This window comes from Lycium barbarum, chromosome 8, assembly GCF_019175385.1.
Source record: "Lycium barbarum isolate Lr01 chromosome 8, ASM1917538v2, whole genome shotgun sequence".
Lineage (NCBI taxonomy): Eukaryota > Viridiplantae > Streptophyta > Magnoliopsida > Solanales > Solanaceae > Lycium > Lycium barbarum.
Window position 1 is genome coordinate 106,031,430 of NC_083344.1, and position 72,089 is coordinate 106,103,518.

At 35.7% G+C, this 72,089-nt stretch overlaps 3 protein-coding genes across 3 annotated transcripts; 1 reads left to right on the forward strand and 2 right to left on the reverse strand.

The window, feature by feature from the left end:
* The first annotated feature begins 10,562 nt into the window (after positions 1-10,562).
* LOC132605226 (uncharacterized) lies at positions 10,563-13,602 on the forward strand. Its single transcript, XM_060318442.1, has 4 exons — positions 10,563-11,041; positions 11,247-11,323; positions 11,525-12,377; positions 13,299-13,602. The coding sequence occupies exons 3-4, from the start codon at positions 11,967-11,969 to the stop codon at positions 13,314-13,316; spliced, it is 429 nt and encodes a 142-aa protein (XP_060174425.1). The 5' UTR covers positions 10,563-11,041; positions 11,247-11,323; positions 11,525-11,966; the 3' UTR covers positions 13,317-13,602.
* Positions 13,603-21,863: 8,261 nt separating this feature from the next.
* On the reverse strand, positions 21,864-30,105 carry LOC132606534 (polyadenylate-binding protein RBP47-like). The gene is made up of 6 exons (XM_060320083.1): positions 29,626-30,105; positions 25,632-26,133; positions 25,038-25,120; positions 24,832-24,962; positions 23,822-23,918; positions 21,864-22,193 (listed from the first exon to the last, which is right to left on the reverse strand). The coding sequence occupies exons 1-6, from the start codon at positions 29,926-29,928 to the stop codon at positions 22,026-22,028; spliced, it is 1,284 nt and encodes a 427-aa protein (XP_060176066.1). The 5' UTR covers positions 29,929-30,105; the 3' UTR covers positions 21,864-22,025.
* Positions 30,106-60,772: 30,667 nt separating this feature from the next.
* On the reverse strand, positions 60,773-66,142 carry LOC132606536 (uncharacterized). Its single transcript, XM_060320084.1, has 6 exons — positions 65,729-66,142; positions 63,630-63,865; positions 63,289-63,547; positions 61,611-61,790; positions 61,378-61,533; positions 60,773-61,302 (listed from the first exon to the last, which is right to left on the reverse strand). The coding sequence occupies exons 1-6, from the start codon at positions 65,756-65,758 to the stop codon at positions 61,129-61,131; spliced, it is 1,035 nt and encodes a 344-aa protein (XP_060176067.1). The 5' UTR covers positions 65,759-66,142; the 3' UTR covers positions 60,773-61,128.
* Positions 66,143-72,089: the final 5,947 nt, after the last annotated feature.

Genomic DNA, 72,089 nt, shown 5'->3' on the forward strand with positions numbered 1-72,089 from the left:
AGACTCTTGAGGACATGCTGAGAGCATGTGTCCTAGATTTTAAAGATGATTGGGATGATCATTTACCACTCATTGAATTTTCTTATAATAACAGTTATCATGCTAGCATCAAGATAGTTTGTAGCTATGTATGGGCGAAGGTGTAAACCACTCATTGGGTGGTTTGAAGTTGGTGAGACAGAGTTGTAGGGGCCAGACTTAGTCTATCTGGATATACAGAAAGTCAAGTTGATTCAGGAGCATTTGAGGATGGCTCAGAGTAGCCAAAAGTCTTATACATACATAAGGCGTAGAAACTTAGAGTTTCATATTGATGATTGGATGTTTTTAAAGGTTTCACCGATGAAAGGTGTGATGAGATTCGGCAAGAAAGGGAAACTTAGTCCCAGATATATTAGACCATACAGAATCATGTGATGAATTGGTCAAGTGGCTTATGAGTTGGAGTTGCCACAAGAATTGACTGCTATGCACCCAGTATTTCATGTATCCATGCTGAGAAAGTGTGTGAAAAACCCGTCGTCGGTTGTTCCTGCTGGCAAGACTGAGAATTTTTCAGTTTTCCAAGCCCTAGCAAGACTTTTCTCTCCTTTCCTCATCCTCCCACATCAAGGTAAGTCCCTCCCATGTATTCCTAAGTAATTCTAACACCTATACATGGATTCCTAACAAGATTCTATGTTACAATCCTAGGGTTTTCAAAATATCCTCTTCAAGGTTTCAAGATCTTATTTTTGGGGTTCTCCTTCAAAGTTCAGACATTTCCTTTAAGTTTTGAAGCAATTAAGGTATGTAGGGCTTCTATCCACATGTGGGAACATCATTGTTTTTCCGCATGCCACATTCACCCATGAAAATACTAAATTTCACAGACTTAAGGTTTTTATTCTAATTCATGATGACCTTAAGTTACATGTATCATGATATACCATGGTTGTACTACTAATCTGTTATTGTATTCTTGATATTCCATTTTGGTTATTAGGAATCCGTTCGTAAAAAATGAACACTTATGTTTTGCATTTCATGGGTTCTTAAATACAAGTTATGAATCATTATACTCAATTCTATGAAATCCTGCATATTCCCATGTTTCATACAATTTATATTATGTATCTATATTCATGTTAAATTATACATACGAATCATGTTTACAAGTAATGTTATGAAAAACCATGGGCTTCTAAGCCAACTATAACCATGTTCATGATCATGTTTTTGGGAGTAGCATAGATTTACCGAGAAGGCTCAGACAGCATGAAACTACGTATGCCAATGTAGGGTAAGGATCGATCCGCCCAGTTAGGACGACACCTTCAGAAAATTGCTTGGATCTTTTCATGTCATGTTCATGTCTCATACCCTGGAAAGGTATAGGATTGCTCTGCTGGTCGGGCCAAGTACAAGACTCCATGCCTCGCGTAGTGATTTCATGTTGTCGGTTATACTAGGCTCTCCCACAGATATATATATGTACTTACAAATGTTTTAGCAATGTTATATTATACTCATGTTAGATGATACTCTTGTTCATGTTTAGTTTACAGTTTCAGCTCTATTACTTCATGTGCCATGTTTGTTTATTCAGTTGTTTTACATGCAAGTACAATTCAAATGTACTGACGTCCCTTTATTTTTCGGGGCCTGTATTTCACGATGCAGGTATTGATATACAGGATGATGGATCTACCCACTAGGTTCACACGTATCAGCTATTGGTGAGGCCCATTTCATTCGGGGCGTTACCCTTATTTTACTTTCATGTTATGTGATGCAGCAGAGATTTGGCGGGGGCCTTGTCCCGGTAAACAGTTTTAATATTCAGACTCATGTTTCAGAGGTGTCATAGACTAGTCCTGTTATGTCATGTCAGAAATGTAGTTGGTTAGCCTTGTTAGCAACATTATTATGTTCAGACTATTTTCCGCATTCATGATATGACAATATTTTCAGACTTATGATTATTGAATCCCATGTTTTACTAAAATCATTCATGTTTAACTCATATTCCACATTAGTACATGTCCCATGTTGATTTAGCAAGTCATGTGGTTCATTCAGTCACATGCAGCAAGGCACCGACTGTCGTGTTACGCCTAGGCCATGGTTCGGGATGACAACTTGTTACATGGAAAAAAGAAGGATAATATTGTTGAGCCAAGTTGTGACTAGCATTCGTGGCATGCATTTATTTACTTTATGATTTGAGTTGTTGTTGCCATTGATTTCATGCATGTCATGCATTCCTTTTCTATATATGATTGATGTGATGGTAAGAAAAGTGATTGATAGCCCCCGAGGTCATTGCCAGAGTGAGTTGATTGATAGCCTCCGAGATCTTTGCTAGAGAGCGAATGGTTTGATAGCTTCCGAGGTCTTTTCCATAAAGCGAGTTTATTGATAGCCTCCAAGGTGTTTTCCGGATAGCGAGAGATGTGATAGCTTTTGAGTTCTTTGCCGGAGAGCGATATGGTACATGGACTTCGCGAGTCCCCCATGGGTCATGACTTTGAGGTATAGCCCTTAACATATGTGTACAGATTGGAGAGGTGGCCTGGGGGCATTGCATTGCATCCCACTACATTGCATTGCATTCATATTCATACATGTATTCATTGATTGTCTTACTTGGCATCTTATACACTCTGTCTGATCTTGTACCTGAACCTCTTTGTGACTGTGCTCGATCGCTTATCTGCTCTACTTGTTAAAGTCTTCTTATTTATATGTGTTATCTAATCGTTGCCAGCCTATGATACCTACGAGTACTAGTGTTGCACTCATACTACTCTTGTTGTACTTTTTGTTGAGTGCAGAGTCCTGTTCACCACCTCGAGAGTAACGGCAGGCCCTTCTTGTTAGAGATTTCGGGGTGAGCCATTTGTCGGATCCTGCAGCCCGAATTTCCCTCCATTGCTATATGTCCTTTTTGATTTCATAGACAAATTTATTTATGCATTTATAGAGTTGTATTTTTAGAATTTAGGATGTTGTATTTACGTTAGTGCTCTTGTACGAGTCTAGACCAGGGTTTGGGATGGTAATTGTTGTCATTTCCACACTTTCGATACTTATATATATGTATTTGTTGACTTGGTATAATTTCTCTTTTCGTTCCGCAAATATTCTGTCACGACCCAAATTTGGGTCCGTACGGGCACCTACTTATTCCCACCTAGTAGGCGAACCCTTTACTTATCATATCACACCTTAAAGGAACAATATAAAAGAATTCATCGATAATTCATTTTCCATTTAATAAATGTAAAAGTGTACACAAGACTTTACAAACATTTCCCAAAATCTGGTCTGGACTAGTACAAGAGCTTCTAAGTTATAACTGGAACCAAACAAAATTAAGTATAATAAGACAACTCTGTTGGAATAAGATAACAGAGCCTTCGAGATAGCACTTGCACGTCCTCGGAACTAATAAACCACGAGCTCAACCTGAAATAGACCTACACCCCAAAAGGATATAGCAAGAGTAGTATCAGTACAACACTCGTGCTGGTAAGCATCATAGGCCGACAACGATTAGAAAATCATAATAACAACAAATAATAACGGATAAGTATGGTAGGCAGCAATTTAGTCAAATAAAGAAATTGTAAGAAAGGGGATCCTACCATTTACACGGCTACAATACAACCAATTGAACCATCTCCAACATCATTCCACTCCACGAATACTCACCGAGGATGAACCTACCCCAAAGGCCACCCATTGTAGGACAAGGCCCACATGACCGGACCAAAACAAATAATAAGCCTCTCTCATGATTTACCACACACCAACACTATCTCAACCCTACCTATCATTATCCCAAAACTAGAGGTAATCACTAACACTCCCAAATATGATGCACAACTTTAAGGCTTCAGTACTACTACTACTCCCTTTAATTCCAACCTAGTTCCACCCACCCATCCTACCAATGAAATATCCAGCTAGAATATGCTTAAGGTCACACTTCCCACACAACCCGGAATGTCATTTCTAGTGCCAATTACCAAGTCCGGCTTACCTTCCCAAAACCTCCATAAACCCGAAGTATAATAACAAGAACCCCTATCAAGTCCATAATGTCACCAACATATCAATATCAATGCAAAAACCAACAATATGAGAATATAAAATGAATGCAAATGCAATGCAATGATACACACACGCTTCCGGCAGACAATGTCTATGCTCCGACAGTCATGATCCATGGGGGACCACTAAGTCCATGTACCTGCTGTGGCGTGCAGCTCGATCCAATAGTCAGTGTTGCGGAACGTGCAACCCGATCTCAGTCAGTGTTGCGGTACGTGCAACCCGATCCAAGTAAGTGTTGCGGCGCACAACCCGATCCCAATATATGAACATATGTGAATGCATGATAACAATGTCAATATGAGTATATGAATGCTCGTGCCACACATGTACACATATCACAACAACAATATCAATATCATAACTTTCCCTTCCTCCCAACTAGTCTCCAATAACACATACCTCGCAGTTTAGTATAAGGAGCAGATTCCCGCTCGAGGGAAATTCTTTTTATTGCGTTCCCGGCTCTGGGCTCTCTCAATCAAAGGATTGTCTCTATTAATATCCTGGCCGAAGCCAGTCTTAAACTCCGTGGGGGTTTCCAAGTCCAATCCAAGTATTCGCGCCTATGGACTCCCCTTTTGAAGGAAGTATCCCCTAACCATATGGTAATCTCTAGGCATGAATGCTAAAGTTACTCATGAGGCAACAAGTCCCAACACATAAGACAACAACCCAAAAGAACATAAGAAGGCGACAAACCATAAACCAACAATACTAACCTAAGTATTCCATCCCAAACTTCAACCCGAAGGTGTACATGGTTTCTCCAACAATTCCTGATACTACATATGAATCGCTAGCCGAAGTCTAACCCAAAGGTAAGCGAGCAACACTAATGGTGCATACCATGGAAAGAACCCAATGAAATAATACGAACCAACACCCACAACTAGCAAGGCAACCCGATGAAATAATACACACAACAATCTTGAATAACAAATACCAACCTAGAATAACCATCCCAACTTCTTGTCCGAATACCTAGACATGCTTTCTCCATCACTTTTGATTGCATAATTATGAAATATTAATCGGAGTTTACTCATGTAAGAAATAACCTACCTCGAGGCAAAGCAGGTGCCATGAATATCCATTTGATCTTCATCTTCGCATCTCCGAACCGTGACTCACGACGGAGGGTCTAGGAATGCTAATAAGTCCCAAAAGAACAACGGTCAAGTTCTAGAAATTTTATACAAAGCCTCGGATTTGAAAGGGCAAAATTGAAATCTATTCTCAACTAACTTTCTAAGTTCTTTTTGAATACTATTCCAGTTTTCATTGCTAATTTCACTCCAAAAAATCATAAATAATATTCTTTTCCTTATAAAATCCATATTTCAAGAACCCACTTTGTAACCCATTAGTAAAATAGAGGAAATGTTAGCAATTTGAGGTTGGTTAGTCTTCCTAGAATAGGAATTTACAAGATCCTTCCAAGAATTTCCAGAATTTAAGCTTAGGAATCCCATTTTATCAACCTAGACTTTGAAAATTTTGGAAACCTCCATTTTTATATCTCTAGAAGATGAACCTTAGTAAATGGAAAAATAAATGAAAGGAAAGATGAAATAAACGAGGTAGAGGGGTTACCTTCTCCGATAAACCATGAGATTAGCTCCGCAAATGCCCCGGGTGGCGGCCAGGATATAGGGTATTAAGAAAAATGGGGTCAAATCCCGAAATGAAACTTAAATACTAGGTGTGTTCTCCGTTGTCTGCTGTGGCAGACACGCTTGGCGGTAAAGTAGTCCGTTGTGGTGGGCTCTTAGAAAATAGACACACCCGCTATAGCGTACGAGGACAGCTGGCGCGGACGCGCCATGGCGGCATATCTGCCCGTTGCAGCGCATCATTGGGCCCTTGTGGCCCTAAACTATTTTAATTCTTTCTAACTCGATTTCGGATTAATTTTAATAGGACAATTCTCCCGCGGGACTAACTTCGCACTGATCAAAGATGTTTTGGGACACGAATCCTGAGAAACTTTTGGTAACGGCCCAACGGGTCATTACATATTCTTTAATTGATGTGATTAAGGGAAGGGTTCGCCCACCAGGGATAGTGTGGGTGCCCTCATGACCCGTGTTTTGAGTCGTGACACATATTCCTTAAGGTATATGTTGTAACAAAATCACTAAGGTTGCGTTTGTGTGTGTCTATATGTGTGTGTGTGTGTCTAAGAATTTAGAATATTAACCTTGAAAAATTATTTTGATCATTTTCAAAGTTTTGTTGGCATAAGTTAGTAACAAAATGGTAATAATACATAGTGGAGCTTATGATATGGAGATAGTAGTTTTATGACGCTTTTGAATGCTAATGGTTGATAATAATATCTAATTGGTCAAAATAATTTAGATAAGTAAGAACGTAATTATGATACTTCTTTAATGCAAATGAGTACTTAGTGATAGAAGTCATTTTTTCTTATAAATGAAATGTTTCCTTGAAAAATACGTTAAAGTAAATAAACATTGAAAAATGACTTTATCAAAAAAAATTACCTCCATAGTAAATCCCTAAAAGGAAAAGAACAAAAAAGACTAAGAGCCCGTTTGGATTGGCTTACAGCTTAAAGCTGTTTGCAGCTTATAAGCTGAAAAAAATAAGTTGGGGTAGTCCAACTTATTTTTTTTGGCTTATAAGCTGTTTTCAGCTTATAAGCTGCTTTAGATAAACTAAGTCAAATGGGTCCAATTATTTTTTTGAGCTTATTTTAAGCATAAAATGACTTTAAGCTGGCCAGCCAAACACTCAAAAAAGCTGAAAACAGCTTATAAGCTAACTTATAAGCCAATCCAAACGGGCTCTAAAGTATACCCTTGTCTTGACTCAATAAAGAAAATAAAAAAGAAAAGCAGGTTAATAAAATTAATTCGTATGGTCAACACTCAACATGCTCATTAGCCAGTCGAGAATACTATATAAGCAGGCGTCAAAGGGAAAGAGAGCATCACATAAACATTAGAGCTTCAATAAATAAAAAATCAGACGAAAAAGTAAGTATTTCACTTATAAATTAAGCATTTCTATTACATTTTTTATTTCTTATATCTCCTCCTCGTTATCTCTGAAGAAGAAATTTCTCAAACTAACATTGAAGGAACAGATAACCCCATGGCGGCTGCTTATTATGATATGAAAGAAGAAGTTTGTGTGATGTTGGTTGATCATGACAAAAAGTTTGTTAATGAGATGGTTGATTTGCTTATGTCCTATGCATATAAAGGTAAAAACAGTGACATCTTTGAAAACATATATATATATAAAAAAATATATATATATAACCTTTATTTTTTTTATATAATTAAATTTTGTGTGATTTAATTTTTATATGAGATTTAATTGATGCGATGCTTGTTATTTAATTTGTAATTTTAACATCGATCTCTTTTTAGATTTTATTTTATTTATAAATCTTGAATTTCTTTTTCTTGTTGTCATAAAACCATTTCTATGATTGTTTATGTTGTTTTACTAGTTAATAAATGAGTGTTTTTGCGGTTATAAAGAATCAAATTCGACTTTTTCTATTTTTGGCTCTTGCTATAAGCATGTCACACACTCGATTAGTTTCTCCGTGAAGATGTATATGATTTTTGAAAGGGAATCGATACTTCATGCTAATCTTTGTGACGCGTAGTTTTAGGGATGTTCCCAAAGGGATATAGCTTTATGTAAATTTAAATTATTCAATCAACATATATATGTGTTCTACACTTGGTCTTTTGGTAGAAAAGGGGGAAATTGTTTGTTTCCATTTTGCCTAGAGTCACATAGAGTTGGAGGAGAAAATTAATTAAATCTCTCAAAAATAATTTTTGAAGGTGTAGATCTTTGATTTTACAAATCTATCAATCCTTGTAGAAAAAATAAATTCGCCTGGGTGGCGGCTGCACAAGATTAGGGCAATAGGAGGGAAGAGAAAGAGAAGGACTTGATAAGAACCGATATGATTTTTATTAGACATAGACAAAAAAAAATGAGGAAACCTGATTTTCATGATAAAAAAAAATTATTTCTATTTTTTGTTTGGTTAAAAATTGCCCTCTTAATTTCATGGAGTGTTTTATCCTTTGTAATTCAAAAAAAAAAAAAAAAAAAAAAAAAAAAAAACCTTGCATCTTTAAGGAGTTTTTATTTATTTTATTTTTAATATACAATTATATTTCATCCTTTTGACCACGCACGCGCATTGAATTTAAAAATATTTCAATCTTTTTTATTTTTTTTAATATGAAAGAAATAAATTTGGAACAACTTTAATGGTCGCTTATCAAATATCATATTTCATCTTGGTTCAACCTTAATGGTCAGTCAATCACTTTATCTATTTTAATTTATGAGGACATTAGGAAATTTTTAGAATATTTGAAAAAAAAAAAAACAAGTAAATGCTACAATTATGTTTTCCAAGAATTATCTTAAAATGGGAATTCTCTTGAGTTAATATACCCTACAAATAAAAGTTGTGTAATTAATAATTTCAGTATAATTTAGATGTTATGCCTTTTCCTTCTTTCTTTTTGTTTTCAATTATTTTGTTAGTATTCATTGACTGTTCCCTGTCCAAGGTATCTTAATCTTTTTGAGTTGAATTGCTTTGCCAGATACATTTGTATGTATCATGAGTGCACATGCATAGAGCAAGTAATGTTTTAGTAACAAAACAGTTAATTAATTAATTAACAGTATTGCATGGCATGATAAAGAACAGATAATGCAGAATCCGAGAGAAAAAGGAAAGGTCTTTTTAATCCTTTTTCTGCTTTTTGAAACTTCTGAAATTCAAAGTCAATGTCTAAATAATTTTTTTGGGTTTCACTTTAGAACTAAAGATATACCCCTTCTATGTAATCATTTAACTACTACTGTTTTAGGTAATACTTTTTTGTAGAAAGTGTATTTCTTTGATTTGAGACTCAATATTTTATAAAGATTTTTACTCTTGTTTCGACTTATTATCTTATAATTCTTTTTAGCTTTTGTTGTCATACATAAGATTCTTGAATTCGATTAAATGATTATATCTCCACATTCAATTGGATTATTTATATTATTGAGGGCAAAAAGAATATTGCTAGGACAATAGATAAATCGTATTAGAATAACTAAAATTTGTTGAGAAATCTATTTCTACCTCTTTTCTAAATCTTCTTAAGCATATAATAACTAAAATTTGTTGAGAAATCTGTTTCTACCTCTTTTCTAAATCTTCTTAAGCATATTCATGATAAAAGATTATCTCTAACTTTTGTGTCCATTATTACTAGTCAACATGTCATTTGAATAAATTGCTTTAACAATAAATTTCTATCTGGTCTTCACTATTCTATATATGATTCCATTCTTTATCCTAAATAACATATTTTTTAACCTGTCTAAGATTGCAAACATTGATTACAATATAATAAGTTGATTGATATGCACAATTGCATAAACTAAAGTGTAGCAATTCTGCAATCAATCAACTTATAAGAAATAATCAGATCCATGTGATAATTTTGAGTATAATGTATATTTCTTTTCTTGTTCTTCACTAATTTTTAAATTGCATTGATACAGTTATGAGGGTTGATATGGCTTCGGCAGCAATGTCAATGCTCTCCAAAGGAAAGACAAATTGATGTGATGATTATTAATGTCAATTCACTTAATCTGCAACCCTTTCAGCGTTTGGCTGATCAAGTTGTGGCCTTGGACATCGTCTCACTCTGTGAGTATTTATTCTAGTATTCTTCGACCTATGACATCTACTATTAAATGGGTAAAGTGAGTTATTTTAATTAAAACACTACAAAAGATAAACTAGCTATGAAATTCATCGTTAGACCATCGCTAAATAGCCCTAGCTAAACAGATTTGTTTTAATAATCCGTAGCCAAATATGATTAGCGATGAATTTTTGTTGTTTAGCGATAGAAGTTGTTTGTCGTTAATCCATTTTTTAGTGATATTATAAACGATTGTTTTGTAACAATCTTACTATTACAATACATAAAATTCCAGTAAATATACGTGAAATTAATCTTTCACGTAATGTCTACAATATAATTCAATTTTTATGGCTTGCTTCTCAAAATAATCATGTAGTTGTATGTGATGAACACATGGATTTACTCTTAGCAAAGAGGGTTATCGTTTATTAATTTTTTATTTTAGTGGTTACTTTTAATAAATACACTATAAGAAAACAGGAATTCGCTATGTGGAATTCGTCGCCTAATAGCTCATAACTAACATGATTTTTTAATAATTTGTCGTTAAATAAATAAGTAATCCGTTGCTAATCCTATTTCTTTTTCTTTGTTGTACAGTGAAATGATACGAGGTTATTTTGTAACAATAATATTGTTATAACAGATAAATTTTAGTAAATATACGAAATTAACTATTCGCATAGTGTTTACATTAGTATAATTCAATTCTAATGGCTTGCCGAAATATTGCAGGTGTATATGATGAACACAATCCACTCTTAGCAAAGAAGGCCTTCGATACCGGAGCTTACCTTTACCTAGAAAAGCCACTTCACGAGGAAATTGTGAAACACTTGTGGCAATTTGTATTGAGGGAAAAGATTCAAAAGAAAAAGTGGAGAGAAGGATTAGAAGAAAATGGAGATCAGGTGAATGTAATTGGTCATGCTGACGATATTGCTAACAATAATATTGTTGGTGATGAAGAACAAGCCGGAGAGAAGAATTGCCTAATACTGAGGAACATAGAAATAATATTCATGAGGCTGAAAACAATGTCGTATCGAATGGAAAATACAAGTCAACAAGAAAGAGAGGTAGAAAAAGTACAAAGGAGACTAATGAAAGAGAGAGCCAGAGCGGTGCTAATAAGGCCATTGTAGAAAAGGTCTTCACAGAATGGACAGTAGATCTTCATACAAAATTCATGGAAGTTGTGCAACAACTTGGTGAAGGAAGTAAGTTTATTTCACAGTTAATTAATTTCTCTATAATTGATCATTTACATGGAGAGATATGGTAAGTGAAAATTCATATATATGGCCAATCTCAATTTGTTTGAGATTAAGGCGTAGTAATTATTGTACTTGCATATACCTTAGTTTGATGGAGGACTATTATTATAGTGATTAAATTAAAGTTATATTCTTATGAAATGTGTAGGTTGTTATCCACTAGACATTCTTAAGGTGATGAATGTGCATGGTCTTACCAGGATGCAAGTTGCAAGCCTTCTTCAGGTACATCCTTAAATTTTTTAGTCGTTTATATTGTTTCAAGAAAATTTTATCGTTCACCAATTAGCAAACACCAAATATGTTTTCTATTAAAAATGACTTCAGCTGTTTCAAACACACGAGATTCACATTAAGTTCAGATGATATATTATATCTCCATGGTCCAACTCTCCTGTAATTTTTTCTTCTTCTAACACCTCTCAGAAATATCGTAAAAACAACTGGAGAGCTCCAGACGAGCGAAAATCTATTTGTCACCCACCAGGTCAAGGATCCTCAAGTCGTTCTCAACAAAGAAGTATCTTTAAAAAATTTGGGAGAATGCCTCATCTTCAAACAAATATTCCAAGTCCGTAACAACAGCAACGTAACCCAGATCAAACCCAAGTGGCTCCCATAATACCAACAATATTTTTACTAGAGGAGAAGTTCAACTCAGTAGTAGTTCAATCGTCCTTATCATCAGGTTCTACCCCACTACTTCAGCATTGTCAACCCATTCAATAACCCATCTTCGTCCACTCAAAATAGTGCTGGTGGTGGTCTACAACAACATGGATCATTATTTGGAACGCTGGATTCACAAGGACTACAAGGCCCAAGTATTGGGAATATTAATTATAGGTCAAGACTGGCGTTTAACGGTATGGATCATCAAACTCAAAATGACTATGACTTGGACCTCAATGTGCCCTATGACTTGGACCTCAACTTGCCCTATGACTTGGACCTCAATGTGCCCTATGTAACAACAACTTCAGATAGCGTAACAATGTCCGATGCAGACATTGAAAATGCGACAAGTAATGAATTAGGAGCAACAAATCCTAGTTTCCAGTTATATATTGGTGAAACAAATATGTTTGATCTAAGCAATATTATCGCAGCATCACATGCGAGTGATACTGAAGGAAGTTATTCAAATGAGAGAGAGAATTATGATGCGTATCTGGATTCCAAAAATATGGATTATATCTTTCAAAATCTTGAACCTCCAGGTGCTGACCTACCTAATGAACAAGGAAGTGAATTTGATCAAGTTTACTCTGATGATCAGGTTAGTGTTTCTATTTAACTTTGTTTATCTCGCAAGGCTACTCCTTAGTTATTCTACATTTCATATGATGAAACTTATTTCTTAAAAAGTGTTTTGGAAAATGAGTTATATTTTTTTGAAAAGTATAATTTTTCAGATAAATTAATATTTTCCGGTATTTTTTTGTAGGGTGAAAATATTAACAAAATCTATAATCTTACATGTTGTTTAATTATCAGAATTAGAATATTAATCCCAGTATATAATTTGATATTACATTTATTTTGTATTTCGTTATTGGTATTAGCTAAACTCTGTGAAAACTTTAATTCAAATTCTATTTACCGGTGCTTGGTTGCGAACTTGGGATTATAATCTATAAATAAGAGGAGGATCTAGAATATGTGGAACATGGGTGTACCACTAGAAAAAAAAATGTGGAAATTGATATCTATTCATCTAGGTAAATAAGTTATCATCAACCAAGTACACCATGCAACCTTTTTGGAAAATGGGTGCCAACAGTTAATATTATATCAATTCTAGAAATATGTATATAAAATATCTAATCTTGCGGAGAGACCGCAAGTTCACGTGCACCATATTTTATACTTGTTCCGAGCCAAACTACCCCTCAGCAAATTGGTTAATTTTATGATGAAACTTTTTAGTAATAAAGAAATATTGAAATTTCAAACATATATATATATATATATATGTCAAAATGTTGGTTAGGACAGTCAAATGATGTTATGAATTGAGAGAACTGTGAAAGAAATTGCCTTCACCCAAAAGTGGAAAAAAGTCATTTTCATACTTCTTTGCATAAAAAATTATTTTTTGACAATTCAATATTGACTTATTTTTCAAAAATACATTTTCAGTCGTATCGAACACACCTGTAATCATCTTATAGATTTTACCTTAAACCTACATATGCAGGTGACACCAAGCGTCTAGTTTTCAGGAATAGCAAATTCTCCAGACAAATCAGCATGATCCAATGCAGTCTAAGGGCTCTCTACAACAAAGTTGTTTACTCAAGTGAAAATGTTGCATCTTTCATTTTTTGGACACTGTAGTTTCATTTTTAAACTTTTTGTATTACATCGAGGGAGGAGGAGGGGGAAAAGGGAAGAGAATACTATACTTCCATCTCAATTATGGAAAGCAAAAGGGAACTCATTATGCTTATTTGGCCGGATTAATGCATCACTTTATTTGATAAAGGAGGAGATTGTGGGCTTGGCTTCACCATAGAATGTTGTACTTGGATCAACAAGGGCTAGAGCAACTATACTCGTATTTTGTTAATATCTCTTAACATTATTCACAAAATTAGTGTAACAAAATACTTACAGATCGCCACTTTCTAATGATGATTTTTATTGAAAGAAAGAAAAAGACAGAGATAAAAATGAGATAGGAGGTGAGTTTATAACTTTTGATAAATTACAGAGTTAGGAAAGAATAAAATTAATCATGAGGGCATTTAGGTTTTTCTCTTTCAATTTAAATGAACTAGAAATGAAACAAAAAGAAGATACCTTCGATGTAGGGGTGGGCATAAATACCGAAAATCAAAAAAATCAAATCGGACCGAACTGAACTAATTCGGTTCCTCGGTTCAGTTTCGATTTTATTTTTTCTAAAACTTCGGTGTTCGGTTCGATTTTCGCTTTAGAGTCCCGGTTCTTCGGTTAAACCGAAATTTGTGCTGCACATTCAATTATTTTCCTACATTAGCAGCGAAGTTGTATGGCAGCCATACTATGTTTAGTGAGGTGAAAAGGATACATGTATGTGGAAGTTAAATGCTCTCTTTTTCTTTGACAAATGGAACTGTAAGTGAGGATTGCAAGAATTCGTGCAGACACTAACGACACAAGCGGTGGACAATGTTGATTTCTTGCTGCTACAGTAGTAAATGTTTTTGTGTTGTTCTTGTCTTGCTGCTGTGTTGTTGATTTCGACATAAAGTAACGAGATTAATCATACTAGAAAATAGAAATAAAGAACCGAAGAATCGAATTAGAAAAATCGAATTGAACTTGAAAAAAACCGACACACTTTTCCATAACTGAAAACAAAAGAACAAAATCGAAGTTTGAAAAAACTGAACCCCCACCCCTACTTCGATGAAATGTATGAATGTCTAGTTTTTGAAATTGAAACCTCGCCACTTCTACTAAATCATAAAATGTCACAATAATTTAAGGTATATGCAAAAGAAATTTAATGAAAATGTTCACAAATACTAAACCAATCAAAACAATTTATCAGGACTATTGACTAGTTAAACTGAAAAATTGAGGTGTAGATGCTAAAATCTACAATGGAATCGACAATATTGAACTAACAAGTAACAACTATAGTAATCGAAGTCGATTAGCAAATGATGAACACATAATAATATTTTAGTGATATTCATTCCTCCAATTCGACTATCAAATACATACATTTATACATCCATCTAAAATATTATCAAAGGTGGTTTTAAAAAAATTGTTTTGTTTCACCCCATGTTGGGACCCATATTATCTTGTTCATGCCCTCAGTTGGCAGGCCTGGGCATGCCAGAAATTTTGAATTGTCCCACATCAATGAGCGGGAAGCAAGTTTGTCTCCCTATATGATTTTGGGCGATACTCATCTCTTAAACTAGCGTGTAAAATTGAATTAGGCCAAATTTCATTTTGTTAACAAGTTCTAATACATTTTCAAGCAGAAAGAATACTTGACCTCATCTATGACCTATTGTTATATCTTTCTTTGTTTTTAGTAGGACGTCCTGCCATTTCCTCTTGCTACTTCTCCTTTTGTCTTGACAAATCACTTTTGGGTGAAGGAGAAATATAAAACTTGCAGTAGTCCTCCTTAGATGACCTTGATGCTGGCAGTTTAAGCAACATGGAGGCACGTAATTGTAATAAAAATATTGCTACTCTCTCCGGATCAAAAAAAGAATCCACTTAGTCTTCTTTTTTTTTTTTATCAAAAAAGGAGTCTACTTAGCAAATCAAGAAAGAATTAATCTTGTTTTTTCATATTTGCCCCTATTAAGTGTTATATGATCAAATCCCAAGCCTATTTAATTAGGAGTAGTTTAGTCAAATTACCTATTTTTGTCTAGGAGTTAGTATTTTCTTAAGGGGTGTGCAAATGGTTAAGTGGACTCTTTTTTTGATCCGGAAGGAGTATTATATTCTCGAGATTTGTAGTCTGTTTGGCCAAGATTATAAAATCAGCTTATTTTGAAAAGTGTTTTTGTCAAAAGTAAAGTGTTTTTCAAAAAAGTACATTTGGCGAAAAACAATTTGTGTTTGGCCAATTAATTTGAAAAGTACTTTTGAGCAATTTACTAATGGAGAAAATGGCTCTAGAATATCAACTTTCAATCACAAGTTCTGGTTTTAAAGTTGAATCCACGGAATAATTTGCCAAAAATTCTTTTTATATTTGTCGATACGTGCAAGAAATTTCCAACTAAAGTCAAGTCCGAATGTATCAAACAAGTTCATTGAATCAAATTGGATAACTACCTCGCGTGAGAGTTTGAGGAAATCAGAGAAAATTGGAGAAGAAAATTTATTAGAAGTCGCAATCATTATGACTCTCAAAGTTAATAATACCATAAATGTTTCATGGATATCAATGCTGGGAAATAAAAATCTAATGTGTCACCTCTCTTAGGCTAGGATTCGTATTTATCTTTTTTCTCAATTTTTTGACCATTTTCTTTTATATTTTCCTTAAATTATTTTTTGAAAATTTCATCTACTCCATAACTCACACTTCTTTAACTTTATAACCTCTATATATATATATTTTTATATAATAATCTCAATAACTCCCATGGCTTTCATTTTCATAACCTCCAAAATTAAACATCATAAATCTTTCTATCAACTAGAAAGCCCAAAAGTCTCATCAGAAAAATAAGGAAGACGAGAAAATGTTCTAAATTCGTTACATTACTCAACTAAAGAGAGTAAACATTCAGGAAAATAAATGATGACTGATCCAATTTCAGTTTCTAAAATTTCTCATTTTCAATAACTTCTCATTGTCGGGTACTAAATGAAGGCAATTAATGGTGATCTTACAAAATATATTACTCCCTCCAGATAAAAAAAAGTGTCCACTTAGGCTCTTTTTTTTTTTTGTCAAAAAAAAGTGTCCACTTATCAAATTAAAAAATAATTAATCTTGTTTTTCCAGATTTGCCCCTATTAAGTGTTATATGACCAAATCTCAATGCCTATTTAATTAGGGGTAGTTTAGTCAAATTACCTATTTTGTCTAGGAGTTAATATTTTCTTAAGGGGTGTGCAAATGGCTAAGTGGACTCTGTTTTTTATCCGGAGGAAGTATGACATTGGTGAAGATATCTTTTTTTCCTCTCATCAGTTTCCCCTTAGCATACTTTTTCTCCTAAGCACGTTTTGCTTGAGTTTAGCTACTTTGCCATTTCTTCATTATATAAAGAAGCTAGCCTGGTGAGTCTACAACTGAAGCTTCTAATTGAATTCAACACATTCGATAATTTCTCTTCTTTTCGATTTTAGTCTTTGGTCGTTCACTGTATCTATCATCTATCGACTAATTTTTAATTTCTTCTATTAATTTGTTTCTCTATTTGGGCTAGATGAGTATTCCATAGATGTTTGTTATAATTTGTTAGACACATTTCATTTAGAATGAGTCAATTAGTTAATTGTTGAGCAAAATAAACTAAGATAAGTACTCATTAATCTTAGACTTAAGATCTTAGAAGTATTAGAAAAAATTGTAAGATGAGTTATGTATGTATATAAATGTGGTATTTTCGAATGTAGAAATTCAGTTGGCTTAACTGAAATTTTGTAAATATTTACTCAATCTCTTTTCTTTTTAAACATGAAGTACAATTTGCTTTTTCTTTTTGTACCAAAACGTTAAAAGATTAGATTAGTCAAACGAATAGTGACAAACATTAATCGTGACTTCCAAATTTTCTCGCTTATCTCCAACTCCAAAGCGAAATTACTTGGGAGAAATATATCTGTAGGAAAAAAATACTAAGGTATTGTCTTGCCATAAAATTCTTTTATGAGAATATATATTCCAAAAAATATAGTTAGGACATAGAATAAGAGACTGGCAAGGGAAGTTGTTATGCCGTAAAATTGTTTACTGAAGGGAGAGGATTAATTTCACTAGGTGAGAATTTTCCATCTCCCTGACCAATTACTAAGGAAAGCCTAAAAGACTCAATTATTAATGGACTTCCCCTATTCTTTATTAAAGCAGGAAAACGAGTTCCTAGAGTCTTCAATGACAACACTTATAAATGTATCTATAAGTTGTTTGATTGATAAACAAGTTATACTCGAATTATATCGATAGAATCAGAAAACTTCTCCTAATGCACAAAAGTAATTGATGTCATTTAATTTACGTTGGGAGTGTTCTCAATCTTTTAAAGTTTTTATTCGAATTTGTTAATTTTTTATTTTAGAATTTGAATATTAAGGAAATATTATTTTATAAGGTTAATAAGATTTTTTACGACAGCAAAGCGCGGCCAAATTTTCTTAGTTCATTGATTAACGTTTAAACTGGAGAGCACCTATTATAATGTGCTCTAAACATTACAGATAATATATTAAGTGAATTTCTTCTCTCATCCTTTAGCTTCATTTGCAGATAGTGCCATTCATAAAAATGTAAGTGCACGAGCGGGCTGATAATATGGAACAAAATGTCCAGCTCCTCTTACTGTAACGAATGTCAAATTTTCGTATTCAACAGCGTAACCACCAATCTATAAAACATACCAAACTTGTCAAGCTATATTTTTGTATATATCATATCAGTTGAACCAAGAATAAGAGGATATAAATATTGGTTGTCCTTCAATTTTGATTACCTCGTCTTGAGAATACCAAGGATACCATGGAGTCTTTACTGGTGGTGGACCAAGTCTATATCTGACCGATGTGAAGGGTATAAACCAGCCTGTGTCGCCACTGTTTATGAAATTTCGAATTGATCTTCTCAGTATGTATTGGAGCATTGATAAACATGACTGATGGAAATTAGTCCTAAGATTAAAAGGCCATTTGATTTCATCTTAGGAAAATTAGTTTGAAATAGCATTTTATCAGAGCTGAAGTACTTCGTCAGTTACCTAAAGATCCAAACACTGATACTAGTAGTCATCAGCTCCTAAATAACAGGCAATACTGTTAGTACCGAAAATTTGTCATACTGTAAGCCCGAGCTGTAGAAACCAAAAACAAAATATAGTACGGAAAAACAGTTGGAATTTCCTTAAGACTAAAATCTAAAAATAAAAGCTTGTGCAAGCAAATAATGTTTGTTAATTACTTGCAAAACTGCCATGTTCCTTGAATTGATCCAGTGACATTTGCATGAAGTGATTCTTGGACTTGCGGAGTGTTTAGGTAAAAGAGTACATCATCAGCAGCACATGGATTACATTTAAAAAAAAAAGACACATTTGTTAACCATATATTCAAAAGGAAGAAATAAAAATTAACGAGAAGAAGGAAAGGTTCAAGGTTTGATGAAGCATAGACATAGCTATTACCGATGGCAAAAAAGAGGAAGAAGTACATAAAGGAGCATAAAGGTCGAAAAAATTAGTATTGCCACGATCCTCCCTCGCTTTGTCGATAAATGATTGACACTCTTTTGTCGTAGTAGCCTCCGCGGAGAAGTTGCAAGTCGAAACAATTCCTTTGTAAATTTCGTCTGATATAAGAACGTGTGTCCAAATATAATCAAAGAAACCAGTTAATCTTGTTTCGTAGTCTATGTTTGGATTCCCAATCTGTTAAGATGTAGAATTACACGTTCATAAGCAATTGGATTAGAAAATTTATTGGTGCAAGTGTTATTTATGTGTAGATAATTTGTCTAATCTTACAGCAATTCCGGCTAAGTTGATGGCTCTCTGGTTAGTGATTTTGTTGTTAAGGATTAACTGAGCAAGTTGAGAAACATAATGACCTGAATAACTTTCACCAGCTAGGAATATGTCTCTGGTTTTATATTCTGGAAACCTTTCCAACCAATTAACCAAGAATGTGTAGGTGTCTAATGTCACCTTTGTATCTCCAATAACATCATTAGATGATGTGTTAAGAGTAAGAAAATCCAAAGCCAACAGGGGATTCCAAGAATAGAATGTTTGCCACTGCATTGTTAACAACACTTATAAAATGATTATACAGTTAGTCGTTAACGTAAATGAATGACAATACTTTAGTTCTTAACAACATTCTTACAATTGTTCCATGCGTGCTCATTTCGCGCAAGAGTTTTACCACCTCTATTGACTCTGAACGGACCCATTTCCTCGAATGCCCCAAGTCCTAAAGAAGAGCAAGTTGGACCTGTTGTTCATCACATGAAAGGTGTTAACAAGGAGTACATTTATATATACTAGGTACATTTATATATACTAGGTCTACTCTTTTGAGTAGTTAAATAATCAAATTTTGGTGTACAATTTGGATATCAAAACTTTACCATGAGATGTCAGGAAAAATGAAATAAAAGATGGTACATCTCTTTGATTTATCAATAAAACTAAGTGTAGCTAGAAATTACTGACCTCCATTTATCCAGAGTACAAGGGGTTTGTTTGAAGGATCTTCAGACTCCGTAAAATAATAGAACAATGCTCGACCAGCTCAGGGATCGATAGTCACGTAGCCAGAAAATTGATCAAAATTAACTTGAGGTTGGCCTGGCAATGCTGATATTTTATCAGCTTCTTTCAGTCCTTCTTGAGATCGGCCTGTATAAACCGGTGAATATTCAGTCGAGTCGCATTGCACAAAGGCCAACAAGCTCAACAGAGAGAGAGAGAAAGCAGCCACACCCTCCTTCATCATATTCAAAATTTGCTTAGTATGGTTATTTAGCTAAAGGTAATGCTGATGCTTGATTTCTGTGTGTTAATTCTTTCTTTATATAAAGTTTGAGTTAGTAGCAGCTAATGAAGGAATCATCTGATGATTGGAATGAAGCTGCTGTTACATTAGCTTAGAATTAGTCCAATATTATTGAATAGTAGGAGTACTCTCTTATTTACTACTAGTGATAATAGTAGCATAATATTCTTAGACCTGGTCCAATTTTATTAACTAGTACTAGTGATAATAGTAGCATCTCTTAAAGTTGTTTTTATTTGTGATGATGCTGCTCACAGAAGGTTGACAATGGATGTATTGACAAATCAAAATGGAATCAACCGTCTGTCTAGCTAGCTTAGTAATACTGTTTGCTTTTTGTTTTGGATATAGCAATAAATTTCTTGTTTGATTTTGATCTCTATTTCTGTTCTCCATTCTTCCCAATTGAGGTATATTATTGCCGATGAAGTTGGTTCTGCCCAAACAGAGACAACTATAAACAACCAAATACCATATGGAAAATTATGATCTTCGATGGTTAATCCCAGTTCAGCCTCTTCAATGATATGACAATGTAGATACCTCTTAACTTTTGTGCAGTTTAAGCAGTTTTAACTTTTCTAACTTATAGAGGTCAATGTGTACAGGATGGATTTGTCATCCCTCTATTAGGAAGGAAAGGTCGGGTCAGATGCCCCATCCCCCATGTACCCATTTTTTTGTAGGATATGATCCACAGGGGTCTAGCCAAACCCCACGCCCCCCCCCCCCCCCCCAAATCCCCCACCCCCACATCACAAGGACGATTTGCAAAAGAAAAAAAAATGTAGATCCTACTGTTCCTATCATATTTGTATTTGCACAAAATTCACTTTCTTTGATTGTTACGTCCATACTTTGGGCTTTTGTTTACGGCATAATTCGAGTTTTCGTGAATCTATGGACAACTGCGTATTAAAAGTAAGAGATGATGGTCAAAAACACGCCTGAACTATCACTTTTCCATGAGTTTCCTTACTATTATCAACTGATTATCAAAACACACATCAACCTATTAGTTGTTCACTTTTCCTACCTGAATATAGGTAGAAAAAGTGAACAACTAATACTTTAGGTGCGTTTTCACAAACTGTTGGTGATAGTTCAGGCAGCAAACTCGCACACCAAATAATTCAAGTGGGAAATTCTCGAAAAAGTGATAGTTCAAATATGTCTTTGACCATTAACTCGTAAAAGTAACAAGTGAAGAGACATTCTCTAATTTCAACTTGAGATGCGTCTATATATAGCAGAATTTTTTAAAAAAAATGGAACACTAAGTTCAATCTATCGCCAGAGAGAACGATTTAGTTATATTCAATTAAATATTGCTGTATTCACAATTTGACCTTGATCCCTCTTCCAACAACTATAAAAAAGAATAGCAGCTCGAGTTCCTGGATAATACTAGTACATTAGTACTAGTTATGTCATTTTGTTTTTACCATAACTCATTGCTTGATAACCCCCTGATAATTTTATGAAGTCAATCAAAGATCAAATACTGAGCAGAAACAAACGAGAGAAGGAAAGGCAAACATGAGGCAAATAAGTTCACCACTCATCAAAGCATAAAAGCAATCCTGCCACAAATCCTCATCAATCAGTATTAACCTATAAGTCAATTTAAATAACACCCAAAAGTAAATTTTAAAAATAAAAATTTGCCGAACTCTAACTAAATGGCACACTCGACTATAGTTCAGCTAACTGGTTGTTGGTGATTCCCGTAGCCATTAGAGGCTGCTCCATAAGCTGCTTGAGCAGCATACATGGAATCTTGACTTTGTGATGCACCATATCCATATCCACCATAATTTTGCCTTCCATAATAACCCCCGTTCCATTGACTACCAGAGTCTGTTCTAAACTGCAAAAACAGAGCAAGTATAAGTTCTGTATATAGCAAACATTCTATGAAGAAGCTTCACTAGGGGTGTTCGGTTGGAAAGAAAAATGTTTTCTACAGCAAAAGATTTCTACAGAAAAAGTTTTCCGGGAAACTAAATTGTTTTCTTACTTATTTCCAGTATTTGGTTGGTGCATGAGCGGTTCCAAAAAATATTTTCTTGTCCTTCATAGGTTAGTACTCTTGTCTATCGTAATTTAAGTGATGCCCTTCCTTGTTAGTTTGTTCCAAAAGTAATGATACTTTTCTATATTTAGAAACAATATAACCTTGAAACTTTTTAAACTTTTTATTTCTCCTAATGAGATGATCTATAGCTATGATCTATAGCCACACAAATATGTATGGCATATTTTTGATGACATGGGAACCCGCAGCCGCTACCCTTCGGATATGCACATGGTAAACCCAGCTCCTGTGCAATAACTCGCAAACCACACAGGAGAGATAACCTGCACTAGGCAAGCCCGGTGCGACGAGCTCGACCCAGAAGGCAAATCCCCTGCTGTCGTAGGCAGGGGGTTTCGAACTTGAGACCTCCATTATGAAAGCACCATGCTCAACCAACTGAGCCACCCTTGCGGGTACAAATATGTATGGCTTATTTTAGACCATAAGTTTCAAAATCTTTATTTTAGACCATAAGTTTCAAAATCTTACATTCCATGCCCAATCAAAGAGCATCACATAAATTGGGACAAAGGGAATTATATTTTTCTCGCAAAATTTTGATAAACAAATCATTGCTTAGGTGAGACTAGATGTAATCAAGTCAACTGTAGTAAACTGAAGGCTTTGTATTTCAAAATATTGTACTAATTGTATTCTTAATTCTAAGCAAAAAAGGAAAACTTAGAATAATAGGAAAAGGAAATTAATAAAAAATTAATAAAGACTGAGGAGTAAAATGAATGAAGAGGCACGACGTGGTGTGGGGGGTTCTGTAGTCCAGTGGTAGCAGGAATCTGCCGTCTATTGGGTTTGATTGGTATGATTTAATATTTTCTCTGGTTTGGTTGCACTAAATACTTACTCTAAGGAAGTGTTTTCCGAAGATCAGTGGAAAATACTTCCCTAGGATCCAAGGGAAATCATTTTCCAGGTCAACTACTAATAAAGAGCATAAAGAAAGATGCATAAACCATATAAATTTTGAGCTGTAAATGTTACCTATAAATTTTAAATTCATTTAGATACTCCATTACAAATTTAATGCATAAGGTGAATTGCTTAAGTTTCCAAGTCTATTATAACCTTTTTAAAAAATATTTGATTATGTATTCCTGCAAACCGATAAATATCACGTAGACCAGACATGAAAAGTCAAGATTTATCAACTTGTCAGCTTCTAGGCAAGTGGCTTATGTGGGATAAACACAATGCAAAGGATTCTTCATACAAAAAGCAGAACACTAGTAGGATTTTTCTGGGGAACATTGTTGCCTTTCTTCTCATTTTGCTCAATGTAAAAAGCTTATGGAAACTTTTGACAGCAAACATGGAGACTCCATGAAACAGATGCTGGCACAAGGTACTCAATATCTAAAGAAAAAGCTTTCTAGAAACACATTTACCATTTTGGTACATACCTGCTTGTTTGCTGGATTTCGACCCCAGGAAAGACGAACTGTCTGAGTTCCAATAACTGTTCCATTTAATTTTTGTATTGCATCCTCTGCTGCACTCCTATGGAACATAAAACGCAAGCAGGTTATGCAATGTTACCATTTGAAAGCTTCAAGACTATCTCCATCCAGTGGCGAAGATAGAAAATTCCTTAAGGGTGTTCAAGATTTAATAAATATCTGTATAGAAAGTAATATGACCTATATACACGGTATAATTTTCTGGCAAAGGGTGTTCAACTGACCACCACCTTGGCCCCCTGCCTCCATAGAAACAGTAGTAACAACCAAGAATTCACTATATATGTGTAACCACTTCAGTTTATCAGTGAGTTCATGCGACAAGTTCATTTTTAAACTGTTGGGTAGGTTTGAAAATGATTAGTCGATTACTCTTCTAGTGATCTCAAGTTGGTTAAAAAACATATTTTACTAAAAGGCCATTTCATAACCCAAAGAAAGAGTTCTGGATTCAGAAATTATGTTTTCCTTTCATTCAATTCACAGAAGAAAATCAGTACATAGAGATGGTCGATTTTGAAACAATTCACATTACTAACTAAGATAAAACTCTTCATCAATCTCTGAAACTCTAGTCCCTGGTAGATGAATGAGTCCATAGACTTTACCTTCTTTCTCAGAAATACAGTTGCTAGCTAACGGGTAAAACATCTTGTTTTGTATGTTATGATCAGTACGTTCCGCTGATAACTCTGGTTGCAGATTCTCAAGCATCACAAATAAAACCAAACCAAACACTAATAAATATACTAAACTAGTATTGACCTAAAAGCTCCAGCCATTTTAACTCATTGATAGTTTAGTAGGTTCTATCAAATCAGACCAAATAAAGGAAACTATAGAACTTCACCAATCTGTCCCCACTATTCCCGAGTCGTGAGAGTCACTTCTCCTCACTGCCTTATATACCCATACGATATACTAAATTCATGTTTAGCAGTATCACTCAATACCTGTCCGAAAATTGTACAAAACCACATCCTTTTCCAGCTGGTATTTTCACAGAGACCACATTGCCAAACTGGATAAATGACTGCCTGAGGTCTTCGTCAGTAACATCAGAGTCAATTCCTCCAACAAAAACCTACACAGTAAATCAAAAGTTAGAGAGCCAATTGAGTAACTAGGACCAATTACCATAAGAGGGAGAAGCACCCACTGTTGTGTTTGACAAATCACTATTAGACTGGGAAGTTTGGGTTGCAGCACCATTTGATGCATGTCCACCCGCTAATATTACAGCTGAAAAAGAGTCTCAACAGTTCAAAACCTCGAGAAGAAAATATAAGAATAAGATCCAAATATTTGACAGCAGACATAAATTGCAGGCACATAGGTATGAAATATCTGTCTTATTTAAAATATAAGAATAACATTTGACAGTAAACATAAATTGCAGGCACATAGGTATGAAATATCTGGAGTAGTTAAACTACCAGAAGATAGTCAAAATTGTTCAGCCAGTAAGAAACATAATGCCTCCTCCAAATTAAATGTCTTATTCTGTTGATCAGTAGTCAAGTTGACTAACTTCCAGAGTGATTGGAAAAAGTAAAACTGAAATATATGGATAATAACTGAAAGATACTAGGTTAGTAATGTCCGCATAGTAGAAAAAGAAATTCAGAATGACGCTGCGGAAAGCCATTCAATATAGAATGAGGGACTACGAAACAGAAAGTTATGGTAATCTGATCCAGTATACTCTATATAATAAATGACTTGCAGCAAAACAGGATACAATATTTTGTACCTTGTGAAGAATATTGTTGCATTGCTGATGGTTTCTTTGGAGTAGCAACACCAATACGCATAGCCCTGCTAGAACAATATATGCCATTCATTTCGGTCATGGCCCGAGACCTTTCGCTTTCATCTTCAAACCTAACAAAGCCATAGCCTTTTGAGCGACCCGTGTTTGAATCTATTACTACTTTTGCACCTTTAACGGATGGATATTTACTGGCAAATGTGTCACACAACATTGCGTCAGTAACATCAGGGGCCAAATCTCCTACAAAAATCGATAAATCAGAAGAAGAACCAGAACCAGCACCAGCACCAACATCTGCACGCTTTTCACCAGCGCTAAAGGATGACCAATTTAGGCGGAATGGTTGCTCTGCATTTGGCATCATAGTGCCATTGTAGCTCTGTAGGACTTTTTCTGCTGCTTCATGGGTATTGAACTCAACAAACCCATAACGCTCTGATTGACCAGTCTGCTTATTTCGAATGACCTTCACAGAAATAACCTGCATGTTTTATGATACATGGTCAACCAAGAGAACTAATCAAGATGCATGCTATTACAGTTAGCTGATTAACCACCATAAGCCATGCTTGTTTTGACATGATACCTAGTTGAAAAGTGGTATATCAGGAGGAATCTTCTACTATAATTTTTTTTATTTATATAAGAATTTCATAACCTATAAAAATAAAATTCCTATATGGAAGTGCCTCTCTCAGTGGTTTTCATTCTCTCAGCAGATCTACCACCCATTCTATTGCATGATGTAACAGAGACTTAGGTGGCTATACACTTTTATGGTATCATTCCATTTAACATATTTCACACCAAAAAACTTCCAAACAATCCCCTCTTTTTTCCTTTTTTTTTTCTTTTAATTGTAAGCAATCCCCTCTTTTTTCCCATCCTCTATAAGTAAAACAGTAGATCCTCGCTTTCCTAAGATAAATAAGACAGTGCTACAAAAACACATAACTGCAGATTGCGCATATCCCCAATAATATCTAGCATGTCCATGTACATCGTGTGTAAGGGACAAGTTGCACCAAAATGCTAGCAAAGCAATACATTTGTGTTTAAGACTAAGTACGTTTCTACTTTTGTGTTAAAAAAAATCTGTTGTTTCTATGAAGCCCTACAGTCCACCAAATTGTCTGTGGGGATAGTGTTCCAAATCTTCTGGGTATTCTTGTTGAGGCCCTCTTTTCTCCATCCAAGCAACAGCTTTACAGGGGAGTATGGTATGTCTAGCTCAAGCCAAGTATGGCATAAAGCATACACCAAATCTGATTTGTGACCTTACAGTGGAAAAAGGGGTGGCATGCTTTCATTTAGGAATTCAATGCTAACCAAGAAATCAATACATGCAGCTTGGAGTACAATGAACAAGTTCTATGGTATTCCACCCCACATGGAACACTTTCCTTATCATTTTTACCAATTTAAATCTCGAATTCAAATCAGGTGTCAATTTTGGTCAAAAACTGGACGTTGAGTTAATACAGAAAACTAGAATGAAATTAAAGGTGGTAAAATGTATTTAACTCTTCCTCATCCCAAGTATTTGTAGAAGTAGCAAGACATTCTTAATTTACCAATAAACTTACATGTTCAACTCTTGATTCTCCATCCAAGCATATGGCCAAAAGGGAGGTTGGGAAGGCAGGGAATACCACAAAATCCCATGAATCATTCTTTGAATCTCACTATCACAGTAGTTTATATGCACATCAAATGGAACCTCATTTCTGGTCACGTCTTGCTCACGATCAATGGCACATTAAATCTATGTTACTCGGACTCTTCAAAAATGGACACGGGTGCGTGTCGGATCCTCCAAAACTAGTGCATTTTTGAAGGATCCGACACGGGTGCGGCATCATTTTTGGAGAGTCCGAGCAACATAGCATTAAATGAATAATAACGCTTTCTGAACAATCATGCAGGTTTTAAAGGCTTACTTTCTAACTTTTCAATCAAATATACCTCAATCTAAAACTAGTCAGAATCAGCTTATGAATCCTTGTTCATTCTGCCGTCCACTTCATACCACGACAAATATGGAAGAAACTACATCTCGATTCTCAACTCAAACTAGTCAGGATCAACTTTATGAATCCCCAAGGTGCATTCCACCCTATTCCAATACATTTCAGCAACTTAAAATATGCAACTATCCCTGAATCTCAAACTAATCAGCGTTGACTTTATGAATCCTTTATTCAGGTCCATTTCATTCCCGACAACTACGAAAGAAACTACTCCCTCTGTTCTGGCAGAGTTCGAATTTCAAGAGTCACACTGTTAAATTTTTACCGTAAATCAGACATGGAATCTTCAAGGTTTTTGAAACAATTTTATATATTTGAAAACTAAGTAAAAAGTAATATAAGTCACAATAGTGTTTTTATAATCGTGATGTTTGTTTTTTATAATCGTGGGGTCTAGGCCAGCTTGAGCGCACCTCGACTAATTCCACGGTATATCTGCCACCTCCCATCAGCAACAAATATAAGGTAACTTTGTTCACCAAGGCTAGAACAGATGGGAAGAAGTCACATAATGTTTTTGTCTCTGGTGGGATTTGAACCTGAGACCTCATGAATCTCAACCCGCTTCATTGACCACTAGGCCACACCTTGGGTACTATAAATCCCAATAATTGACAATTCAAAATAGCTAAAAAGGCTTATGAAAAAATAGCAGTCAAAGGAAAACTCGTTTGACTCTCGAAATCCAAAAGTGCCTCATAAATTGGGACGGAAGGAGTACATCTCAATCTTAAACTAACCAGGATTCACTTTATGAATCACAAATCCATTCCGCGCTACTCAGTTTAATTTCATTCTCGAGAACTATGAAAGAAACTACATCTCAATCTCAAACTAGTCGGGATCCACTTTATGAATCACATATCCATTCGGCTCTATTCAGGTTAATTTCATTCCAAGATAAGTATGGAAGTCTTAGCCTATGTTGCTCGGACTCTCCAAAAATGATGTCGCACCTGTGTCGGATCCTTCAAAAATGCACTACTTTTGGAGGATAATACACACACCCGTGTCCATTTTTGAAGAGTCCGAGTAACATAGGTCTTAGCTAACGTTCGGCCAAATATTTTGGATCAAATTTTGAAAATTTATCTTCAAATATCTGTTTGGCCATGAATTTTTATTAGATTTTGAAAATTTATCTTCAAAATATTTTCAAGTTCCAAAAAATGGCTCAGACTAGTTTTTTTGGGAGAAATTTCACTTTCACTCACAAAACTTCAAATTTCTTCCAAGTAAAAAGCATGTCCAAACACAGCTTCTAAGTTTCAAAAACTCAAAATTTCAAGTTTCAACTCCAAAATCTATGGCCAAACAGGAGCTTTTTAAGATACTGTAAATAAGCACATTCAAGAGAAAGAAGGCGTCTTAAGATATTCCGACACCTTGTTTATGAACTATGGTTTGCTCATTCGGTAAGATTGTATAAGAGTTGGGAAAGTTTCAATAACATTCACAAATTGTGGGGTTTCATGTTTATGAGAAAAAATACTAACATACTAAGAAATTCAAATTGTATGTCCCAATAAAATTTCAACTTCAAATCAAATCATGCCCAAACGGGCCCCACTTTGAAGGACACATTTTTAATTTAAGATCACAAGATCCAAAACTCTTATCTGTATTTCTTAAATTCCGTGCCCAATCAAACTAAGACACTTAGATTAGAACCAAATAAGCAAATCCATTCGGCAAATTGTATGTCCAAACAAAATTTCAACTTCAAATCAAATCATGTCCAAACGGGCTCTGATTTAAAGGACACACATTTTTAATTTAAGATCACAAGATCCAAAACTCTTATCTGTATTTCTTAAACTCCGTGCCCAATCAAACTAAGACACTTAAATTAGGACCAAATAAGCAAATCCATTCGGCTCTATTCATGTTAATTACATTCCAACACAAGTATGTAAGTCTTAAGAGAAAGAGAGAAGGCAAACCTCTCCAGATTGAGCGAAACAAGTATGAAGATAGCCTTCATCCATCCATTGTTGAAGATCACCAATCCAGATAGTTCTATTATCTTCGTTTGAACTCTGTTGAATATGCTGCTTATGCCGTTGTTGTTGATGGTAACCGTACGGCATGTATTGTTGCTGACCACCGTACATCATTTGTTGTTGCTGCTGCATTACCATTGCCGGTGGATACTGCTGTTGCTGCATAGCCGCCATCCATTGTTGCTGATACTGTTGCTGCATCGCAATCCACTGTTGTTGTTGTTGACTCATATCCCCATTCATGTTTGAAAATTTTTACACACTTCCTCTCTCAGAACTTTGGGTGTGGTTTTTAGAGAGAGAAAATGGGGAAGGAGAACAGAGAGGGGAGGCTAAATGGGGAGAGAGGGAGTAGTAACAGGGGATCTAGGGTAGGGTCTAGTCTTCGTGTATAACGATGATGGTATTTTGACCGTGGGATTGAAAGTCCAGGGTTTTACAACTAGGAGTTTATTAGGAGTCTGATTTGATGACGATCCTAGTTGGAGGAAAAAAAAAAAAAAAAAAAAATTGATTTCCCACTCGTGTCCGGTATCCGTATTGGAGTCCGATTATATCGAATTTGCGCTGCATAGGGCCCCATTCGGGGGGAACGCTCCTATCAAAGTTTTTTTTATACTCAGGACTCGAACCCGAGACCTTTGGTTGAAGAAGAAGCAACCTCATCCGCTGCATTATATCCGTTGGTGCTGAAAAAAGGTCATTTTGTGTCTATGCAATTGATTTTTGTGTGATACTATTTTTTTCTTTTGACAAGTTAATGAGTTAAAATTTTATACTTTTAAATCCACAAATTTTAAATTTATTAACTGGTGAGATGAACCTCACAAAATTAATATCAGTTGTTTGAGATTTTAAAAAAAAAATCAAAATTAGACCAGCAGATATGGGCCCTTCTTTGTCTCCTCAGAACTTAACTTTGAAGTCAAACATAGATCACCATCCATATAATAAGCAAGTGATAGAAATGGCAAGAGTTCTTCCTCTTTTTGAAGAGGTCTGGATTTGGGTGTTTGACTCTGGTATTAGAGCAATCAAGACCCATAGATATTTGTTTTTAACATCTTATGTATTAAAGTGAACAACTGATAATTGAGATGTGTTTTGATAAATAGTTGGTGATATATAACGACCTGTTTAGTTGTTATAGTCTTTTCGGCATTTTTGCTCTTTCCCGAGCATTGATTAGCTCAATTTTGGCACGAGGGGACAGATGGCACGCTTACCGAGGTGTCTAGACCGGATTCGGACAACTTTTGTGAAATATAGACTTAAAGTGAAAATGGTTGACCTAAAGTTGACTTTTGGGTAAACGGACCTTTTCCGGAATTTCGTCGATTCCGAGAGGTCCAGATGGTCATTTAGAACTTGTGAGTGTATTCGGTTCGGTACCCAATGCACTCGGATGCATTTTGGGACTTGGGTTGGGAAATTGGAATTAAGGCGTCGGAGGTTGACTCGGTCAATGACACCTCCGTTGGAAATTCCGAGGCCACGAGCGCGTTCGTAGCGTATTTTTGTGTGGGTTTGTGTATGTGGTTTGTGAGCAGATGGCCTCGGGAATGGCTCGGGATTTCGATTGAGACTTAGAAAAATTGGAGAAATTCTGGTACCAGGTGCCCGATATGGCGGCACCGCTGTTGCAGTGTGTTAGCCGCTAGGGCGGCTATATGTATATTGGCCAGATTGTTATGGCGACCTGATGGGCGCTATAGCGACGCAGCTGTTGCGGCCCCGTTACCGTCGTGACAGTAACGGGCCTGTTATTTTATTAAGTGTGATTTAAATAAGCCTTTAGACCCTCATTATTTTCCATCTCAAAATTAGAGCTTTAGAGAACAGTTCTTGGAGATATTCTTGGAGGTAAATCTTACTTGTTCCTTTACTCTTCCTTTAATCATTATCATCTTAAATTCCCCCCTCCCTTTAATAACCCCCTAGTGATGGAAGTTGAAAGAGGGTTTTGCTGAACTTTTCCTTAGGCTCATTAATGAGGAAATTGATGATGTTTATGTTAGATTTTGATGAATCTAAGCTTGTTAATCATATATCTTCCATTTCTAATGTTGAATTTCGGAATCGAAGAGTTAGGGTTTATACCCAAATTGGGGTTTTGCTTGAAATAAGAAATTAGGCTAATCCTTGAGTTAACTCAACAATTAGTGGTTGGGTTATGATCATCTAGTGCTTAATTTGGTATTTTGCTTCCGAATTTTCCCGTTTTGCCCTAGTGGGCCCGTTTCCCAAATTTCTAAGGCTAGAATTGACCTAACTTGAATAGTAGCAATATTAGTACCATTCTTCATGATTTCTAATCTAGAATTCGATTATGCTTAGACTACTTTGGTTCTGAGGTTCAACGGAAAGGCAAGGCAAATGAGTGAGTTGTTGGTGTTGCGGTTCGGCCATCCAGGTAAGTTATGGCTTACCCTTGGTAAGACTTCATATAGCGAAGTGCATATTTAGATTATATTATCGGAGACAGCATGTGAACCTTCGGGTATGAAGTTGGGTTGGATATTGCCTTAGGTTGGGCCCTATTATGTGTTGGGACTAGCCACCCCGTTGTGTTGTATTTGATTGTTCTATTGTGTTGGCTTGATGCCATGAGTTGTTGATAGATATTGGATTTTGTTTATCGTCTTGATTACGATATTATTGGCATACCCACTGTTAGTAATTGTGATTCGGATATATTGTTGGCATACCTATTGTTGGTATTTGTGTTTCAGATAAATTGTTGGCATACCTACTGTTGGTATTTGTGATTTTGATATATCGTTGGCGTGCCCATCATTGGTACTTGTGATATTGAGCGTGATTGTTGATGTTGATACATGCATTTCACGCACTCTCATTTTCATGATACATGTTGAGATACTGATGACAATGGTAAAACTCTTTTACTTGAGTGACATGAGATGGCCGATGTCCGATGTTCATCCCGGAATCATTGATTGAGTGAAATTGATACTTGATAAAACTCTTTTACTTGAGTGACGTGAGATGGCCGATGATTAATTTCGGAATCGTTGATTGCATGGCCGATATTTGATGCTAGTTCTGAAATCGTTGATAATGTATGGACTCTGTGGGTCCCCTAGGGTGGTGCCGGTAAGAACCCCCCATGGGCAAAGATCCGGGGTCCCGTCTGTCTGTTGGGCAAAGATCTAGGACGGGTGGCACTTAGACTTCGCAAGTCACGCTGGGTTGTGCTACCGAGACGTCAATATTTCCGCCTGGAGTACATGCGTACACCGCATTTGCATGGCATTGCATTGCATTCATACACTACTGCATTGCATTGCATTATGGATTGATTTGAGATGTTGGTGTTGTATCGTGATGTTGGATTGGATTGGATATATTCAGACTTGGCACATTTGGGATTAGATGCTTTACATAGGCGATGACGAATACTTGGATTTGGTTATATTGACTTATACTTGTTGGTTTATTGCTTATTTGCTTTATTATCTGAGTTGTGTTAGCTATGCTTAGTCGGTCGATGATGCCTACCAGTACTATTGTTTGTACTGACCTGCACTTGCTGTATCCTATTATGAATGCAGAGTATCAGGTTGGATCCACTTCTGTGACGCGTCGCTGATAGTCGCTTCAGCTTCCTCTTCGAGTTTCCAGGGTGAGAATGGCCGTCCGCTGCCTTAAAGACTTTCTATCTTTATGTATTAGTATTCCAGATTGTATTATTTTCCTTTTAGATGCTTTTATGTTATTCAGATTAGACCCTAGGGGTGTTATCGTCATTCCACACTATTCTACTACTTATATATATATATATCGTGAGACTTACGTATTCATTCTATTCCGTTGCTTAATTTCATTCTTTTATGTATTTATTCATTGTGGGTTGAGGGTTTGTTTACCGAGGTGGGAAGGTAAGTTCCCACATGACTTAGGCAAAATAGGTCGTGACATGATAGCTCTATAAGAATCTCGCACACCTGATAGTTCAGATAGGAAACTTACAAAAAAGTGATAGCTCAGGTGTTGACCATTAACTCTTAAAACCAACTTGAAAAAGAATAAAAAAGAGCGAAAAAAATGCTTGAAGGCAATGAAGCACAAGGATGGAAATTGCAAGCGAGAAGGGTAGGAGCATGGCAACCATTTGAGAGCAAAGCTCTAACTACCTGTAGCTTGCATTTTGCATACAACTAGTGAAAAAACAATTGAGTAATTACTTAGTAAATGATAAAGAGAATGAATTATGAAATTAAGGTTAATAATTATAATAAAAAATCTTTGACTTTTGAGTTTTTCTTTTGTTTGAGAGCTGATATTTGAGTATTTAGAGAATAAAAAGGACTTACTTAGCAAACTTAACTCCCATCTGGGAGAGTATTCTGAGTTTACGCCTCAAATGAGTGCTTGAAGATTGGGACATACATCTCACCATAGTTGCATTTTGGCCAATCCGCTTTGATAGCTTTGATGCACCAGAAAATGCCTTTAAAAACACTTAAGATAATACAATGTTTGATTGGTAGCGTAAGTTATGCAAGAATTTATATGTTCTTTTTGTTAGTCAACATTATAATTGATCAAAAAATATACTCTTTCCTAGAATAGGACTTAATTATTGATTGTATAGTTATTACAATATATACTCTTTCCTATAATAGGACTTTGATTGTATAGTTATTACAATATATACTCTTTCCTATAATAGGACTTTGATTGTATAGTTATTACAATATATACTCCTTTCTAGAATAGGACTTTAACCCTACTGTTATATCCCGTATTTTTGAACCTCGGAGTATCTGCTGGGGTGGGGCCCACACACCGAGATTTTTTTTTGGAACATCTGAAAAGTCATATGAATCACATATGTAAAGTTAAACACAACTCATGAAGTACCCTTGGACCAAATCAAAGTGGAAACCCTCCAAACGAATATTTTTAAGAAAACGTTTTCGGGTGACCTGACTTTGGGGGGCAAAAACTGTATTATAAGTTTGGAATTTCGAAAATACCTTGAAATAGAAGTTGTAGATAATTGAATTATCTTTCCATCCATAGGTCGTGGGTTCCCAGGTGACGTCGGTACAAGGAGTTATGAACGTTTTAAGGTCGAAAGGTCAGTGGGCTAGGCCCAACTCGGGACCAACCGAGTTGGCCCAAAAAAAAAAAAATTTAGGCCCAATGTTTAAGGGGTGGCCGGCCAAGTGAGGCCCAACCCATGGCTTTAATGAGTATTTCCATGTGCTAATTAATTATAAAGGGATCAATATCCCTTAGAAGGTTCAAGAGACTTAGAAGAGAAAGAAGAGCAAAACAAGAGCAAAAAAAGAAGACCATTTCGGGTTTGAGGTGCAAAAATTCACCACCAAAAATCTTGCTCCTAAAATTTTTCTTTTGTGATTTTCCTACTAAGTTAAGGTTCCTTTGTAACTTGGTATAGTTGGATTGGAGTGGGGAGCATTAGAATCACCAAAGTGATCACATCTCCAAGTGAAGAAGACTTGAAGAAAAGGTAAGAATTTCTACCTTTTTATTGTGTTATGAAGTTTTGATTGTGTTGTAGTATATAGAAATGTGTTGATTGTATGGAAAAATGGAAGTTTGCAAAGTGGGTGTGTGTTGTAGGTGTGTAGCCGTGGGTATGCACAATTGTATAGCCACAATGTGTTGAATTTATGTTATATTCTAGTTGTGATTGTGATGAAATGCATATGGGAATTGAAAGTTGGATGAATTTAGTTGATATTGGAAAAAATAGGCATATGGCCGTAGGGTGTATATGGTTTGGGATAGAAAGGAATTGAGTTGTTTAGTGTGTTAAAGTGTTGTTGTGATGTTTGTAATGTAAATGAAGTTAGAATGATATAAGTTTGTATTGAATTGGAATGTAGAAACTTATGTCGTTTTAGTATGATTTTCCGACATTAAGGAAATGAAGTTGTTTGGTTGCTAATAGTGATGATCATTGATGAATTTGGAAGTTGGAAACTTGTTATGAAGTTGTATGCCAAAGATTTGATGTTTTGCATAAGTTATGACTTTGGCGGAAAGTTGTATATTATGTATATCGAGTGTATATCTTGAGGAAAACGATATGAAATGTTTCTAGAACTATATGGTGATGATCATGATTGTTGTTGAATGTGAAATTATTGATCTTAGTTGAAAGTTGGGTTGAATTGAAGATTATGTCAACTTGTGAGAAAAATGACTAGTTGAAGGATATTTATGTTTTTAATGTTCATTGTTGATATTGATGTTGTCGTTTGGGTTGTTGTTGATGATTTCTAGCCGAGTTGAATTCTCGGGGTGCTATATGTACAGGGGAAGTGCTGCCGAAATTTCGGTAGCCAAATATGCATTAAGTTGAAACTTTGGTATTCATAGCTTACAATTGGTAAACTTGACCAATTGTAGTTTTTCGACGAAACGGGAAGTGAGTTTGGAAAGGCTTAAGGAGCGTGAAAGGTATGTAAAGCAAACCCAATTCTTCCCTTGGCATGCCCTTAGTGTATTAGGGTCGGATCCGGGCCTCGAAGGACCTCTTGGCCCTCGGAATCCGCAAGACAAAATTTCAGTTTTTCCTTCAGTAGAATTGAACCATTTTGATACGCTTTTTCTGAAATTATGCAATTGTGCTCTAAGTTACTCAGAAAGTCATAGAATGTCTGTATAACCTTCGTAGATGATATTATATGTTTAGAGGGCACAATTTGAGCCCGCCACCTTATTTGTTCTGAGGCGGGCCCACTATTTACGTTTTTGCCCCTAATGTGTTAAAGCTTCCTTTTTAAGCGATTTTTGAAAGAAATGTTTTAATTACCCTACTAATCGCTTAACGAATATTATTTTAAATATTCTGTTAAATATTATAAATTATTTTGACACTCGGAATGACTTCGGGAAAGTTATACTTCTGTAATTTATTATGATATCCGAAATACATTTATTATGATTCCGTCCGACCCCATTGGATTTGTTTGTCTTTGATACGCTTCATCGAGTCTTTGAAAACATTTATTATATTTTTAAATTGCATTAGTCTCTCACTACTCCATTCGTGGATGTCCCAATGTTTCCCACACTGAGCCCGGGCCAGGATATGTTGTCAAGCGTAATTCTCTGCATTGTTCGCCGCGTCCCGATGTGAGGGGGCAGGTATACGCGTACATGGGTCTGTGGAGTATGATGTGCCATGTCCGCCTATTCTGTTCTGATCTGTTATGGCCATTTTGATATGACATTATATGATACGGGGCCACGCCCCTTTTTCTGATTCCTCTGTATAGTGGCACCAGCGTCGGGAGGGTGGCCACATTCTGTCTGCCGAGTCTCGTGGCAGGGACCGGATATGATATGATATGACATATGTTTCTGTACACATTCTGTCTGTTTTGGAAATATGCATTTGACACTCTGGATTCTGTACTCATTTTCTGTAACCATTATGATTTGACTTCTGTGATTCCGCTTTACATATTCAGTACATATTTCGTACTGACCCCCTTTCTTCGGGGGCTGCGTTTTCATGCCGCGCAGGTACAGACGACAGGTTTGCTGATCCACACGTTTAGGATCCCGTTTCTGCTATTTTGGGGCGCTCTCTTCTTCAGAGCCCATCTTTTGGTACAGTGTGTCACTGTTATCTGGATATGTATATTGTTCTGGGTATGACGGGGCCCTGTCCCGTCTTATGATTATGATATGTTCTGTAAAGGTCTGTGGATACATCTGTGTGGGTTCTATACATATGTTTGGGATGTTTTGGTTTTATGACAGCCTTATCGGCTTCTGTGTGCCAAGTCTGCTTTTCTGCTAAATTCTGTAGCATCCACTAATGTTGCTATTATATTACATTATTTTGATAATATGCTAAATTGGGTATCGGGTACGTATAGGTGCCCAGCTAGGGCACTGGTCGCGGCCCACGGAGTTGGGTCGTGACACCTACACTTGTATAGCTATATATATTTCTATGGTATTATTGAATACACAGAGAAAAAAATTCTGGTTGTTTCTTTTATCATGGTATACAGAGCCACCATCTATTTTTTTTTTGTGTGTGCTATATATTCCTCTACACAGGTACTTTGCTACCTTCTTGTATTCCTTTTGTGCTCCCTGTTTTCTCTACACAGGTACTTTGTACCTTTTTTTTCTTCTCTCAGTCGTATTTTGTCCCTCAATGGATTCAAAATCATCCTCGCACGATTTGCTCTCCACAAAATTGGACGATTCCAATTTTTCTCTATGGGAATTCCACTTTGGAGTCTCTGTTCAAGGTAAGGGACTTTTTGGGTTGTTAGATGGTTCTACTCGTTAGCCAACAGATCCAAAAGAGTTGGATCGTTGAAAATTAAATAATGCAAAGGTAATCGCTTGGATGTTGAATTCGGTACATGCTGACATTGCTATGAGACATAGACCATTTAGTCATGCTTCTGAGATGTGGCTCCACCTCCGTACAGTCTATCAACAGAGCAATCTTATGCGAGAATTTGAAGTGGAATGAAACATTGCCGAGTATACGCAAGGGGACAAGAATGTTCGCTCTTTTTACGTTGTCTTGCAATCACTCTGGTCAAAATAAGATCAATTTTCTGGGCAGAATATGTCTACGGCAGTGCTTAAGGAAGTCCTGAAAGAAGGAAAGAAGAAAAGGATGGTGCAGTTCCTAATGAAACTCAGGCCTGAATTCGAGTCGAATCATGGCAATTTGTTGAACAGAGAAGTCACGCCTGCTCTGGACGTTGTGTTGGTAGCCATCTTGCGTGAAGAGACCAGGCTTGGAACTCAGGCTGCCATGGAGTCCACGCCATTACGTGCTGTGCATTACTTGCAGAAAAATCAAATATTGTTGCTTGGACAGGAAATACTAAGTCAAGTGTCCAATGCTATGAATGCCACGACTTCGGTCACATAGCAACTAATTGTACCAAGAAGAAAAAGTATAGTGCTTATCGCAAGATTGCTGGCCATCATATTTCGGACCATCGTCATCGTCCAAACCGTTGGCGATCTACTCACCAAGCATATCAGACAGACGTCACTACAACATCTGGTTCCTTCTCTGCTGATCGCGATCTCGAAAGACTAATTCGGGATTTTATAGCAGTTGCCCTTCCCGCTGCCATCTCAAGTGCACTCTCGGCATCCTCTTCAGGTACAATTAATTCTATTAAATCTACTTGGCATCTAGATTCAGTTGCTTCCAATCATATGAGAGGAGATTTGTCTCAATTTTCTTCATTATCTGATGACGTTTCTAAGCATGTTATTCATACGGCAAATGGGCACACATTGCCCGCGTTGGGTATTGGTTATGTTGGAAATTTGTCCAACGTTCTTTATGTACCGAATTTGAAGGCTAATCTTGTTTCAGTTGGTCAACTAGTTGATCAAAATTGTGTTGTGAAACTCTCACCTAACGGTTGTGTTGTTCAGAATTTGAAAACCGTGATAATCATGGCCACAGGGCGTAAAGTTGGCAGAATGTTTCTACTAGAGGCGGTTCATAGCCACTTTCATCATTGTTTTCTTTCAGTTTCTATTGAGATGTTACTCGCTCAAATAAGTTGCTCACTCTTTGGCATAATAGGATGATTCATCCTCATTCCTCTCGACTTCAGCGCATGCTTAAATCATGTCTTCCAGCAGCACATGGCATCCATTTCAGTCTCCCTCTATTATGTTCTAATTGTGCCGGTTCGAAAAGTCACAAGCTCCCTTTTCCATCCAGTTCATCTACTTATGAAGATTCGTTTGATTTAGTGCATGGTGATGTTTGGGGTCTGATGTTTGGGGTCCTTCTCCTATTTTGTCAAGGATGGGATATAAGTACTGTTGACACCCAATTTTGTCCCGCCTTTCTTCCGAAATACCTATTTACGCTTCTAATATTTTGGCAAATCTAAAAAATGTATTTATATTTTTACTATAATTATTAGTTTTTATTAATACCGGCATTGCATTACGCTGTCATTATCTTTTATTACCATTTCTACTACCATTATTATTATTATTATTATTATTACCATTTCTATTATTATTATTATTATTATTATTATTATTATTATTATTATTATAATTCACAATTTTTTTTTATTATTTTACCAGCTTATGCACACGCATCGCATTTATCTTCGCGTAATTTAATAATAGCATTTACTTACTGTTGAATCTCAAATATATTATCGCCCGGCTATTACGACGTCATTTTATTTTCATCTAAATATTAATAAATACATACTTTTATATCAGGGGATATTTTAGCACACTCAGTACATGATTAATTTAAAATGGGTTTCTATGTAAATTTAGAAGCCAAACTATTTCTTCCACCCAGCCCACATTTTCAATCAATTCAGCCCAAATAATTACCCAAACGGACCAGCCCATACCCGTTTAATTTTGACCCGAACCCGACCCATCCATTTCAACATAAGGGAAACCCTTTTTAGGGTTTCCCTTTCATTTTCGTCTCCTTCACGCCGCCTCCCCCCACTCCCTTCTCTCTCCATTCTCCTCTTTCCCGCTCCCTTTCTCCCTCTCTACCCTACCCCTTCGTCTCTCTTCTCCCTCCATCATGTCTCTCCACCTTCCCCTGTCCCTCACCACTGCCGTCTCCACTCACCACTGTCCCCCACTTTCCTTTGTCCCCCGCTCCTTTCCTCTTCACGCTCCTCTCTCTCTTCTTCGCAAGAAACCCTAGATTTCCCCTATAAATAACGATTTCTATGTTCGTTGAAAGGGGAGGATTTTTGGAACACTGATTACAAGTTTTTTTAGCCGCAGAAACCCCTTAGAGATTAAAGTTGAAAAACCCCAAAAGTTTTCCAAAATATCAAATTTGCAGTTCGTTGTGATAGTTCAAAATATCGAATCAAAAATACTCAAACAATTTTTTTCGTCTGTTCTGTGGTTGTTGTGAATCCGAGTCTCGCAACCTCGAATTTGAAGTGTTTCGAGTGTATATCGAAGGCTTCGCACCCACTTCGCTGCACCCGAAGAAGGTCAGTGAATTTCATTCTTTTCATTTATTTTTCAATTCTTGCATATAATGTGTTTATGTGATTAGTCTGTTGTTTAGTTTAGTTGTTGTTAGGGTATGCTTAAAATGCTGATATGATGTGGTTTGCTGTTTCATCTGGTTGTGTGTTGTTAGTTTACTTTCGTTCTGTTTTAGTTCAGTTTAAGACGTGTCGAATGCTTCTGATTAGTGCTTAATTTGTATTATACTTCTAGCATGACTGTTTAGTTAAGTCTATTCATGCTTAATCCTATTTTTTGAACTTGTTTTGGTTTCATGCTTGGACAACTGGACGAATGATTAAAGTATGGGCTATTGGATAATGTGATTTAATGCATATGTGTTTTAGTTTTACATTCCAGTTTTCAGTTTGAATCTTTTCTCATCTTCAGCCTTCAGTGTCGCGAGGTGTATTCTCTGTGGTTATGGTCCAAAATGGTTCAACATTAGCTCTCTAAATCTTACTCTAGTTCAAATAATTCTAGGAGTATGCATTGCTTATTTGTTTTCAAGTAATTACTAAAATATCAAGTTCTAGTTTATTTCCCTATTGCTGTAATGGACTGATTCAGTGCTAAAATTAAATTATGTCCAGTTCCGTGACTGAGTTAAAATCAAGTTCATGCTTAGATTAGGATACGATGTATGAGTTTCCCAGTTCATATGCCTTCTGTGTCTGTTTCTTTTCTCTAAATAAGGCTGAACAACATTTTGGATTCGGCTTCGGTATCTTTTAATATATATTGGGCTTTGCTGAATTTTGAAAGTGATATTTGAGGTTCCCTATTGATAAAACATACCAGTTGTGTGTGTGTGTATCACTTTGGGGATCAAATTTCCTGTGTTTGGATAAGTGTTTTTTTGGTTCTTGAGTTCTGTCATCTGTCACTCTCCTGAAACAATTTGGTTCCAAGTACTATGTGTTGATGTTCTGGGTTCTAGGTTCATTCTCTCAACTTTTCTTGTGTTTGTTGTATTGAGTTGGTCTTATTGATGCCTTGTATGGCTTTACACTGACTTGTGTTTGCATTGGTTTGGCTTCACTTGAATGAGTTATCACTTAGGTTTAACTTATGAAAGTCTTAAATTTGTCTAAAAATGGTTTTAAGAGATGAAATGGATTTCTAAGTGGACTAATGTGGTCTTTTCGCGAGTTATTTTAGTTCTAAGTGTTAGTACTGTTACTAGTAACATTTCTTTTAACAAATTTTTGGACTTAAGTGCCATTTTTTGCTCTGTGTGTGCTAAATGACCCTGGTTTCTTCATTTTGCATTATAAGTCCAAAAAATAATTTGAAAACTGTTTGGCATTCCTTTAAAATGATTATACTTGATAAATTCTTCCTTTACTAATAAGTAGTGAAGAATGCATCTCATTTTGACAAAGGTCAGTGTGGCTTTCAAATTTATCTGAATTGGTTCATTCTTTGTTCACTAGTCCTGCCTCACGACTGTTTATTTTTTCCTTTTAAAACTGATTTTTGCAAATAAAGGAGTGGTATCTGGTTTAAATTTTGAATTCAAAAGGGGTTCTATGGTCTTGATTCATGTTGGATTTGTCTAAGTGTTCATGTGTCTTGTGTCATCCACTCTAAACTGTTGTTCAAGATGAGTATGTGGTCTGTCATAAAGAGGATGCTACTTGAATAGATTACTGTTTAGGTGATTATTAGTATGCCTTAGTTCTCAGCATTTGATTGAGCTTAAGCCAGTAGGTTTGAAAAGTATAAGTGATAGATTAATGATGGTATGATCATGAATATAGTTTGCTTCAAGTATTCGTTGGTTTTATTCCTCTTTGCACCTCGTACAGTCTGGATTGGTTTTATTATAGAATTGAAACAAAACTTCAGCTCATCCCATCTCAAACTTAAACTTATATTTAGCATGCTTTAGGTGGTTAATAACTTCAAATGATGAAAGATGTCCAAACTGGCTTAATATGGTGTTGTAGTGTTTCTTTGCTAATGTACAAATTGTTCCTGAAATTTCCTTTTTGGTATTGGCATGAACCTGCATGTTTCCAGTTAGCTTCCAGTTCGAATGAAGTAAGGGTAAAAAATGTTATATCCCGTGTTTTCACACGTTTGGAGAAACTTGAATTATATTGGATTCTTGAGATATAAGGTCAATTTGATATTTTGTTGAACATAGGAGTTATGCATGAAAGAATAGAATCATGAAGGTGTGGGACAAGGCTAAGGGTAATTTTGGAATTTTGGAAATTAGTTTCGGGAATTACAAAATGTGATTTATAAGTTATTGGGCTCAAAAATTTAATTGGAGTTGACGCCCAAAATAGGGGTCATGGCCGGCCATACAAGGCCTTGATCCAAGCCCAATTTTAGTTGGTCATGTGCTTGGTCATGTGACCAAGCACTTCAATTACATATATCATAGAAGACTTAAGGAATTAGAAGATAAGAACAACAAAGAAAAAAAAAAAAAAAGAGCAAGAGGTTTCGGGTTTGCCTTGGAAATTTAGGTACCAAAAATATTGTTCTAAAAATTCAATTCTTGTTGTTTTCCTACTAAGTCAAGGTTCCTTTGCATCTTGGTATAGTTGGTTTGGAGTGGGAAGCATTAGATTCCTCGAAGTGAACACAAGTTCAAGTGAAGAAGACTTGAAGAAAAGGTAAGAATTTCTACCTTTTTATTGTGTTATGAAGTTTTGATTGTGTTGTAGTATATAGAAATGTGTTGATTGTATGGAAAAATGGAAGTTTGCAATGTGGGTTTGGTATATGGCTTGTAGCCGTGTGTATATATATGTTGTATAGCCAAGTTGTGTTGAATTTATGTTATATTCTAGTTGTAATTGTGATGAAATGCATATGGGAATTGAAAGTTGGATGAATTTAGTTGATATGGAAAAATAAGCATATGGCCGTGTGGTATATTTGGCTTGGGAATGAAATGGATTAAGTTTGTTTAGTGTATTGGAGTGTTGTTGTAATGCTTGGCATGGAAATGAAGTTAGAATGATATAAGTTTGTATTGAATTGGAATGTAAATACTTATGTCGTTTTAGTATGATTTTCCGACATTAAGGAAATGAAGTTGTTTGGTTGTGAATTAAGATGATCATTGATGAATTTGGAAGTTGGAAACTTGTTATGAAGTTGTATGCCAAAGATTTGGTGTTTTGCATAAGTTATGATTTTGGCGGAAAGTTGTAGATTATGTATATCGAGTGTATATCTTAAGGAAAATGATATGAAATGTCTCTAAATCTATATTGTGATGATCTTGAGTGATAATGGATGTGAAATCATGATGTTAGTTCGAAAGTTGGGTTGAATTGAAGATTATGTCAACTTGTGAGAAAAATGACTAGTTGAAGGATATTTATGTTTTTAATGTTCATTGTTGATATTGTTGTTGTCGTTTGGGTTGTTGTTGATGAATTATAGCCGAGTTGAATTCTCGGGGTGCTATATGTATAGGGGAAGTGCTGCCGAAATTTCGGTAGCCAAATATGCATTAAGTTGGAACTTTGGTATTCATAGCTTACAATTGGTAAACTTGACCAATTGCAGTTTTTCGACGAAACGGGAAGTGAGTTTGGAAAGGCTTAAGGAGCGTGAAAGGTATGTAAAGCAAACCCAATTCTTCCCTTGGCATACCCCTAGTGTGTTAGGGTCGGATCCGGGCCTCGAAGGACCTCTTGGCCCTCGGAATCCGCAAGACAAAATTTCAGTTTTTCCTTCAGTAGAATTGAACCATTTTGATACGCTTTTTCTGAAATTATGCAATTTTGCTCTAAATGATTCAGAAAGTCATAGAATGTCTGTATAACCTTTTTAGGTGATACTATATGCTTAGAGGGCACAATTTGAGCCCGCCGCCTTGTTTGTCCCAAGGCGGGCCCGCTATTTACGGTTTTGCCCCTAATATGCTAAAGCTTCCTTTTTAAGCGATTTTTGAAAGAAATGTTTTAATTACCCTACTAATCGCTTAACGAATATTATTTTAAATATTCTGTTAAATATTATAAATTATTTTGACACTCGGAATGACTTCGGGAAAGTTATACTTCTGTAATTTATTATGATATCCGAAATACATTTATTATGATTCCGTCCGACTCCATTTGATTTGTTTGTCTTTGCTACGCTTCATTGAGTCTTTGAAAACACTTATGATATTTTTAAATTGCATTAGTCTCTCACTACTCCATTCGTGGATGCCCCAATGTTTCCCACACTGAGCCCGGGCCAGGATATGTTGTCAAGCGTAATTCTCTGCATTGTTCGCCGCGTCCCGATGTGAGGGGGCAGGTATACGCGTACATGGGTCTGTGGAGTATGATGTGCCATGTCCGCCTATTCTGATCTGATCTGTTATGGCCATTTTGATATGACATTATATGATACGGGGCCACGCCCCTTTTTCTGATTCCTCTGTATAGTGGCACCAGCGTCGGGAGGGTGGCCACATTCTGTCTGCCGAGTCCCGTGGCAGGGACCGGATATGAGATGATATGACATATGTTTCTGTACGCATTCTGTCTGTTTTGGAAATATGCATTTGACACTCTGGATTCTGTACTCATTTTCTGTAACCATTATGGTTTGACTTCTGTGATTCCGCTTTACATATTCAGTACATATTTCGTACTGACCCCCTTTCTTCGGGGGCTGCGTTTTCATGCCGCACAGGTACAGACGACAGGTTTGCTGATCCGCACGTTTAGGATCCCATTTCTGCTATTTTGGGGCGCTCTCTTCTACAGAGCCCATCTTTTGGTACAGTCTGTCACTGCTATCTGGATATGTACTTTGTTCAGGGTATGACGGGGCCCTGTCCCGTCTTATGATTATGATATGTTCTGTAGAGGTCTGTGGATACATCTGTGTGGGTTCTGTACATATGTTTGGGATGTTTTGTTTTATGATAGCCTTATCGGCTTCTGTGTGCCAAGTCTGCTCTTCTGCTAAATTCTGTAGCATCCACTAATGTTATTACTATATTATTATTCTGATAATATGCTAATTTGGGTATCGGGTACGTATAGGTGCCCAGCTAGGGCACTGGTCGCGGCCCACGGGGTTGGGTCGTGACAAAAAAAATGAGTCTAAATAGGACCAACCAAATCTGAAAATCATGGGATCTTTTCTATTTGATTGAGATGTTATGCATATAGGGATATATCAAGTGTACTGTCCTCACATGTTTTGATATGTTATAGGTTTACATATCAAATATGCATTTGATATATCATCCCTCATTAAGTATGCATGACCTGTTAAAAGAATAAGAACATCGTTTATGTCACTGTTTCTCCTTGGTTGACATTCTGGTTCTTTGTTTAAGCATGAAGGTTCATATATCTAAGTTGATGGGATTTGTTTTGATCTAGCCTGTGCTTGTTCCAAAAATGTATAGAGCACGTTTGGAATGATTAAGAATAATGTTCATCATGTGCTACTCTTTCATTTAAAAATATGAGTTCTTGTGTTGGTCTAAATGTGCATGAGCTAACTGAATCTTGACAAACCTATGCACTGTAATATCTCAACTTGTCTTTGTCGTTAGTTCATTACCTTGTGAGCTTTAGAACTCTAATGAATAAAGGTGCCTTTGCATGAATTAGCCGTGAGAAAAAACAGTAATATGTTTGAGAGTCTTAAAGCAATTGTGCTATGCGTACTTGCATTTAAATTGATTTGAGCCCATCTGAGAATTTAAAGGGCTGATACGTCTAATGTATACCTGATTGCTGTTGTGTGCCCCTATATGAAATTATATGATTCATGAATTTATTCACATCCTGTAAACCTCTGTTCGCTACTGCTGTTGGGCATAATCTTTGCCTTAGAACATTTTGTAATTGGTTTGCGTGACTGCTGTATGGTTGGATATAGTGAATATACTTAGTCCATATTAGGTGCATCTTCGTGGGAATGTAACATGTGTTGGCAGATTCATGTTACAGTCCATTGTCAGTATAGTGTTTAAATTTTACGTTGTTGCAAGCATATTTCATTCGAAGTATGTATATAAGTATACCTTAATATACATAGTATATATAGTCTACTGAGCTGTTTTCAGTTTGTATTTTTTTTTTTTTTTACATGTTTGACCTTATTGATTGTATACTAATCTTTTTCTCTCATATCTTTTTTATGCATGAACCTCACATACGAGTCCGAGGGACTTGTTCTTCTTCCGCATTCGGTGTTGGGCTAAAAGCCCAACGCAATCTTCCTGGGTCATTTCCCATCAATTCTGCCGCAGCAAAAAAAAATAGCAAATAAATTCTGGGCCAAACCCAATAGGCGTGAACAGTTCGCAGCATGTTTAAAATGGGCCGAGCCCATTCCCACCAGCAGCCCAGATTGCAGCAGTCTTGAAAATGGGCTGAGCCCATTTAACTTACTTGCCCCTCTATTTTATCTTTTTGCATTTTAATTTGTATTATGCAACTAACTCTTTGCTTGTTTTGTTAATTTAGATAAACCTTAGCAGAATTAGTGGGTTAGTTTAATGTGACGGGTAGTTAATTCAAAGTATCTATAATATTCATTTTGTTAGAACAGTGGAGTTTCGATAGCATATTTGGAGTAAAAAGGAATCATGTTTTGCTACCTTAGAATATTGTTTTAAGAAATGTTGTTATAAATAACTCTTCAAGTTTGAATCAATCATGCATTTTTTAATTAAGCATAGTTGATAAAAGATAATGAAAAGGAGAAAGAAAATTCGCATCTTGTCTATATTCCTAAACTGCAAAATCAATTAATACCTCGCCACTTGAGTTGTTTCAAATATTAAAACGCTGCAACCCGCACTCTCTTCTACTTATATGCAAATTATTATATTTTGCAAATATTATTTTTTAAAATAGCACTTTTTAAAGCCATAGCAATATTTATAAGATTATTTTTTAAATAGCATTATTATATTTTCACTTAAAGCTTTAGCAACATTCTTAAGTTTATTTTAAATAACTTTATTATTTAAAGCCTTAGTAATATTTACAAGTGTTATTTTAAACAGCTTATATTTTCCTTTTAAAATATTAGCAACATTGTAAGCCAATTTCTTAAAATTTAAATGCTACATTTACATCTTTAACTTTAATTAATTAACCTAAGTTTGACCGGATAACCGTAGTTAACGGATTCTAAAGGATGCCTAACCCCTTCCCTTTAGGATAATATAGAACCCTTACCTAGAATCACACTGATTAAGCAGACTATTAATGGAGGTTTAGTTAGTTTTACCTTAGTTAATAATCAGGTGTCCTAATTCACCTTTAAAATCAATTAGGTGGCGACTCCTTAAAATAAAAACAAATAGGAATCACCAAAATGTTGTACTCCTAATTTAACCCGGTTAAAATGGGGTATAACAAGTACTTTGTTTTATTTATTGATCATGTATCTAGATACACGGGTGTTTTTTATTCGAAATAAATCTGAGGTTCCAGCTCTTATTATGAATTTTGTTGAGTATGTTCATGTTACACCCCGAAAAATTTCGCGTTACCAAGATTGCAGACGACTTAGTATGGGCTCAGGGGAGGGTAAAGATATACAAGGATTAGGGATGAAAATTCTGTTATATATGTATAAGAATAACATATAGATGACATTGGAGGCCATATGGTGTAAGTTGGTTAATACGTTACTTGATAAATAGCCCTTGTAACCGTAAGTTAAGGTGGGGCCCACATGTCGGGATTTTATAAAGGGCATATGACAATTTATATGAATAGTACATGGCAAGTTGAGCAAGTCTTAAGAAGGACACTTAAGCCAAATATGAGCGTAAGCACTCCAAACGGATGATTTAAGGATATGTTTTCGGGTGATCTAGCTTTACGAGGCCAACACGCCATTATAAGTTTTGAATTTGGGAAAACACAAAACATGAAAGTTGTAGATAATTGAAATACCTTTCCAACCATAGGTTGTGGGCCTTTATGCGACTTAGGGATACAAAGTTATGGACGTTTTAAGGCGGAAAGGTCAAACTGGACAGTGGGCTCGGCCCAACTCGACTCCAAGTTGGGTCAGGCTCACTTCCCTTGCTATTTAAGGAGAGTTTTCACCCTTATATTCCTCATTTTCATACCAAAAGATCCAGAACATTTTAGAGAGAGAGAGTGAGGAGAGTTAGAGAGATAAAGCAAGGGTTCGATCAAGTTCGAGGCCCCGAATCCCGAGGCTCGTGAAGGATAAAGTGTAGTACGAGTTGTCGTCATCGTTTTAAGCTAAATATTGAGATTGGGGGATGATATTTTCGTGGTTGAGCTGCTGCTAAGGTATGTATTATCTTCTCATCTTTGTTATTGAGATGATTACATAGAGATTTAACGGATTAAAGTGTTAGAAATATAGTTATAATTATCATATACCGAATATTAAGGCGTTGTGGTTTAGGGGATGTTTTGGATGGAATTGTAATATGATTTTAGTTATATTATTGTTTTAAATTGTTAGATTTGTTATTGTTGTTGGTTATTAGCTAAATTTGGAATTGTTAGGTTGGTAGGATTATAGAGGAGATGTTGTCCAAATCCTGTTAGGCGAAAGAATAAATGATTAGTTATCTGGCCTAGTCTTAATCCCTATATTGTTGATTGTATTCTAGTTGACTAAGCTCGGGAGGGAACTTGAGGATTAGCTTGAGGAGTAAATAAGGTATGTAAGGCTAACCCTTCTTTCATACTTTGGAATGATTCCTTTTATATGACTCCTAAAGAACGTAAAACATAAGTACTCTATTCTTAGTTGGAGTAGAAGTCGCTATCCAATGTTTTGTTTCGTTCATGCTATACTCTTGTTGATAATTCGAAGGAAGCTTCTGCGATACATTATACTTACATGTTCACTACAAAGCAAATGGTAAATGAAGGAAACTCTAAAGCTTATTTCTCAAAATCTCTCCAAAGGGAGTTGTAATCAAAACCACTCTGAAAGGGGTGCAACGTTTTGTATCTTCATTACATATTCATACTGTATATCGTATGTATTGTTATTGTTCCACCTGATCAGCTAGATTATGATTTTGTTAAGCCGGAATCGGCTGCCCGAAGGGGCTACCCTAGCTAAGCCGGAAGCGGCTGCCCGAAGGGGCCATCATGACTACGCCGAAAGTGGCCGTCCGAAGGGACTATTGTGTTATTAGCCTGAAGCGGCTACTAGTAGGATATTCTATATTTATATTGTGATATGATAGAATTGTGTAAGGGACCATATGACATGGTTCGTAAGTGTTGTTCCAGGTTACTCCCAGGTTGCTTTGTAAACTTGCTTACTATTACGCTTTCCTTGTTTTATGATTCAGTATTGCCTTACATATTCCGCATTGACCCCCTTTCTTCGGGGACTGCGTTTCATGCCCGCAGGTTCAGGGACGCGGTTAGACGATCCAGCCATCTAGGAGGAGTCAGCATTGAGAGTCAGACAACTCCACTTGCTTCGGAGACTGTTCCTGTTTTGGTATCCTTTTGTTTGTATATATTATGGGTACGACGGGGCCCTGTCCCGTCACTTATGTACGGTCATACTCTTATAGTAGTCTGTGGACAGCGTGGGTATCATGGGTACTGTTTGGCCTTGTCGGCCTTTGCTTTGTTGTACAAAAGTATCGGCAGCCTTGTCGGCTTGCCTTGTGATATGTTACATATATGTAAGTATGTTTTGAGATACAAATGGACTTTGGTATTATGTTTAAAGCTTTCAAACATAGTTAAATAGACCCTATTGAATGTCATGTTTGAGTACAGGTAACATAAGTTGGGTTATCAGACAGGTCAAGCTCGGTCACTCGTCATGGCCCTAGGTTGGGTCATGACAGTTCATACATAATTTCATAAAACTATAAAAATATTTCGTTCTGATTCCGGGGGAGAGTACATTAAGACTAATTTTGTTGAGTTTTTCAAAACAAAGGAATTATAGCCCAACGCACTTGTCCTCATACTATAGAACAAAATGGCATCGTAGAAAGGAAAAATCGACATGTTTTGGAAATTATATTGGCTCTTTTGGGTACGTCTAATATGCCAAAGAGTTTCTGGCCAGAAGCTGTACATACTTCTGTCTATTTGATCAATAGACAAACTTCCCCAATCATTGGCAATGAGACTCTGTACTTCAAATTATTTCACAGGAAGCTTGATTATTCTCACTTGCGAGTTTTTGGTTGTGTTTGCTTTTTCCATTTTCCAGCACATGAACGACATAAGCTTTCGGCAAAGGCAGCACAATGTATTTTTGTTGGCTACAGCGACACGCAAAAGGAGTATCTATGTTATGATGCCTTTCGTCGTCAACTCCGAGTATCTAGACTTTTTTTTTAGGATCAATTTTCTTACAAACACGATTCTAAAAAGCAAGATTCAGAATCTGTCTCTTTCCTGTACAAGTTTGATGATGATGATGCGGTAGCTAATGATCCTTCTCTTGACCCTCCGGAACAGTCCGTGAACTATGATACCAATGATATTCGGCTCTTCTTTCCTTCCAGTATCAACTCTTCATCCTCATCCTCAACTTCGGAAGAAGGTTCATCCCATTCGGTTTCTCCCCCACGCCGGTTTGAAAGGACAAACCGTCATGCTCCTAAACGACTTGGTTACTCTCCACGGAAATTTGGTAAGTCCTACGCCATGCATACCACATTACATTCTGTTGACGTACCTACATATTACTCACAGACTTTTACACAAACCTGTTAGAAAAAGGCAATGTCGAAAGAGCTTCGCTTATTAAATGAGAATTCTACTTGGGACTTCATTGATAAACCAGCAGATGTAGTTCTCATTGGAAGTAAGTGGGTGTATTCCATTAAACTTAGGTCAGATGGTACAATTGATCACTACAAAGCTCGATTGGTTGCTTAAGGGTACAAACAAAAGTATGGGGTGGATAATAAGGAGACTTTTGCACCTGTTGCTAAGATGACAACGTTACGAACATTACTGAATATGGCTTCGATAAAAGGTTGGACCTTACATCAGATGGATGTGAATAATTCCTTTCTCCATGGCGACCTGCAAAAAGTTGTGTTTATGAAACCACCACTTGGATGTGTTCTGCCAAGACTAAATGCAGTTTGTTGTCTTCAAAAATCTTTGTACGGCTTAAAACAGGCTCCCCGAGCTTGGTTTGAAAAATTTTGGTCCACAATTCAAATTGCGGGTTTCTCTCAGAGTTCTTCAGATCATTCCTTGTTTATTCGTACTTCTCCGACAGGTATCACAATACTTCTCATTTATGTTGATGATATCATTATCATAAGAAATGATCCAGAGAGTATTAATAAGTTGAACGAATTCTTACATACCTCATTTAAGATGAAGGACTTAGGACGACTGACATACTTTCTTGGGCTTGAGTTTTTATACTTGGCTACTGGGATCATGCTTACACAACAAAAATATGCTAGTGATCTTATTGTGACGGCTGGTCTTACTGATAACAAGGTTGTATACACCCCGATGGACACTAATACGAAGTATAAGGAGGCAGATGGAGAACCATTCAGTGATCCAACATTGTATCGGCAGTTGGTGGGATCATTAGTTTATCTCACTATAACAAGGCCGGACATCTCATATGCAATACAAGTTCTAAGCCAGTTTATAGCTAATCCTTACCGTGTACATTACTTCGTGTCATTCGGCATGTTCGGGGTTCTATGAGTCAAGGTGTTCTTTTCTGTTCTAATTCTCCTCTACGTCTTGAAGGTTATACTGATGCAGATTGGGCTGGTTTTCGAGATTCTCGTCACTCTATTACTGGTTGGTTCATGTTTCTTGGCACATCCTTGATATCCTGGAAATGTAAGAAACAATCTCGTACATCTAAGTCATCTACGGAGGCTGAGTATCGGGCTATGTCGGCAGGAAGTTTAGAAATTGTTTGGCTACAACGCCTATTATCTAAGTTTGGTTTTTCTTTAACAACTCCTACGGTGTTACATGCTGATAACACTAGTACGATTAAAATAGCCACAAACCCGATGCAACATGAAAATACAAAGCATATACAGGTGGACTGCCACTACATTCGGGAATTGGTCATTGATTGGCTCATCACTCTAGAACACATTTCTTCTCATGATCAGCTTGCCGATTTGTTTACAAAGGTGATGACACACGCACGACATCACTATCTTAGGTCCAAATTTCTACTGTGTGATCACCAGTATCAATTTGAGGGGGGATGTTAGTTAGTATTATAATTGATCACAAAATATACTTTTTCCTAGAATAGGACTTAATACTGATTGTATAGTTACAGTTGTACAACTATATATATTCCTATGGTATTATTGAATATACAGAGAAAACAGTTTTGGTTGTTTCTTCTATCAATTTTGTGCAGAATTGTATGGTTATTTAATATGTGTATATATATTAGCATTAAACTATTTAAAGAAAAATATGCATCTTTCATTATTATTTGCTACATACAATTCCTTTTCCTTTATTATTAATTATTAATAACACATAAATATGTTGGGCTTCAACTCCCTGCCTTGTTATCCCTATCCCTCCTCCCATACACAAAATAAATAAGTCTTTTTTTTTCAACAGAAGCTTTTTTATCTTCCATAATGGATTTTTTCAACGTCGCATTCAAATTAATTTATTAAAGAATTTCAAGAGAAAAAAAAAAAAAAAAAAAAAAACCTTATTTGAAGGCGGCTGGTCAACTCAAACGAGGTTCCGTGCATTTTCTAACATGGCCAGCATGAGTATTGTCCGGCAAAGGCTGGTCGTCGGTCCATTTTAATGTGTGAAAAGTCTCCTGCTTTTTGCTATCAATTTGTTGCCTAATTTTTATGGCATAGATTGAGGTGAATAGAATTTGATTATTTGAGCTCATATTCGTTATGTTTACATGTGTATTAATTAAATCCTTGCTCTCCGACACATTTTCTTTTAAACCTACGGATTGGTGTCAACTTTTAGTCGACAACTTGTGCTTTAATTTGGGATGACTTTTATTATAGGAGCTGAAAGGTCCTTTCTAATTGGTAAAAGGGATAAAGTGATAAAATATATACTCCCTCCGTTTCAATTTATATGAACCCATTTGACTGGACACGACATTTAAGAAAGAGGGAAAACTTTTGAAACTTGTGGTTCAAAATAAGCCTTGAAAAGTTGTGTGACTGTAAATCATTCATAAAGTGAATTTGTTTCCAAATTAGGAAAGAGGTCACTCATTTTGGAACGGACTAAAAAAGAAATAAGTTCAAATAAATTGAAACAGTGGGAGTATTATTATTAAAATACTATGCCAACAAAATATTATTAGTCCTTGTAATTTTGTAGGGTAAGGGATCATTTGGTTGGTCAATTGGGCAAGTTGGGATGGAATCTTTCTTGATTACATTATTAGTAAATGTAGACGCAAATGAATTTAAAATTTTGTTCTTTATCCTTTTACACTAGTTACTCACCAGCATAAAGGATGGGATTAAGTATAAAGTACTCAACTGTTCATTCCATAGTACTAAACATTTTACATATTATATATTTCTCTTACATGTTTGGCCTTTCCATTTCAACTATTGCTTGGATAATTGAGTTGTGGAGGTTCCTGAAAGTATTCGGAGGGTGGTTCGCAATATGATTTAATGGAATGACTTATCAGCCTTCATTGAAAAAGAATATTCTTTATTTAAAAAAAAAAAAAAAAAAAAAAACTTCACACTCTTTTTATGAAGAGGAGATAAGGTTGGTAGAATCCAACGCTTAGATACTAACATCATATAATACTTCACCACCCAACCTTCTTTACAAGACTTTCCGATATCCAATGTTGGCAATAAACCGACGAATGCAAGACATGTTGATAGGTAATGTCATATCGCATGTTTTGATGATTGTCAAACAATGAAGAACCAGAATGAGACCCCGTCCTCCGGTTGCTCTCTTCAGCGGTCCTCCAGTTGCTCTCTCCATTCAGTCAACGGCCACAGCTATAAAGCAACAACTGTTCGCTGCACAACAGTCTAGTATAAAAGCAACATGTTACAAGGTTTTATAGGGTGTCTTGAAAAACCTAAATTCACAACAAAAGCCTAGCCGTCACAAGGTTATTCAAATACCATCCAAGACGACAAAGCTATAACAGATTGAAGGGCTCGCTCGTTACAAAGAAAGATACTTTAAGTTCTCAAGCTGTTGAGTTTTGTCATTTGTGCTAAAACTATAAACCTACTCTTCTCTTTAAAGGAAGTTGTGTGTAGGTGTCTTAAAGTTTCAAGGTTGCTTCCACAAGCTCTTGAGTGGTACACTAGGCTAGATTTAGTCCAAGTGTATTAGTATGTGGGTGGCTACAGTTAGTTACAGGTTGAATTCTCAAGGGGTGCCTTTGAGTGGTACACTACGCTAGAGTGAGTCTAGGTGTATTAGTTTCCTTGGCTAAAGTTAGTCAAGTAGAGGTGCTTGCAATCGGGTTATTTTAAAGGTGAGGGACTGTGGGAGTTAGTTCCTAGGTTGCATAAGCGTTATTGTAAGGGTGAGGGATTATGGGAGTTAATTCCTAACTTATGATAGAGTTGTAACCTGAAGTTGCTCGTGTAGTGGAATTGAAATCCTGTTGGTGTAGGTTGTGGTTTTTAATCCCTTGAGCAAGGAGTTTTTCACGGTAAAATCTTGTCTTTTGTACTTACTGCATTGCATAAGGGAACTGGTACTCAACCAGCTCTCTTCATATTGTGCTCGATGGACGCATAGCTTACAACAATTGGTATCGGAGCAGGCTCTTTCTAAACGGTTAACACCTAGAAAGGATCGTTCTAATGACTATCTCACCAAACAAAGAAGGAAGATAGAAAGATGTCCCCATAAAGGATTAGTCTCCTTGGCAAAGAAGCTGGTATATGGGCATCATGGACTCACAAAGGAAATGAGGAGCTAATTGAGAAACTTGAAAGTGTTGAACAAGAAAGGGATGACATGGTGGTGGGCATTGTAGATCTAAGGGAGCAAGCTGGGGAAGCTATCAGTGAAACCTTAGAAGAACATGACTAAGGTGAACATCATACTGGAGAAGTCCCTGCAAGAGATCTGTCCCTCAACCACAGCCATGGAGATGTTGAATTCAAAAAAAACAGAAGAAATTATGAGGACACTGCTAAACAGAAGTCAGGAGAGAAAAAAAAAATTTAGTCTGTATCAGAAAGGAGTGAACTTGTCTGAACAGAAAAAGGGAAATCTAACTCAACTTGTTCATTACTCCAAGGGACCCAACCTGGTGTGGGGTTCCTAACAAGATCAGTGATCATGTTGGAAGACTTGAGTGAAAAAGAGTGGATCAGGAGGAAAATGAAAACTACCTTTCACTTAAGAGCTTCCCAGGAGAGGATGGGTGCATGAAGAGAAAATCATGAGCAAGACATCCTTTCATGTTTCAAACAATTAGGATGCAGCAAGGTTTTTAACAGGTGAAAAGTGGAGCCTCAATTCTAAGATGTGCAGAACAAACCAACTTGAGGAAACCTGGTCTGCCCTATCCTTCTCGTGATCACGAATCTGAGTGTGGTGACTAATTGCTTAAAGAATCGGGTTGCTGACCTTATGCAAGAAACACTTTTTAGAAGAAGCTTTCTCCCTCCTCTGTGGTTATGATAAAGGAAGAGTTAAAATCAGGCAAAAAGTGTTTTCAGTAACATCTAACTTACTTCTATACTGTTACAGGTATATACACATGGATGTCTCAAAATAATGTAAGCAAAGGTGACCTGGCACATATCAAAGTTGTTGCTTGGATGACTTATCTTTTTCAAACAAAATCAGCAAAAGAACCTGGTCTCTGCAACTCAGATTAGTAGTCTTTTCAGCACATGTATACAAGTGAAATTGTGTCATTTAAGTGCCAAGTCACTGAAACCTTGTGAAAACTCTCCTCCAGACTTTACACCTTCTTTAAGTTGACCCGACCCGCTCGTCACCTAACTCTTTCATATACCCTTGATTACCTTTCCCTCTCTTCATTTGAAATCGAAAATCCAACATACCTCTTTATCTCTTCTCTCCCACATACAAACCTAATCCATCTCTTGCTCTCAGTCTCTATCCTTTCTCCTCATTTTCTTCTGGAATCAAACTTCATTATGTCTAGTGAAGGACCTATTTCTCCAGTCCTTGTTGAAACCGACCCCTTCTCACCTTTCAAGGCCTAAAATCCACCTAAATCAAGCCAACCCATATCCTCTCTAAACCCCCATCCTCCCATCGATCTAAAATGTGTCACCACTTCCTTAAGATCTTCTGCCTACAGCAAATCTCTCAGTAGAACTGTACCTTTTTCAGCCATACCTGTCCAAATCGAAAACCTGACTCTGTAAGTAGTGGTCATACTGTATCTGTGTCCAGTTATTTTCAAAACACAGATGAAATGGAAGAAAAAGACAATGGCGTAGAAGTTACTAGTCAATCTATTGAGAATACAGGGGAGTCACATCAAGCCAAAGAAAACCTGGTCTCCCCGGATATGCATGAAGAAAAGGCTATATGTGATGAAGAGAAACAGACTTCAGAAATAGGAAATGTACAAAAAGGTAACTCTCCTCTCTCTGATCTCGATAAAAGAACAGAGGAGTCTGCAGACGAGTCTCTCATAAAAGTGGATGGACCTATCTCTGGGATTAGTCAAGACAGTTTGGTAGAATGGACGGTGATACACCCCTAATGGAAGAAATCGCACAAACCATGAGCACTATAGGTGATCTAGGGAGTCAAAGGCAGTCAGAGAAAATGAAGGAGAGACCTGATCCCTCAGTACTAAGAATAATTAAAACTGAATCCAGGACATCTCATGTGTGGGATAAGACTTCAGGGTCACCCAGAAGGAACTTAGATATGATTCTAAGACCTGAACTTGCTTCTCATGATGTTGTACCTCTTGCTGAGTGTTCACCAAAAAAGAGTCATGGTCAAAATGCTTCTGTTGATAAATCTGATGAAGATGAGATACCTTTTGCCCTTAAAATGAAGAAGAAGTAAGGAGATAAAAGAACCACAGGATTTGGAGTTACTGAGAAAATCACTTTTGGTCGAAAGGAACCTCGAACCAGACAAGGTAAGAAGGCTGCAAAGGCAGATCTCGAATCAGCTTTCCAGGCCAACAAAGCAAAAGGTAGAAAAAATATCAGAAGTTCTCAGGTAAACAGCCGCTTGACTGAGAAATTGAGCTAGTCGATGTGGAGACTGCAGTTGTAAAAGATGACGAGGCAGTGGAAAGGGAAGGAATGAAAGATGCCCTAATTGTGAAGAAAAATTCAAAGAAAAGAAAGAGCAAAAAAATGAAGAGTCAAGTTCCCTGAAGAAGCCAAGGGTGAGCAAAGTAGTTGCTCTAAGTGAAAATGAGAGAAGAGAAAATCTAAGAAGGCAAAAGGTGTTGTTGGGAAGGGTTCCTGATCGAGAAATTGCAGAAAAATTTGGGATGAAAGAACTGATTGAGATAATCAGATTTCAAAGTTGGAGTCATTTATTGGCTCCACCAGTGCCAAGTGCCTACGAGGAACAAGTGTCTGAGTTCTTTGCAAACCTCGACTACTCCGATGATCTAAGCATCTTCATTGCATCAGTTGGCAAGATTGAGTTTATGCTAATTGAAGAGACACTGGGAAACATCTTGGGAGTTCCCACTAAAGGAATAAGAACCGTCGATGGAAAAATAGAAGCTTCAAGTAACTCCAAAGCCATGATAGCTAAAAAAAAGGGTAAGAGATGTCGGTACAAGGGCAAGACTAAACAAGAAGGAGCTCAAACCAGAATAGCAACTCACTTTTGAATTGGTCAACAAAGTGCTGCTTCCAAGGGCTAAGGGTCGTACTGTTGCCTCCATTACATACCTGGTGCTCATGGAAGCCCTGATCAACTATCAACCCATAAATCTTCCTGCGATCATGATCAAGCACATAATTAAGGTAGTGGATATACCAGACGGGAAACATGGGCTTCCTTATGGGTTCTTTCTAACCAAAGTATTTGAGCATTTCAAGATCAACACTGGCAAGGCGATCAAAGGATCTAAAAAGAAAATGTTCTCCTTGGCCACTTTAGAAGATTATGAATGCTTACCTAAGAAAGGTGGAAGTACTTCCACAATCTCCAATCTGCTTGCGGCACAAAAAACTGCCACTGCTGAACTGGAAAAGGTCACAGTTGAGAATGCTGCTCTTCAAGCTCGGCTATCTGAGAAGGAGAAAGAGGTTGGCTCTCAAAGTGCTCTACAGGCTGCAAAAATTGAAATTGGGAAGCTTAAAGCTGAAAATGAGAGGCTGACATAAAAGGTGGACGAGCTCAAGGACCAGATGCTTCAAGATCAGTGAATCAACAGCGAACGAGTGGACAGATTACTCATAGCGCTGACTCAAAATCCCCAGAAGCCTCAAATTCCTTAAGTGTCCAAACCAAAATCCCTTCCTATGCCTTCCCTTAATTTGTTTCTCTCTTTCTCTCTCTCCTATTTTTGCGTGACAATGTTCCTATACAGATGTCATTTTTTCTTTTATGCATTTCTGATCTGACTACTATGTTTTTGTTACTGTATTAATCTTTTGGGCATCTACTCTGTCTTGCGCCAAATTATGTGCTTGCTTGTCTCTCTCACATCCATGGTTGTGTTGCCCGTGTGACTCTGAGTAAGTAATGCTGAACTTCTTTTTGTTGATTCTAACTGTCCTTTTTGTTGATGCCAAAAGGGAGAATATACAAATGTAGTAAGGGGGAAGATGGAGAAATGTAAGGGAAGATCACTTTGTGTCATGCTTGAAGTTGGGAAATGCCATAAAGGGGAAGAAGACCAGGTGGTCCTCCGTTACGTGTCACTTGTAATATGTCGCTATGTTTCTTTCAAAAAATGGTCAGCTTCGCAGGAGGAATGAGTGGGATCTAGCTCTCAGGAGGAACAACCACAGAGGTAACGAGTGGGATCTAGCTTCTCAAGGGGAATAGCGCATCTAAGTTTGTCATCGACAAAAAAGGGGAAATTGATAGGTAATGTCATATTGCATGTTTTGATGATTGTCAAATTATGAAGAACCAGAATGAAACCCTGTCCTCCAATTTCTTTCTTCAGCAGTCCTCCAGTTGCTCTCTCCGTACAGTCAACGGCCACAGCTGTAAAGCAGCAACTGTTCGTTGCGCAGCAGTCTAGTATAAAAGCAACATGTTACAAGGTTTTTTAGGGTGTCTTGAAAAACCTAAATTCACAACAAAAACTTAGCCATCACAAGGTTATTCAAGTATCATCCAAGACAAAGCTACAACAGATTGAAGGGCTCGCTCATTACAAAGAAAGATACTTCAAGTTCTCAAGCTGTTGAGTTTTGTCATTTGTGCTAAAACTGTAAACCTACTCTTCTCTTTAAAGAAAGCTGTGTGCAGGTGTCTTAAAGTCTCAAGGTTGCTTTCACAAGCTCTTGAGTGGTACACTAGGCTAGATTTAGTCCGAGTGTATTAGTATGTGGGTGGCTAGAGTTAGTCAATGGTTGAATTCTCAAAGGGTGCCTTTGAGTGGTACACTAGGCTAGAGTGAGTCTAGGTGTATTGGTTTTCTTGGCTAGAGCTAGTCAGGTGGAGGTTCTTGCAATCGGGTTATTGTAAGGGTGAGGGACTGTGGGATTTAGTTCCTAGGTTGCATAAGCGTTATTGTAAGGGTGAGGGTTTATGGGAGTTAATTCCTACCTTACAATAGAGTTGTAACCTGAAGTTGTTCGTGTAGTGGAATTGAAATCCTACTGGTGTAGATCGTGGTTTTTAATCCCTTGAGCCAGGAGTTTTTCACGGTAAAATCTTGCCTTCTATACTTACTGCATTGCATAAGGGAACTGATACTCAACCAGGTCTCTTCATATTGTTTTTGGTGAATCGATAGCTTACAACACGTCCTGTAAATTATTTTTCGTCACTTAACTTAAACTATGGATGAGTAATATGTATTCTCACTTAAATTTGTGACTTTTTAAGTCAAATTACTTATTGGCGTAAACAGAGAGTGCACAAGTAATTTCCCTTTGCTAGTAACTTGTCATTAAGAAGAATCATCCGAGACTATACCTTTAAGTGCAGTTTATCTAAACAGGAAAATTGTAAAGCAACACTTAATTACTCTTCCCTTTCTGGAAGGAGAAAGGAAAGAAACATTGATAACAAAATTAGCAAATATTTTTAATCATATCGGTTACAAGTTCCTAACTTGTCGAAAAGCAAAGAAATTTCAAGTAAATTTCTACTTAATGTTAAAATCAAGCGTCCAAGACAACACTCATTACCTGGTATGGCAGAACTAGAAAACAATCTGCAGCTACCAAAATCTGCTACCAAGTAATACCTTTCTCGGCCTTTTGGCTAAGATCAAGTGGTAGAGCTTCTCCCTAACAGTAAATAATGAAAGAATTGAGTTGAACAACACAAGCTACATCTGTACACGATGACTGCAAATCTATATTTTGTAATCTGCATGTAGGAAGCTTTCGTACGGCGTTCCCTTGAGTGTCTTTTCAACATCAACCCAATTTTCAACTTGTGAAGACAAGGGACCCTTGTGTATCTTCACTTGACGACTATGAAGGTCCCTTCTAGGAACTTTCAGGAAGTCTTGAACATCGTTAAGTATCTGTGAGGAAAATGGCAAACTAGAAAAGTAAGCACAATGAACAAAGTAAGCATGGTAGAATATGCGAACTCTTACCGTTTGATTCTTTATTATGTCCTCGTAGTACAATATAGTATGTCGAGTGCTATTGAAGTATCCCACAGCTTTTATAGCCATGTCGTCTACTTGCTTCAGGTTGGGGATCAGCAAAGTTGTGTTTACCGTGGGCTTGTAACTTGCGAGTATCTCAGCCTGAATAATAAATATATTTCTTAAGACACCATAGAGACATAAAGCAATACAACAGGGAGATAGAATGCAAGATTGACCTCCTTGGGAGAATGCGTATGAGACTTGTGGGTTCCATTTAACAGCTTAGCATTCTGATCATAGGAATTTGCTAGCATCGAAACCATTCTGCGCAATAGATTTCTTCTGAAGAGGAAAATAACAGAAACTCCTCTTGTTTTAAAATATTCAACAATTTGCTCATGATGCTGCATCAGACCCTGTAATGACATTCAAATGGAACTGCAATGAACAGCATTGTCCATAACCATGAAAAGAAAGTAGTTACCAAGGGCTATTTGATTTCAGAATTCACATCATTTCATTCTCACACAGGGTGGACATATCATGTATCCCATTTTTTTTTAAATGTACTTGCATCCAAAGAATTCTTAAAGTAATTGTTTCGTCAAATTCAAGATAGTCAAAAAGAATGCAAAAGAAGAAAGCAGAGTTTTTCCAAAGAACGTTCCCAATCTAATTTTAGATTTTCTGCAGCAGTAAAGGACTGGTGAAGCCAACACTCCATTAGCAAAGTACTTAGGGGTCGTTTGGTTTAAGGACTCATTAGTCCCGGGATTATAATCCCGGGACTAATTTATCGCATCTATTGGGATTATTTTATACCATCTAAAAGATGGTATAAAATAATCCCAGTATAAGTGGGTTAAGAAGGTATAAGCTGGGTTATCCCAGCACTAATTTTTATACCATGTTTGGTACAAGGTATAAATTTATCCCAGCACTAATTTATACCTTATACCAAACATGGTATAAAAATTAGTGCTGGGATAACCCAGCTTATACCTTAAACCAAACGACCCCTTATAGTTTTAAAGACCATCCTCACCTATCACACAAAGGTTGTGGGCCAGGGTAAGGTGGGCAGTGTAAGGAGCCAACCATTTAATATCTGGTAATTGTAACTATTTTCTACTAATCATATGTCAAGAAAATTTTACTTCAAGATAAAACAAAGCTAATGATTCTTTTAGACCCATCTTACTCATTGTTCAAGCACTAGCTTCCCCATAAACTCTATACAATATCTTTTATGATCGGCAAGCAAAACTTTTCATTAATCACCCAATATCCATTCACTAAGAATCTAAGATAGTGGTGGGCGTCATTCATCAGTCAAGAGATAAGCAACTTTCAATAACTAAATAATTCTGCTTGTCCCAAGAGTAAGTCCGGATATCATATATGCACACAAACAACTATGCCTCAATCCCGAACTAGTTGGCCGTTATATAAACTAATCAGCATATGCTGGATTCTCAATTTTAGTTCTCCTGGCATGTTTCACTTTAAAACAACACACAACGGAGAAAGCATATGTAAGCGCACTTCAAACCAAAGCTGACAAAACCGGGAAGGATGTTCCACTGTGCAAGTACATCTACTGCCTTCCCTTGTTTGAAGCATCAACCTATCCATTAATAATCCCCAGTCTAAGCATATGAATAAACAAGTTCAACTTAGACAAAGGAAATTGCTAGATAAATATTTACCCATCACAACAAAATTACTAGAAAAATATCTCAACGTCAAACAAGTGATACAAGCTCGAATATTTGAAAAATCAAGTATAAACCTGGAAAACACACAATCACTGAGTGCAAACTAACAGGAGTTAATTAGGAAGATCAGCATGATTAAGAAGTACTCTTTAACATTCTCGTAGAATTTATATCACAATTTTCAATAAGCGCTTACCTGATTAAGCATCCACTTGAGTCCAACTGCAGCAGTACATTCATTCTTGGAAGCACTCGTCAAAAAGTCTAGGTTATAAAGTTTGTCCAGAGTTTCCAAAATTGTGGACACGTTACTTTTCCGGACTTTAACAGAAAAAATCTCTCCATTAGAACTTATATTCATATGACTGTTTAACAATGTCTCGAACCAGCCACTACCAGATCTCTGTGTCGATAATATTGCAAAATACCTTACAGGATTGCAAGCACATTCAGCCCTAAATATATAGAAGACAACAACTCAGTAATAATCCACAAAGAGAAAACCAAAACATAAAAACAGAATAATAGATGTCTCACCGGCTAAAAGTCTTTGGCTTGGGAAAGTGCACATATGGTTTTTCTGAAGGTTCAATATCAGTTGCCTCACATGGCTTTTCAACCACATGAATACTTAATAACCGTCCACTGGAACTCACACCAATTTGTTTTAGGCCGACTGAACATATATAAACTCCACATACCATTGCAAAGATTAAGACCACCATTCTCAGCATCATCGGAGATGTCTTTGGTGGCTTTATGGTGAACGAGTCCTGAATGGAATCAGAAGATAAACTGCTAAGGACTCAAGTCTTCTTTAACTCGATAAAATAAGTTGCTCAAAAATAGTTATCAATCAAGTACGCCTCAATCCCAAACTAGTTGCACTAAGCTACATCAACCCTCAGTATACATTCCACTTATGCTCATCTCTAAGTTCTTTTTCCTTGATAATCGCTAGTTCTAAATTCTAGTAGGATCTCCTCATAAGAATATGAATTTAAAACAATCTAGATCAAAGAGCACGTCAAGGGGTCATTCAATCAAAGTAAACTCTACATTCTAAATTATCTCAAGGCACTTCATAACCTAGATAATCCATAACTATGTTACATTCTTTTAATGACAAAAGTAGATGATTTGGGGTGGGGGGTGGGGGGGGGGTGTATGGATAATGCGCAAACAAAGAATTGGGAATTATTTGAACTAGTTCAAACTAAAGGTCTTTGTTCTCATACCAAATAATCCAATTTACCATCATTACTGTACTTATTGTACAACGATAACTAAAGTAAGATACAAGGTAACTAAAGTAAGATACAAGGTATAAAAAGAGAAGCTTGAGCTTACACCCATTGAATGCTAACTACAATTAAAAGGCCTAAAACTTTAAGTAACTAAAAAACAAATTTCTAAGATGCAGAAGAATCCTAGATTCTCATTGTACAAAGCTGAGCTTAAAACAAATTTTAAGCTTAAATATATTCACAATAATAAAGAGAGCAACTGGACTGCTCCACTTGAATGCTCATAACAACAAAAAGACTTAAACTTTAAGCAAATAATTAACAAAGAATTGGGAATTATTTGAACTAGCTGAAACTAAAAGCCTTTGTTCCCATACGGAATAATCCAATATACCATCATTAGTATACTTATTTTACAATAATAACTAAAGAAAGATACAAGGAATAAAAACAGAAGCTTGAGCTAACTCCCATAGAATGCTACAGCTATTAAAAAGCCTAAAACTTTAAGCAACTAAAAAGCAAATTTCTATGATGGAGAAGAATCCCAGATTCTCATTGTACAAAAAGCTGAGCTTATAACAAATTTTAAAGAGAAAAGCTGGTTTGCTCCCCTTGAATGCTAAAGAACAACAAAAAGGCTTAAACTTTAAGCAAATAATTAAAAAAAATCTGTGATGCAGAAGAATCCCAGATTTTCATTGTACAAACCTGAGCTTAAACCAAATTTTAAGCCTAAACAAATTCACAATGATAAAGAGAAAAACTGGTTTGCTCCACTTGAATGCTGATAACAACAAAAAGGCTTAAACTTTAAGCAAATAATTAACAAATTCCTATGATATAGAATAACCCCAGATTCTCATTCTACAAAGCTGAGCTTAAACAAATTTTAAGCCTAAAGAACTACACAAGAATATTCATAACAATAAAAAGGCTAAAACTTTAAGCAAAAAACTAACAAATTCCTATGATTTAGAAGAATCCCACATTCTCATTATACAAAGCTGAGCTTAAAACAAACTTTAAGCCTAAATAGCCTAAATAAATTCACAATATAAAGAGAAAAACTGATTTGCAATGCTAATAACAGCAAAAGGGCGTAAACTTTAAGCAAAAAATTAACAAATATCTGTGATGCAGATGAATCCAGATTCTCATTATACAAAACTGAGCTTAAAACAAATTTTAAGCCTAAGAAAACACAAGAATAAAGAGAAGCTGGTTTGTTCCCCTTGAATATTAATAACAACAAAAAGGCTTAAACTTTAAGCAAATAATTAACAAATCTCTAAGACCCAAATCAAGAAACCACTAATTACACCCAATGGAAAATCCAAAAAACGCAAAAGAAACAAAAATCAAGAAGTGGGTTGCAAAAAAACAAACCTTGGTGAAAAAACAAAAATCATCAGCCATATTTGTGCTCAAAAATGGATTTAAAAAGTAAAGAACATTGAGGGGTAGCTCAGTTTCATGTGTTCTTTCCCATATTCCTCCTAGTTTTATTCATCTTTGTAGTTTCCAAACACATGCATTAACATATGTACGTGTATAGAAAAAAAGCCAAAGCTATGAGCTTTTTGTTGTGAATAACAATGTAATGAGATGCTTTGTTTTGGATTTGTTTGCTTAGATTTTTCTTCAGATTTGTAACTTTTTTTAAATTTAAATTTCTTTCTTCTTTTTTTTTTTTCGTGTTTTTCTGCGGGCAATTTGCCATTGGTAAAAGAACTGAGGAAGGGAAAGAAACTATCGAACGGTGTCGTTTTGGGTACTACGTGGATTTTGTCAAGGGAATCAAATAATTCTTTTTTGATATTTTTTAATGTTTTTTTACTATAAAATACTGTTCCCCAAATTACCGTTTTCTTTACCGGTGGTGAACGCGACTTACGAGAAATCCTCACGCCTTTCATTATCTGACACCAGTGTTTTAATATCCAAATCATTATTTCTTATGAATTGTAAGTGGGGGTGTTTACGGAAAATTGGAAACTCCAATCAAGTGAATCGAGTTAAATCGGAGAAAAGATCATCACATTTTTTGTTTGGTATGGTTTTTGATTTTTAATTTTAAAAACCTACAAATTTTGGTATGATTATCGATCCATATCGGCTAATGGGAAAAGACCGCCCTTATCCCTTTACTATCGTGCCCTCAAACTATTTATTAGAAATGCCCCCAAAATTATGATACCAACATGGTATATAAATATACTCAGATGGTATCATGTTCATTTATTCAAAAGACGCACTTTTTTCGAAAAAAAAATCTATGATACCATCATCTTATATACATATATTGTAATGGTATCATGAAAGACTGCTTCAGTCCTTTAATGAGGCACTCCTAAGTCTTCTGTAATACCATCGTGGTATATAAAACATACTGAGATGGTATCAGGTAGGTCCACTTCAATCTTCTCTTAGTTCTCCATGATACCATCATGATATAATAGACTGAGATGATATCATGAAGGAAGGGTTTTGGACGAGGGGGTACTCAGATAAATATTTTCGATCGATTGGGTAAAAAGCTAAATTAGTTTAGAGAGAGCATGGGACGGGTAAATATTTTACATTTTAAGGGGTATTTTGTGTGGTTTTCCCTATAAATATCTATTTAAAACACAGACACACGCATACATGCCTTTATAGTAATTCAATTCCTTACTTTCTGGTTTGATTGTAATTTTCATTTTTTCAAAGAATCTATTTCTTGTTTGTCTTTTAATTCTTTAATTCATCATTGTTTAATTTAATTAAACGTCAAGATATTTTACTATATCACAATTAAATATTTAATTTTTACATAAAAAAAAGTTCATTGTAGCAAAATTTATTATATTCATTGAAAATGGAAAATTCTTGGACAATGCGTACAATATTTGGAGGAAGCTACATATATAACTTGATTACATATGTACTTTCTTTTTTTCTTAAAGAGTAACTGATTTGGTAGTATTATGCTGAAATTTAATCAATCCAATATGTGTTTTGAAGTGCACTGTCATATTTCTAAAAAACTGATAAAAACCCCAAGGAAAAAATCAACAAAAATTGAAGGGATGAAAAACCAATTTAATTTGTTTGTTTTAATTCTAATATTCAAAAACTGACATAATTGGTTTGATTTTCTTTGACAGGAAAATCAACCTATATCGAACCATAAACACTTCTAATTGTAAGTGATGCCTACTAGTACTGGGCTGTTAATGGTTTTCAAAAAAACCGACTTAACTGACCGAACCGTACCGTACCGAACAGATTTTTAGGTTTCTTTTAATAAAACCGACGGTTTTTATATAAATTTATAACCGTACCGAATAATTAGGTTGGTTTTTAATTTTATAAATATAAACCGAAAAAATACCGAACCGAACCGAATAAGTATATATATGTAAAATATATTTTATATATTAAATTTACATATAATAAAATATTAAAAATTTTGCCTTGGGTTTGGGATGATGAAAATGACTACAAGCCGGCAACATAATTAACACCTAAAGTTCCAACTCTGAAACCTATTATATTAATCCTATTGAACTTAAATTAGTTCTAGCATCTCGAGTAGTAACTAGTAAGCTACAAGGTATTCCAACGATTTTGGATAGAAAGCTACAAAATATTAGATATTTTTTTTCTCGTATGATTTTAAATTCTCTTAGTCGATACTCAATCTTAGTAGTCTCAGTTCTTAAGTCTCATCTTCATTGATTCCCCCCCCCCCCCCCCCCCCCCCTCGTGCGATCTAAAATATATTTGTTTTTGCTTAGCATTATTTTACAGTACCGTAAAATAGTGGGATCAATCTCTATTCTTGTCGTCTTTCATGTTTTCTTAATTCATCACCTTTTAATCAGTAAAAATATCTAGAGAGTTTTTGTCAAAGTCCTATAGAAATATGTATGATATTGTGTCTTAACTTTTACTAGTGACTATAACATGATGTTCTTTTTTTTTAAAAAAAAAAAAACCGAAACTTAATTGAACCGTACCGATACCGAAGAGAAACCGACATGATGGAACGGTTTTGAAAAGTCTAATTTTGGTTCTACAAAATGAAATAACCGAAAAATTGGTACGGTATAAATTTTATAAATTAACCGCCCGAACCGTACCATTGACACCCCTAATTAGTACTTACTCCTCATTTACTAAGATTCAAGAAAAACCCCTCATTTATTAAGAACTAATTATGGTATTTTAGTAGGCGATAGGGCATACTTATGGAAGATACTCGTCCCAAAGGCCCACAACTCAAAATTAATACGAATTTAGTTAATAACAAAAGAATAATAGAAGTACACAGTCCATATAAACTATATTAGTTAGTAATATTTATAATAAGTTGTTATATTTATATTAAATCTACTATTTGTCAATAATATTTTATTTTGATGAGCAACTTGTTCAAATAAAGTGACATTATCAATGTTGATTCATAGCCGACTTCAACTTGCTTGAGATTAATTAAGGTGTTGCTATGTTATTGCTAATGCTGATTTGCTTTACTATAAATGTGAAATTAGAATATCACTATTGCTAGAAAACCCTTACTACTGCAATTGGAATGAACACTTGAATTGAGCAAAGATTGAAACGAATTATTACTATAATAAATATATCTCAAATAACTCAAATTTAAGGTGTAATTGGTCAGTATTAAAAAAGAATTTTGATCATATTTAACATTTTTTCAATGATAAAAGCTCATTTGAGTGATGAAAATTGTGACAAAAGAAAATATTGTGCTAATTGCAATTGGATTTTGCTTTGTAATTTTCGTAAAGTGTAGGTAAGAAGTAGAGTACATTATGAAAAAGACGAGGTACAAACAAATAACGCTGAGAAATATGAAAATCCCATTTGGAAACAATTGTACGAAGGTGTCATTTAATTTGTGCACAAGTTATATCATATATGATTATAATGTGAGTGTTACTTATGAGATAAACAATGAATTACCAACATAATAATTGTTATGCCGTAAATAATAATGTGAAATTGCTATATGGTGTATTATAATACATAAAATATTATGCATGATTATCTATTTAGGGGCACTTTTATCTTTTGATATTCTTAATCATGTATTACTGGTGCACGATCTATTGATTCTACATTTTCTTCTTAAATAAAATAATTTATAATTTCCTCCCGAGTTATGTAATTATTATGTTCAATACTGCAAATCAGATGATGCATTAGTTATGCAAAAGTTGTGAATTTTAAAATATTCTTATACGCCCAACAAAATATCGTACTTACTCATACAGTCATACGAAAGTTTTATGTAAATTATTTTTGCTAACGCGCTAAAAAAATAAAGAAAAAAGGAAACCGTCCAGGCGACATAAAAGTTTGGGGCGCCCGTTCCGCTGAAGCCTGAAGCTATGGTCCACAGGTTGACCGTTAACTTTTGTCGTTTGTCTACTGCAACTTGGCTTACGCTTATTAAATTGTTAGTTCCTTCTATAGTTTTTTAAAAATAATTAGTTTAATTAAATGAAAATAAAATTCGGTTTTTAATTAATTAGCTCAATTCTTGTGAGGAAAAGTCGAACCGATTTCCACTTTTCAACTTTCTAGTTTTGTCATAGCATGCTAATTATTACTATATATAATAAGGGCAATCCAATGATTTTTGTAGTCTTTAGTTGAGCATCTTGCTAATCAAAAGAAGTGCTCTTTCAAATTTGTCCTTGTACTTGCTATTTATTGCATGATATACCAAAGTATGTTCCAAATAAATCGAGACAATTTCAGACCTTTTTGGTAATTACATGGCCCCTTAGTTCAACTTTTTGTAAGTGAAGTATGTACCATGACTTTTTTTGTGTCATATATTTAGCCCTATTTTATTTCTTTATTACTTAGGTTGCCACTTTCAATTTGGTAAGTATAAAAAAGTTTAAGACTTTTTAGAATGCTTAAAAAGTTGTGAATGGTGATGATGTCATCTAAAAAAAATAACTATTCACAAAGACAAAAACTATATAATACTAATAACTTTGAAGACCTCATTCAGTATTGAAAGAAAATTCTTTAAATAATATTTTCACTATATAAATTCTAAGATTATAATTAAATTTCTCTTGATCTTATCTTTTATTTTGAAAATATAAATTTAGGCATGATATTATAACATAATTTTGTATAGTAGGTGAAAAAAAAAATCAAAATCAGTCCTTTAGAAAAATAAAAGCTAGAACAAATATTTTTTTTTAGGTACGTTGTTGTATTGAGACATGATTTAATTATTTAAATTTAGTTGATCCTAACTTTCTTGGGAGTGATAGCAGAGTTATAATATTATTATTGACGTAAAGTTTACAAATTAATATTCCATTTAGACTTCAAGAAGAAAAGGGGGAAAATGTTATTTTCTCACGTGCTTTTTTGAAAGAAAAAAGAAAGTTTAAATTAAGAAAAGTAGCTACTTTTCATATTTTAGATATACATATATACGATTTAATTAGAATTATGATATACTAACATCAGTATAAAGTGTCAATTTCTTAATTTTATCTTATTTATAAGTAAGTTCACTGGTTCCTCAACAAAAGAATAAATGTAGAATGTATAGTTTGATATTCTTTTCTTGAACCAGATAGTTCATAAAACATGGTTGCTACTAATTGCGCATATGTAAACCGCAAATCCTTCTAGCAATTTTTTTTTTTAGATTTTGCACTGAAGTATATTACGATATCAAAACTTTTCAAGAATTATTATATTAAGATCTCTGAAATAAAAGAAAAAGAACTTTACATTTTATTCAATTTGCTTAATTAAATTAGGGATGGAGGAGAATAAAAGGGAAAGTGATGTAACTGTGCCTGCCTACTAAGTGGGTAGCTCCTTAATCCCATATTTGCATTTATTTTTAATAACTTTTAACTTTTTAACAAATTTGTAACTTTTGAAGTTTAATTTTGTTATTTATCTTTTCTAACTCTTAAACCATTTTTATTTTACCTAACATCGACTTTTATGGTGATATGAGATCTTTTTAAGAAAATAAAGCAACAATCTATGATGAAGAAATAAAAGGATCATTCTATCTATCGAAATCTTAGCTAAAATAATATACTCTTCATACTAATTTAAGTTTTTTTTTTTTTTTTTTTTTTTTTTTGTGGGATGTCCCAAAAAGAATGCAGCTTTCTATATTTAATAAGTTCTTAAATTTCAAAATTCTACATGTCAAGTTTAAGATCACAAAATTCAAAAAATTTATTTTATTTTTTAAACCTCGTGCACAGTCAAATTAAGACACTTAAATAGGAAGGGAGAGAGTAGAAATTTTTCTGAACCATTGTGAAGAAAAGCAAAACTAAATGGTCGACTACTCTTATAGTCAGTTTTGTTTTTTTAAAACATTTTAAATACATCCAACTATATTTGTTTACCATGTATCAAATTATCTCTTTTCTAATTTAAATTATTGTGGAATTTTCTGCCTTGATCTTGGGTCTGGGCTCAACACAAGCTTCCCAGTTTGTAGTCCTCACAACCTCTAAATTTTTATTTTTGCTCTTGTTTTGACCTTTATTTACATAGTTAACTCTATGTATTTTAGTAAATTTTAGAAAGTTTGATGACAATTATATCTCAAAAGGCAATAAAGGTGTAGGACACTTGACAACTATCAAGAATTTTTTTTTTTCAAAAGTTAAGGGCCCATATATTGCTCTACTCTATAGCACATATTTTCTCTTTTTGTGCAATCTCCATAAAA

Coding starts and splice junctions, on each gene's coding strand:
- LOC132605226 (XM_060318442.1), top strand. CDS start 11,967: ATGGATCATCAAACTCAAAATGACTATGACTTGGACCTCAATGTGCCC.
- LOC132606534 (XM_060320083.1), bottom strand. CDS start 29,928: ATGAATGGGGATATGAGTCAACAACAACAACAGTGGATTGCGATGCAG. Junction 24,963..25,037: donor GTGATTTGTCAAACACAACA/GTGGGTGCTTCT, acceptor TTTACTGTGTAG/GTTTTTGTTGGAGGAATTGA. Junction 22,194..23,821: donor GAAATCCAGCAAACAAGCAG/GTATGTACCAAA, acceptor CTGTTTTTGCAG/TTTAGAACAGACTCTGGTAG.
- LOC132606536 (XM_060320084.1), bottom strand. CDS start 65,758: ATGGCTGATGATTTTTGTTTTTTCACCAAG. Junction 63,866..65,728: donor ATTTTTGTTTTTTCACCAAG/GTTTGTTTTTTT, acceptor GATTCCATTCAG/GACTCGTTCACCATAAAGCC. Junction 61,303..61,377: donor ACATAATAAAGAATCAAACG/GTAAGAGTTCGC, acceptor TTTTCCTCACAG/ATACTTAACGATGTTCAAGA.